General features: G+C 36.4%; 1 protein-coding gene across 1 annotated transcript; it reads right to left on the reverse strand.

Moving 5' to 3' along the window:
• Positions 1-9,773: 9,773 nt before the first annotated feature.
• On the reverse strand, positions 9,774-45,948 carry LOC149553613 (transcription termination factor MTERF8, chloroplastic-like). Its single transcript, XM_089789029.1, has 2 exons — positions 44,744-45,948; positions 9,774-10,333 (listed from the first exon to the last, which is right to left on the reverse strand). Exon 1 carries the CDS (start codon positions 45,877-45,879, stop codon positions 44,869-44,871), a length of 1,011 nt encoding a protein of 336 aa, XP_089645155.1. The 5' UTR covers positions 45,880-45,948; the 3' UTR covers positions 9,774-10,333; positions 44,744-44,868.
• Positions 45,949-72,089: the final 26,141 nt, after the last annotated feature.

Below are 72,089 nucleotides of genomic sequence, written 5' to 3' on the forward strand. Positions count from 1 at the left end.
GGAGTTTGGATGAGCAAATTATGGCCAAAAAATCACATGTAGGTCAAAAAAAGCATTAGAAGGGCAAAATAAAAAATTTACTACCTCAAGATCCGCACCAAATGTCTCAAAAAGCATGCGCAATAGTACCATTAATTACCTTGGGAAGCGTGTCATGACTCAATTTGTGAGTCAAAACAATCCAATTCGCGTGCCTAAAATCTTGATTTGCATGCCAAAAAGCTCAATTTTTGTACCAAAAAATCTCGATTTCTGTGTCGAAAATCACAAAATCATTGCCTCAGGAAACGTGTCCAATCTGGGAGATTTGTTTTGCCTCAAATTTCAACTTTGTCCAAATTGGACAAATTTTATATGAAAATAAGGGTTTTGGGGAGCTCTGAGCTCAACGATGATGTCCGTTTGGGCTCAAAGTGAACCAAAAATTAGTGACCTCCTAGATTCAATACAAAATAACTTTGAAAAATGAAACACACTATTAAAAAAAAAACATAGATCTAAAAGCCAAAGCAAACCTCTCATAAATAGAACAGGGATATGAAGATCTGGATTTCTGATACCATTTTGAAGTTGATGAAAGATCAACCCCACAACTCCCAAGAATCACCTACATGCAAACACCTAGCGTAGAAAGAGAGAAGCAAAAGCTATCGAGTCTGGAATTCCCAGAGCCATAGATGAAACATTCTTGATGAGCAAAAAAAAAAAAGATATTATCAAAGTGAAAGAAAGAATAGATTTACAATTAACATCCTTATAAAAGAAGAAAGGTAAAACATAAAAGGTAGAAACCTTAAAGAGGAATATCCTAGGTTGCATGATAATAATTAATAAAAGAATTAATTATTATATGCCTAAAGTTTAAATTAAGTAAACTAGATATAATAAGTGACTTAATAATTAAATCAAAATGATTTAATTAACAAGGCAATATCTTATTACTCTAACAAGGACTTTATCAATGGGTCTTAGTTGAAGCCATTAAAGGAGAGGAGGGAGCCCCCTTCTATTTACACCATAGACATACAGAGAGATGAGGAAAAAATAAAAGAAGAAAAAATAGAACAAATAAAGAACAAAATGGAAGGAAAATTAAAAAACAAAAAGAATACAAAAAGGAGATTTGGATTGGAAAACCCTAACTCAATGCATTTAAAATTTAGAATAAAGAAAGAGATGAACTTAGTACTACAATAGGCGATTGTGAAGGTGCATGAGTTGTTGGAAGTACATGCATACAAACCTAACTTACCATTGTGGGAGCATAAAAAATACGAAGGGGACTCCTAGGCGTATGGGTAGCTAATGTATGTAGAAGTGTTGGAGGCATTAGAACAAGAATTGAAGACGTACATAGAACAAGTCAAGTACGAAGGATGGTTAACATTCGTACATCATCAAGGAGAGACATATGACATACACAAGAAGACCATAAGCAAGTGTAGGGTGATAAGCAAGGTAGCATACTTGGAGGTAATGTATGTAGAGAAGATTACGTTCAAGTGGGTAGGGCAGAAAGGCATTGGTCAAGTACAAATAGAAGTGTATGAGATTATGACATACGCCAAGAAAGCAGTCCATGCCCAAGTCACAAGCGAGAAAGCATGTGAAGAAGGCACGTACACGTATGACTCACTTGGAGAATAGTAAGATCCCATAATAGAATAGGATAGATTGAACCGAAAACAATAGTTCCAAGTTGGAATCATAGGAAGATGTGTGGACAAAATGATTGGAGCACACAAAACAGTTGGAACATACAAGCCATTAAGGTCGCTTGGGGATTTGTGCATTGCCATAAAATGGTCAAGATCAGTGTTGGAAACCCAAGTAGAGGGAAGATTATTGATTCCAAGAAAAATCGGTCATGCAAGTGGAGGTGATAAAGAAGATGTCCACTAAAAAGAACAAACGCAAAACTATGGAAAAAACTGCTACAACTAATATCACTTTTGAAAGTGTCATGGGAAGCGAATGTCACACCTGGTGGGAGAATAAAAAAGATAATCACTCTTTGAAAGAGGCCCTACACAGAGTGAAGGTAGATAAAATAGATTTTATGCCCAATTATTATTTGAATAAGTTTCAATCTATATTACGAACCATGGTAACAGTTTATGATACGAAAGCTCACAAGTTCCTAGTCCATTATTCCCAACATACTTTGACAATCTCTTACTCAGCCAAAGAGATAAACAAGGTTTTTGACATTCCCAATTGAGCATAGGAATTGACAAAAATCCTTATGATAATGGAGGAAAAAAAGAAGTGGCTAGGGTTAATGTGCAGAAAGAATCTCACGACAAAGGAACAAGAGAGCATTCTCAGCAAAAGGAATTGTCGGGGCCTAAAGAAAATCTTTATAGCCAATGAAGAATGGTGATGCATTGTAGACTTGGTTAAAAGAAAGCTTATAGCTAGAAGCTACAGATCAGATATAGCCCTATGAATGTTACCTGTGGTGAATGGATTGAATAGGGGTTAGGTGTATAACTAGGCGCAATTTCTCTCAGAAAGATTACAAGAATTCATCAAGTTGAAGCATAAGGGGTTCTACATGCCACATCATGCCATAGCCTTATTCCTTGAAGGAGTTCTTATTCATGTGGCCGATGAACATTGAGGGGCATTAGTACTGGCAAATAGAGTGGAACTCTACAAACCAGCCATGACATAATAGGTTCACGTGGACACTTTCTGAATAGGGTTAGGAGAACCACGGAAAAAGAAACCAAGACAGGAAGTCATACAAGTAGCGCCTATTGAGAGCTCAAGTCAGGAGGAGATTAGGGAGGACAGCTTTGAGGAGGATGCGATTAACACATACACATCTTCAAATTCAGAGGAGGAAGAAATTCATTTCAGCCACTTGAAGGGCACGATTAGAGATATCACTTTTCTACCAACAATAGAAGGGCTATTATGATATTGCTATCAGGATTTAACTGTGTAGTTTTTGAGATGGATTCATGTATGAATCACTACTCATGAAACATGGGTCGATGAGTCTGACTCAAAAACTACACAGTTAAATCCTGATGGCAATATCACAATTTGACTTGCTATGGAAATATCTCCAACTTATCAAAAGGGCCATTGCTAAGCAGGGTACATGAGTATGTCAAGATTCACCAAGCTGAGAGTGTTGAAGCCAAGGGTATGGGAGGAGACGTTTGTACTATGACTAGTACCAAGGGAGGTATCTATACCACCACTAATACAAAGGAAGGTGTATATAGCATGGAAGGCAGCAATGTAGGGGGAAGGTAGTAGGCAACAGAAGGTTCCTCAGTGGGGGGCAACAAGACTTTCATTACTAAGAGTGGTAAACATAGTTCTTATAGATCAATAGACTCATACTAAAGTGATAGATCTTAAGTGTCAAAAGAAATGTGGGCATAAAGTAAGACTGCACACCCCGTAAGGTATAAAAGTAGCACATCATATTACCCTGGTGGTATAGCCCATAGAAAATATGGATGCACAAAACGATAAATGGCAGAAGAAACCAGAGCAACACCAGTTGAGGAGGACATACCTATTGAGGGCACGAAGGAAATACCAGTTGAAGACACAATATTAGAGGAGGTAGATAAACTACTTAAAGAAGAGGGGATGGTACCTCCACCTTCACCGACTCCCCTGGAGGTGGAAGAAGACAAAATAGAAATATAGAGTGAAAGCGAGGGACCTTCAGAGGTGTTCTTATTGGAAGAGAAAGCAAAAAGATTTCTCCAAGAATTACAAGTTATGGAACATACTACTAAGGAGATTATAAAATAGGCTAAAAGTCATAACCTTGAGGCCATAACTAGAGTTGTTGAATCCTTAGAAGCATTCATGAAGGACTGCCATACAAATTGAGGGTTACTTTAGCAAGGTGGGTACAAGTAGGAGGAAATAGCTACAGAGTGGACTACCCAATACACCATACCTCTAGCCAAGGAATAACCACCTCTCCTATATGCTCTTGTAGAAATGGAAGTACCATTTCGAAGAACATACTTGGAACTTCAACTGGGAAAGGAATTGGTAGGATGGTTGGCAAGGGAATGGGAGGTAGAAAAAGTTGTTCTAGAAGAAAAGCGGAATATAGAAAAAACTTCCTTGAAATAAAAATGGAAGATAGAGTAAGTCTTCATAGAAGAGAAATTCACAACAATAGAGACAAAGTAATGTAATTAGAACTAGTTCAGCTTTGTTGGATTGTGTAGTTCAAAAGTGAGGGGATGCCTCTGTTGATTTTCCCAACCAACCAATCATTATATAAGAACTTTGGAATATGGATGAGGTACTATTTTTTTAGTGGTAATGAATAAATTAATAATATTTTCTCACCATTTAGTATTCTGATACGAGTAATGAATGTGTTGTTGGTACTATTGAATTCTTGTTATATCATTCTCTATATTGTGCATTAATAACCATTCTACAAAGAGATTATTAGTGAACATCATGTAGAGAGACTCGATCATGTCATCATGTTGAGAGATTTTGTGATGGGAGTTGGAAGTCATGTTGAGAGAGTTCATGAGTGTATCACATTGAGAGATTCCATAATAAAATGTTGGTTGTAAACCTTATTTGTCATGTTGAGAGATTCTATGATAGCATCATGTTGAATGAGTCTGTGGTGAAAGGTGATTGTGATTTTTGCAGGTTTTTCATGATAAGTGATTCTATGATTATTAGTTATGAATAAATGTTTACATCTATCAAGTTGAATGATTCCATAATTATTAACAATGAGTGAATTGTTCTCTTTGCCAGCGACACTCCTCTCGTAACACTTAGCTTCATTACAAGGTCTCTAGTAGCCACGTTAATCTGTCGTTGTTGGACTTTTTCCCTATGAGGATGGATATCTAATATTTTTCGTGATGTCTCCTACTTTCTTCTTCATTTGTTATACTTGTTTTTTTTTTGGACATTGTTTGGTGCTCCGTTTGTCTTCTTTCTTCTTGGTGTAAGCTTCTAGTCCTATAGACCCACGTTGTGGTCTTTTGTTGGACATTAATATAATTATCTTATCTTATCTATCTCTTAGTGCTATGTTGAGAGATTTCATGACAACATCACATTGTGAGAAATTGTGATAAAAGTTGGTTGTGTTTCTTGCAAGTTTTCATGTTAAGTGATTCTATGAATTTTATAGGATCTATGTGCTAAATCTACAGCCCAGAAATCCATAAAGATAACCAACTATTAAAGAAGACAAAACTGAAACAAGGAACACCAAAAATATCCTGGGAAAACCATTCTAGAATGAAGGGAAAAACCCAGCCACACAACAAAAATATATCTTTATTGATAATGAAAGTTCAAGTCTACGATGTCCTTTGCTTGATGCAAATATATTACAATAAGAGACTCTTCACATTATAACTAAAAGGTCTCTTGAGATTCCTATAACTCCTATAATTAATAATAACTCTTCAAACATTCATGCCTCAATGCATGAGAATGACACATGTCATATACATTTAATATTACAAATTAAACTTAAGTGTCCTTTTCAATTGAAGATAATAATAACGGTAATAACATCCAAATTTATGAGATAAAGATCTCTATCATAGCTACAAACTTTAACACTCCCTCTTAGCAAGAGAGAGATCTTTAGTTGAATAGTCACATAAAACTACAACCAAAAAATGTCAATGATAAATTCTCATCCCATATATCCTATGAAAACATGAAACAATCAATCATATTCATGGAATCACTCAACATGAAAACCTGTAACAATCAATCATATTCATGGAATCACTCAACATGAAAAGATTTGTAAGACTCACAACTAAGTCTTTATTCATGGACTCGTTCAACATGAACCATCATGGAATCTCTCAACATGACATTCAACTCCCATCATGGAATCTCTCAATGTGATGACATCATGGATTCTCTCAACATGATGTTCATTATCGCATAGTGAAAGAGTTATCATAGCTAATCTTACAAATAAGACTTAGTTCCATTTAAGTTAAGTTACAAATAAGACTTAGTTCCATTTAAGTTAAGTTTTACAAATACCATAACCATCACAAATATATATGAGAATGAAAGGGATTCGATAAGCACTCCCTCTGAAGCTAAAACATCTCCCTCTTAATCATTGTTGTTCTTGTTGCATCCTGCAACAAAGATATATTAGTAAATCAATCTATCTTATAAAGAGATGAATACCAAAAAGAAAACATTCTTACCAACTGTATAAATAGTTGACTCAAATAACCATCGAATTAATATCATCACTTCTTATTTGATAGTATATATGATATGTTAATCAGAGAAAGACTTTCACCCACTATAATTATCATTCTAATTGAATGGCACGGAGAATATAATCCGTGAACTATGACATTGGATCGTTAGCCCGGAACACAATCAGGTATCGCATCATTTATTAGAGCAAATCATTCACAACGTCCTTTTGTAAAGAGGCCCTTTCATCCATGACCATTGAAAATTATGATTGTACGAAGGATTCTGGAATCTTTCCTACCACAAGCCTGAAACAATTACTCGGTCAATGCTCATAGCTCAAAATATTAAATGTTAGCTCAACAATAATGGCAAAATTATGACTGATAAAACAAATTCATACCTTCTTCCATTAAACATGATATGCTCATAAGATAAAATCTCAAGACTAGCACAAGGATACATAAAATTCACAATATATATATATATATATATATGCCTACCAAAGAAAGCCTAAGGACAAAGGCTCTAAGCAAGGAGAAGACGTAACAACAATTACTAAAATTGCAGTATTGAAATTTTGACTAGTCACGTCAGTTATGGAAGAACCAACACTTTCACCACTCCAATTTTGAACTACAAGAAGGCAAGGCGGTTATCGAATCATTTCAATCACTGACAAATTCATTCATTGATGATACCATTTACCACTAATCTAACTAGAGGACACTAAAAGACATGCTCACTTACATATGACATGTCTACAGATTTTTTATTTTATTTTGTGCTCGATGCAAGCAAAGGAGAGAACTGAAATAATTGCTAAGGTGGCTTCTCTTGCTTTCCCAAAGCTTGATACACTTCCTCAAACGAGCTCAAAAAAAATTCTTAACCAAAATTTTGCAATGACAAAAGATATCAAAGAGAGACCCCCAAGGATATAAAAGGGCAGGAGTAAAGACACCAAACAACAAAATTGAAAACAAGCAACTATGGTACAAAATATCCTACAATGCCTGCAGAGGTGCCAATCCTTAAGTTCCGAGTTGCTCAACAAACCATTGCAAGAGCCACATCCACATTGGGTAAAAACATGGTTAGCCTATGCAACACATTGAATTGATCCTCGTCATTGAGATAATCCTTGGTATTCATGAAGTCCTCCCATTCGAGCTGAGATTCAACAGCAGGAGCAGCCTCATGATGAGGATGATTCTCATTATTATCAAATTTATCTTTCTCAAAATAATGGTGCTTCTATTCACAATCATCTCTGCGGTGCTCCATTTCTGCGACCAGTGGATCAAAGGCCAAAGGCTCATGTTCAACATTAGAACAAGAAGACTTGAGCTTAAGGCGCTTGTCAGGACCCACCTTGCAATGCAATGCCCTGCTGCCACCATTGTGGGCTTCCTTTCCTCCATTCCAAATGACTACCAGAGCTACCATGCCCAAAACTAGATATACATATAGGGCCTTCATTTTAAGAAGGTTCCCCTTTGGTTTTGTCGATCCTTGGCACAAGAGATATTAAAAAAAAACTTTGAGAAGAAAAAGATCACAGCCAAGCAAAGGGTTACAAGGCATCATATACACGTCCAATGATGAGCACAATATGACTGAGCAAAAGAACTTTGAAACACAGGAAGATAGATAAAAATAAATAAATGACTCCAATGATCATTATCACAAAATAAGACCATGCAACCTGATATATCCAATCCAATGAATGACAATACAGCTAGTCCTTAAAATAATATTTCACAAAGGTATAAGATTAACAAGTTGGCAAAAGTCTCGAGCCATAAACAATCTCTAAAGATACTGAAATAAATAAAATCTCAACCTAGACATGAAGCACTACAATTTCCTTAGTGATATAACACCATAGAAATATCAGAGAATATAAGCAACATCATATACAAACAATCTGAACAAGAAAACCTTCTTATAAACTGATATCCAACTGAGCTCTAATAACATGTTAAATCTACAACCTAAAAATCCATAAAGATAACCATCAATTAAATAAGACAAAATTGAAACAAGGAACACCAGAAATATCTTGGGAAAACCCTTCTAGAATGAAGAGGAAAACCCAACCACACAACAAAAATATATCTTTATTGATAATGAAAGTTCAAGTGTACAATGTCCTTTGCTTGATGAAAATATATAACAATAGGAGAGACTCTTCACATTATAACTAAAAGGTCTCTTGAGATTTCTATAACTCCTATAATTAATAATAACTCTTCAAATATTCATGCCTCAATGCATGAGAATGACACATGTCATATACATTTAATATTACAAATTAAACTAAGTGTCATTTTCAGCTGAAGATAATAATAACGATAATAATGTCCAAATTTATGAGAGATAAAAATCTCTATCATAGCTACAAACTTTAACACTGTGATTAGATTTTATCATTAAAATTTTGGTTGCAGCCTTGTGCGACTGTTCAGCTAAAGAACCCTCTCTTGCTAAAAGGGAGTGTTGAAAATTGTAGCTGCAATAAAGATCTTTATCTTTGGGCGTTTGTACTATAACAGTCACCTTCAGCTGAAAATGACATTTATAATAAATTGTAATATTAAATATAAAGACGCATGCCATTCAACATACATTAAGGCATGGAAATATGAAGAGTTATATTTAAAATAAAGGGTTGTGTTTTAGAAATTGATGAGACCTTTGGTTAGAACATTAAGAGTCTCTTTATGTTACATATATCGCATCAATCAAAAGACTTTGTACACTTGAATATTTCGATCAATAAAGTGATGTTTTTGGTTGTGTGGGTAGGTTTTTTCCTTCATTCTAGAAAGGTTTTCTTAGGATATTTTTGTGTCTCTTTTATCTATTTTGCACTTTTTTGTTGTTGTTTATCTTTGATTTCTAGGTTAAAATCATTACAATCCCATAGGGTGCCCTTTTGTCTCATGCGTTGTTGCCTCATGCATTGTTGCAGTTGTCGTACCTTCAATGAAGGCTAACTTCTTTAGTATTGGAATGACTGCTTTTTATAGACTTCTGCACTTTTTTAATCTTTTATGTGCTGGTTGGCATAATGAATAAATTAGTTTATTGTCTTTCAATAATGACTTGATAAGACAGCTTATACTTAAATCAAAAAAAATTAAAAGAGCATATTACCTTCCACAACTCATCCCATGTCATCCCATCAGCATCCATACAATGAGTGGTCTCATTCTATGCAAAACCACTCATATTTTTCAATTCTTTCATAATTTTATAACCAAGCTTCCATGTTTTGAACTTGTTTTTTTAATTATCCTTTAAAAGATGAAGCTTCAAGTCCACATTGAACTTCCTTTCAATGGCAGTCCATGCCTCTTTTCGAAATCCCCCATCCTTTTCTACTAAGCTAGACTTGCTCTTTGAGAAAGTAAAGATACTTGTGTTCCATTTCTCTAGTCCACAATACCTTCTCCAAAGAAGCAGCTATTTGGGTTATTTGAATTTCTTCATCCATCATATTGAGCAAAACTGAAACTCATCACAATCATTTAACTTCAAATACTTTCAACATATAAATCACCATAACAAAGACAATAAATTAAATCTGTATTAATGAAGATGCCAGTTCAAAACACCATGTAATTCATTCAACACTAATGTCAAATATCTCATACAGTTGTACTCTCCAATCCAGAGGCACATGGCCAATATGCTACATCAATAAAAAAATACATAATACTTGAGCTTTGGCAACATTCTTGAACCTATTTTGCTTCGTTTGAACCTCTTCCAAAATAATCTTCAACTCTATCAAACGACACTAAACACTTCAACTCTATCAAACAACACTAAAGACTTCAAATCTATCAAATTATAGACAGAAAAAGCACCTAAGAATGCTGCAATTCATACTGCAGCAGCCACATATACAATATACATAACTCCTTGCTCAGCCATAGAAAAGATGATTACAATCCAGCTACTAATGCTAAAAAGATAGAAACGATAAAATTCTATACTGCTAAACATTTTACCATGTTCATTTTGGTGATGTAATCACCATTTTTCTGAGATGGACATCCTAGAGCATTGGAATATCTTCCCCATATCATCCATGTAGCAGGTACAGATAATCCATCTGCAATGGAACCTAAAGTTCTCAATGCCATTGTCAACATACAAATCACATTTAATAAGAGCCATCAATAACCTAAACACAAGTCACGTTCAATAATGAGAGACACACACTACAATCCCAATACCACTGCAAATGAAAGAGCAGAGCAAAGAGGCAGAGAGGTTACTAGGCTTTGTTTACAATACACAATCAAAGCCAACAAAGATACCATGAAAATCAAATAAACTAGTCTAAAAAGCAGCTATAGCATCTACAGCGTTGAGTCTGAAAACATGCATCTATGTTGCAGGAGTTTGTAAAGGTGTCATCATAGATCTTGCTACTTAAAGAACAGAGATAGCTGAGAAAAAATAAAACTTTAATGAAATGGTCTTCCTATAAGCTGAAACAGTTGTAGTTAGCTACAGTTCTATTTTGGTACATTATTGATATTGATAACAACTACATGCTTCCATTGCTCATTCATCTGAAATTTTTGATTTGAAATTTCCTCTAATTAGCAAGTGACCTACTTGATATCTTACTTGAGCTTTTAGCAGAGGAGCAAAATTGCTCAGCCCAAAAGATTTCACTTCCTTCCATTTTTAGTATTTGCAATGCAAGAAATGTTGTACAGAAAGCAAAACAAAACTATGGATTCCACCAGCCATGCTAGTATTCCCAAAATATATAAAGTTGGAGCAACAGTGAAAGCCTGAAAAGCAACAAGACTGGGAAGACACAAATACAAGGTACCTATTCGAGGTCTACACATTTGAAAACACAATCTGACTCAACTTCAATATGACAAATAATCATAATGTCTGGCTTCAGAAGTTGCTGCAACATGATTTAGATCTGCACACAGAGATACAGTGATCTGAAAGGACTTATGTGACAAATTTGAGAGACCCAAGTTAAATCAATCTAGTGGGCTGTGCATGCATTTGAGTAAGCCTGATGAACTCAAGCTGTGTTGCAGGTTGCCTGGATACACAGGTTCCAGTAGGATTGAATTTAATGAGCTTGTATAAATGGCCAGATTCTAATGCAGCGTTTGTTAGAGTTTTAAGCATGGACAGAGAACACCTGCTCAAAGAAGCTCACAAGAGTCACATCAAAATATGAGAGCTATGCTTGCAGACAAATGTTCTCGAGGAATTACAAATTCCCTGGGAAGGAGACTGTCCCTCAAAAAACAAAAAAATAGTTTGAAAAAAGCTGAGGAGAGATTGATCGAGATGAAGAAGAATTTCACCCCCAAGAGAATTAGGTCTCTGTTAGGAAATCTCAGAGCCAAGCTTTCCAAGGTTTGTTGTGCTGTTCTAGCTGCTATCTTCACTTGTCTGTTGGCTTGTACAACCAGTGGGGATGTCAAGAACTAGCAGCTGCTGAAGCCATGAAACCACATTGGTGTGATCTCTTAATGGGGATGTTTCAGAGGTCCTCAACTATTATGGGTAGTTTCTTGCCCTGGCTGGTTAGTGTGGGTTAATGATGACTGGGTTAGTTCAGGTTGGACTAACAGCATTTTACTTTCAGGTCCTGCAAGCAAGGGCTTGATAGTTTTGGGTATTCATCCGTGTAGGAGATTTGCTGCTTGCAGATGCCTTCTGGTGATAGATGAATCAGTGGGAATGTTAGCTAGTTTCTTACCTATGTATTGTAATGTACTTTTGGTTACTGTTATTAAGGATCTTATCAATATCTTGTATAAATTTCTGATCAGTATTTTTCAAACAGTGTGTTGTTTCCTGCATTTCATTCCTTCCAAGTTTAGTAATGAAAGCATGGCAGAAGACCATAGCAGTCATGAATCAGTGGGAATGTTAGCTAGTTTCTTACCTCTGTATTGTAATGTACTTTTGGTTACTGTTATTAAGGATCTTATCAATATCTTGTATAAATTTCTGATCAGTATTTTTCAAACAGTGTGTTGTTTCCTGCATTTCATTCCTTCCAAGTTTAGTAATGAAAGCATGGCAGAAGACCATAGCAGTAGATTTTAACTCAAAATATCTGAAATAAAGATACAAGGTTATGATGTAACCTTTGCTGACATTTGTTGTACTTTAAATTAATAAATGTCAATGCCAGAGTGCATCAGTCAGATTGTACTGAAGATAGTTTGGCTTTGGCATGTATAGGAGGATAAGGTTTTGTAGGTTTATTTGAATGGTAATGTTTGGATTTGTCATCTGAAATGCATTCAGTTGCTTATCCTGATGACTGAGCAAATTCCATAGTCATCAAAAAAAGTGTTACAGAGAGAGATTTCAAGTATGGAAAATTCAGATGCCTTTTAGGATCGTAAAGAAGAGATGTTTGATGGAAATGACTATCTAACCTCTGCCATGCACCATTGTCATATCAGATTGTGTTGTAAACAATCAATGTGGTGGTTCCATCTGCCAATCATTTACCATTCTCAAGATTTGGTGAGATCTAAAGTTGACAAACAGAGCATGCGCACTCACTTGCATTCCCACATCCTTAAAAGCCCAATTATGACTATAGTTCCAGAATCATATAGATGTTGTTTAAGAGCTTATGATGGCTGTCATACTGCTCTGAAATTTATTTCTAAAATTGCTCTCTACATAAATTATTGTGAGGGATACCAACCAATCCCATTATTTCTGTGGGCTTTGTTCCTGTAGGAATTTTCGGTAGATTTCAATTAGAAGTAAAAAACAAATACAGGAGTTTAATTTTTCAATTAGAAAAACAAATAGTTTGAGGAAAGCCAAGCACTACATTAAAATGAAACAGAATTAATGGATTTCTCGGTTTAGAGATGGTGAAGCAGCCAGAACAAGGAACTAGAAGCATAAAAGTGACAAGAATAATAAGTGAGAACAGATAAAAGACCTGCAGGCATGAATAAGGACTTCAAAACAAGGCTTAGAAATTGGGTCTTCAAGCCCAAGGTTTAAACAGAGAAGGAAAGAAAATGTATTAAAATAGGTCAATTAGGCTGTCGATGTAGGGCAAGCTTAGAATATAAAAGAGGAGCCTTCAAAGGTTTTCCAACGAACTGTTTGTCAATATAGCCACCATATTTCACAAGAACTATATCCACTACATGGTATGCATTTACTTGAGATAGACTTTCTATATCGATTAGTCTTGTGTGGTATGTTACTCAGGCAGTGGGATGTCACATTCATCATATACCAATACAACCCTGACACTACTTTCACATATAATAGACAAAAATCTGGTGTATGATGCCCCTTTGAGCCCAGTATACAAGTCTATAGAAAACAGAAGACAAACAGATCATAATAAGATAATTGTTGAAAAAAGGCTCTAAAAGTCCAGTCAGAAAAGAGGCTGGTGGCCAGTGCTACAGTGCCCAACATGCACATCGAAAGTCCTCGGTTAGTATTTTGGTGCATGGAAATAATCAGATATAAATGCGGACAGAGATGCTCAAGGGAGGCTAGGTGGAAAAAAGGGTTCAAGACTTTTTCAAAATATTATCGCCTAAACCTTATGCCTATTTTTAGCGCTGGTTTTATTTACCATGATGAATATTTGATTAGCGCTGGTTTTATGCATATCTTAACTGGTCAATAGAGGCAAACGACAGAAGCATCTCAGAACATAGGCCAACAAAGTTGTCTCGGGCCAAGAAACAAACCCTACCACTATAGAGTCAAAACAACGAACTGCCAAAAGACTCAAAGATGAAAGCAACTAAAACTAACTCATTCTGGGTTTTGGTTGGCTTTATTTGACCACCTACGTTTTCTTTTTTTTTAATTGGTACGCTTTTTGAGTGATGCTAATTTGGGGTTTTATACCTTGGGCATTGACTGGGCATTTTGTAATTGTATGTGTCCCTGCACTAATGAAGCAGACAATCACCTTTGAGGATACTTGATGTCAGTAATGTTTGCTGGCATCTCCTGAGGTTAGCATCATCACTTTAAAAAGTAAAAGAAGCCTCTAATGACAGTATGTCAGAAATCTCTTCAACAAAGATAGAGTTGCATATTTTGAAAGTTCAAAAGTGACAATCACCCAATCTCACTTGAATGGAGATTGGAAAACATAACAAAACATTAGAATCACAACAAAGTTGTAGGATATTTCTGCATTTGTTACCAGATATGTGTATCCTCATGTATGCTCATACTGGACATGATATGAATATGACACTCTCGGATATGGTGTTTAGCCTTGAGTTTTTTATTTTCAAAATCAATTTTTTTATGCTTTTGAACTGTATTACTATTTTATTTGTTAATTGAATGATCCTTTTCTTTTCTATAAACAGAGCACTGATATATTATGATACCTGATGAATTTAAAACTCCATAGTTGTGTCTCTATGTATTAGCTTCTCATAAAACATGTGGGCAGCATTCTTCTTTTAGCTAAGAAGAAATGGTGGCTATATATGAAGGGCTATGAAAAAGTCTGGTTTTATGATTGAATGGCTAGGATGGTTGTATCTAACTTTAATATATCTGTGTAACTTTAGAATAGAAAACTTAGGGGAAGAGGTCAATATTAAGTGTTAACATAGTTGCTGGTTTGGGTTAGGGGATCTGGGTTGCTTTTGGAGTTTTCTGTTTTTTAGTATATAAAACATGCAAAAATCATCAATAAATAAATATATAATTCTTCGTACATTCTTTTTCTCAACATTTACACTGTGTTTCATCAACATCAAATCTTTTTTATTTTTAATGAAATTTTCATTCTTCAGCGAACTGTTAAGTTTGTAGTTACAGTCAGCTTGATATGATCATGAGATTCATTATTAATGGTAAATCATCATTAGATAAATATTCTTTTATATATATAATATGTATTACATATATATTATACATATGGTTATTTATTTTATTATTACACTAACTGATGTTTAAACCTTGGAGACATCCTCCTTTCATACTTATATGAGATCCAAATCTGCATTTGAAACATATCTATAACAATGGCAATATTATTACATTTGTAGAAACGATCCATGTTACTTAACATGTATCAGAGCGTAGTTGCAGATGTAAATTAAACACAGTCTATAGTCTATAGTAGACAAGGAAATAATATTGGAGCTTCCAGAAAAAAATATCATTGAATGTAGTGCTTGACTTAATATTTGCATGGGAATCAATTTTACTTTGTGGGTTTGGAGTCTGCTGCCATGGCTACGAATGAACATCATTTTGCAGAGGTTCAGTATATTTGAATTGTTGTTGGGGAACACAAAAAATCCAAACACAAGCATATTTGATATAAGGAGAATATATAATTTACAGGCAGCAGTAGGAGATTAGAAGGCAAGCATCCAGGAGACACAATTAGCAATGATAAAGATGGACTGCATTTAATACAGTTGGATACTGATTATGAAAGAAAAATAAAAAGACTTACCTATTGATCAAACATGTTTTCTCCCGATTTTTTGACTATTACATTCAGACTGATAAGTATTACCTGGAGCAGCATTGGAGGAGAATAAAATAAAGAGCATTATAATTTACACGTGGATTTATGAAGCATAGGGAAGTCACTTACGGAGAAAGAAGTATATTTAGATATCCTGTGAGCAAATGGCAGAGCCAGCATAATATTATTAGAACAGTGAAAATATAATTAGCAAACATGATCTGCATAAGGAACTGAGGTCAGCGGTGAACGTATAAGCTGTACAAGATGGAGACATTCAATGCCCAAAGGGGATAGATATTGAACGTTATATATTATAGAGAACTTTGGGGGACCACTAACAGCCATCCTCATATAAAAAGAAGAAGACAACGATACAGTACCGCAGTGATAGGAATCAAATCCAGCAGAGTCTATGGTAAGTCCAAGCAATTCGAGAATCAGGAATCAACATAATATTGGCTGTGAACAAATACAGAGAGGTAGACAATACGAGCATCATCTCTATGAGGCTCAAACTTATGTCAATGGAATTAACAGAGTGCTTGCATATTAAATGGGACTTTGGTTCGAGAGAGTTTGCAGCATCTTCACATCACCCCTCATGAAGGCAAGAAGTGAGCATGAAGGAGAGAACAACCATAATAAATCAGAGAATATCCATACAGAGAAAAACAATCATCAAATAATCATCAAATAAGGACAAATACATACATACCCGCCAAGGTGTAATCACATCCAAAAACCTCATATTATGGAAAGCATGACTTCGGTGGCAACTAAAATATGAAAGCTAAGTATATATGGATGTATATATATAGAGGCATCCGTCAACTCTCCATCAAACTCAACGTAATACCGACAAGTGCAGAGGGGCTTCATAGACCACATCAAACAATAATATGGAGATAAGTATCTATTTCATTAGATTTAAATGTATATCGATAGAGAATTGGTTAGGACATTTATTGGATATTAATAAATATCATAATTGATGTTTGTCTCTAATTCACTCATTTCTCTCTCGTACAAGTCATTTAAAAATTGAGATTCCTGGTGAAATATAATTACTTGGATTTGTAAACATGTCAGCCATGGAAGGGTTGAGATTTTTTTGATTCAACTCATTTGCATGAAAGTGTTCTTGCAAAGTGTTGAATTGGTGTCAATACTTTTCTCTTCTACACCTCTTGATGGTATTTAATTATCTTTAGAATTTATTTGTTGGACAAGTATTCTATTATGAGTAAGCCACAAAATATATGAGTTTTTTTTGTCCCATGACTCTTGCATAGTATCAAGATAGCCAACACTTGCACTAAGATAATGTTATTTTACCCATTTGCAAGTCATACTAAGACCATAGCCTAATTCAAATTAAGGAGTGGGTAGAAGAAGTCACAGTAAATTGAATAAATTAGTTCATAACATTAAGAAAACCTACAAGGGACATTACAGGATCTTAGGAATTATGACAAATTACGAGAGAAATACATATCAAATTTTATGATTAGAACAATTTAATGATATTGAGGAGGGACTTGTATAAATCCAATCCAGTGGATTTGTCCCAATAAGATAAATTTTCTTTTGAGTAAAATTTCTAATTATTCTATTGTAAATATCTTGTAATTGTATTTCAGAACTATTTACCCTAACCTTTTCCAAGAATGTTATTACAGGAAGAGAGAGATTGAAATTCAGAGGGAGACTAACGATTGAGGCAACCCTAAAAGAGAGGTAGCATATAGAGGATGTGATTCAGTTAACCTTCAGTGATCTTTATCATATTGATTCAGATGGAGTAAACCATGTTGTGATGGAATCTTTAGCGATCGATAAATCATAACAGTCAAGAGGACTGTAATTCATGCAACTATGTGATTTTAATGGGCCCACCTCTCGTGTACATCATGAGAAATTGGTGACTTAAGTTGAACCATCTACAAGTGTCTCTCTTTGATAAATAAAACTTGATGTGTGAGTTGTAGAGTCATTCAAGTGGCACAATCATACTCAATCAAGATATTGGCATATTGTGGACGAGTTTGTGTTCGCCTCTACTATTAAGCTAAATGAATGTTTGGACTTTCAATAGATAAAAGAATAAACTAGAACTTAGAAAGGAGTTATCATATTTGATACAAAATTGTTCAACAATATAAGAATAAGTGGAAATTTTACATCGTGGGGGAATAATAGTCAATGTCTCATTCCCACTTAAACCACCTTTAGAGGCGAGATGTTCCATTCTCAAATAATCTAAAAGGACAATTTATAAATCTTCATGTGCAAAAAAGTATTTTTATCTTTTACATTTATCTACTCTTTATAATCTCTCTCTTATTTGTAATTCTATACATACCTATGTTCCCTGGGGATACGTACCCGGCCTAAACCCCGGCGTTTCAGGGACGGGGGGACAGGTATGGGACGTCCCCTAGTCGTCTCCAAAAAGTGAAAAAATGCATGGGACGTCTTGGAAACTTGGGGACGCCAGAGGGAAAAAAGGGGGACGGCCAGCTGTATGCAGTATCCCTTTCCATACTGGGTACGACTAGCCATCCCCTTTTTTTGTTTGCATAAAATTTAAAAATTTTAACATAAAAAAATATTTTAAAGCCTCCAACTTGGTCGGCCAGGTTGGCCCCACCCCTCCAAATGCCCTAAAAGGCAATAGAGGCAGAATAGGAGTAGCAGGCTGCTTGATTTTTCTATGCTTTGTTTTTTATGTTGAACATGAACATGATTATGATACATTGATACTTATTACTTTATGGCAGCCCTCTACCCTTTGGGCCTATAGCTTTGGGCATATTTTGATTTTGATTTTTAGATTTATCATGTTTATCATTATAACATTATGATATTGACAATTAATGTTCATTGTTCAGTGTTCACTAATATTGATATGCATTTTGACAATTGGGTACTAAAATCGGATATTATTTCCTAGATGGCATTCAAATGTTGTATGTTATGGTTCTATAATGTTTAAATGACATGCTCATATGAATGACATATATATTTGCAAATTTCAATGTATGTATATATATATATATATATAGCCGTCCCTATTTGCCATCCCCCCTCGTCCCCAAAATCGCCAAAAAAATTTGCCATCCCAAAAACCCATCCCGCAGTCCCCTAGCATTCCCGTACTAGAAACTCGGGGGAACATAGATGCATACCATAAGGGTTATTTGCCTTGAGCTTTTCCTTTATGTTTGAGGATGTTCTTACAGGAAAAGAAGGTTAGTACTTTACACATGCTACCAAATATTGTGCAGACTCGATCTAATGATAGTAGCTCCACAAACCCTGATGATCAAGATGGATGAAGTGAGGCTCTTGAAGCAAACATCTTTTGATGATTGAAATTATGAGATCCTTCTACATTAAGAGGGAGTATGAAACTTCTTCTAAGGCAACATAGGAGCCTAGAAGATTGATACTCAGAGGGAGTCTAGAAATACATGTCGGTGACTGCATGATGTTGATGGGCCTACTCCTATGTATATAATGAGGAAGTGATGACTTATCACCAGAAAATCAAAAAATCGATTCAGAGTGAGTTTGACAAGCATCCTTGGGTGAAGAGAGTTTCTGAGGCAGTAACAAGAGGACCTGACTTCCCAAGATCGATGTTCAGAAGGAAAATTTTGAGATGCAATCCTTTGTGGATGATATCTTCTCTATGAGGAGAATATCTAAGAGAAATTGTTTGTAATTCGCTCTCCTCTATGAGAGAGATGCCTGAGGTGAAAATCTTTGTTCCACCCTCTAGTAGCAGCTATGGAGGGTCCACCCTCTGACTTGGTTCATGGTAGATATCATGTGAGTTAATACATGATGTTGTTGTGATTATGTCATGAAAGGTGATGATCTTATCAATAGTTGGACATGTTATCATAACAAACTACATTAAGTAGTTGTCCTAGAGTCCTGAAAGTTATGATAATGAATAGAAGGTAAACAATTGAAAGGTGACGATCTTATCAATAGCAGACATATCTCCTAACACCAAAATGTGTTGGAGAAAATGTTATCATGGTTCTTCGGGCCAGATTTTGCCAGACACCATGAAAGTTAGTATGGTTCTTCAAGCTGGATCTTGCTAGACACTATAAGTTAAATTTATTATAGACCACACTTAGGGTGGTGTTTTGACTTATATTGAAGTTATAGAAATTACTTAATTTCCCTCTTTGCTAAAAGAAGAAGTGTTGAAGAATTTAGCCTCATTGTGAATCGTAGCCAATTCCATATGTAATATATGTTATTACATATATGTGTGTGTTGATAGATTTATGTCGATATCCTTAAATATGTCATTCTAGGAATATCATACTGATATGATATCAATCTTGCCTAACTAAGAAGGAGTGTTAAGTTTGTAGTTACAGTCAGTTTGATATGAGCATAAGATACATTATTGATGGTAAATTATCATTAGATAAATATTCAATTATATATATATATATATATATATATATATATATATATATATATATATATATATGGTTATTTATTTTATTATCACACTAACTAATGATGTTTAAACCTTGGATACATGTCTCTTCAAGAGACATGTCTCCTCCTCTCATACTTATATGAGATCCAAATCTGCATTTAAAACATATCTATAACAATGGCTATATTATTACATTTGCAGAAACAATCCATGTTACTTAACAAAAACAAGCAATGAAGTTGGGGATGACCAGTCTTATTGAGGAGGACTAAGCAGTTGGAGCCATGAAAATTATTGTTTTTGAATTATTTTATCTATTTCTTGTCTGTTTTTAAGCACTCCTTATGGCACTCAGTGAAAACAAAAATAGTAACGGCTAAAAGAGATTTTGCAGGGTTGAAAGGAGAATGAGAAAGAGCAGCTAGCAGACTGGTAGAAAAGGCATCAACTGAGAAGCAGGGGATTTACATAACAGGTCCACAAGGGTATTTATGTGTGCAAATAGTTATATGAATTGCGAGGAGCAATTCCTAATGATTTTTGGTGGATGTGTGAGGCCTTCTGTTAGAAGCATTTATTGTAGTACCAAAAGCTCAAGTTGTTACTGTCCGACACAAATGTCAGATGTAACCAGAGCTATGGGAGTCGACAATCTTTACGGAGGCGCTGACCACCAAGTCAACAATCTCCCCCTCAACACCAACTGAAGGGAGACTCAAACCTATGACCCAAGGCTCTGATACCACTTGTTAGTAGCATTTGCCGTTGCACCAAGCTCAAACTGTTAATGCTCGATACAAATGCACAGATTTACCCAGATCCACAGCACAAAACTCCAAGGAAGTGTTGACCACCAAGTCAACACTCTCAACACCTTTTTTCCTTACTATTATATTCTATAAAAGGTTGGGACATAATAGAGAATTAAAGAATGCTACACAAAATGGTAGAGAGACTGGCCCTTACAATATACCTAAATTGGTGAGAAAAAAAATTATATATTTCAGAGAAAGGTCACCATCACAATCTGATTTGGGCATATTGAATCATCCCTAGCAAAAAATTCCAAGAGACGTCATTGCTAGGGATACCCAGTAATAAAGACAATTTCTTCTAAGATATGGATGGAAATCAATCATCATAGCATTTGTGAAGCAAGTTGATAGTGTATGCACAACAATCAGGACCACTGCCCAATCAACATCAGTCCACAAACACAAAATTAAGTAATATGATAAGAATAAAATGTTTATCAATCGATGTCTGTATCATTGTGACTCTTGGATGGAATAGGATATTGAATGAAAGCCAAGCAAAGATGAACGATATAATGGAGAATTCATTTTCTATTTCATTATATCTCCTTGTGGATCAAAAACTATGCTTAAACCAAACTGAGCATGAAACTTCTCTATGTTTTGTATTCTTTTGTGTTGAAAACCCCTGGTTTAAGGGAACTAGAATTTAGTCACCAAAGACATCCATTGAACACCTAAAGGAAGCCATGTGAAGGTTCAACTGTAGTAATACAGAAGGAATTTGTTATCCAAGAAATCTGTTCAGACTTGTTTGAAGATTTGTATGGATTTGCATGATTTGGTCTCGATTTTTCAATTGTTGTAAAAAAAATTAACAGTGTAAGAAAAATAACTTGGAATTTTGATTTTTTGAACACCCAAACAGACAATATATTTTAAGCTTGGTAACAAGGCTTCTTGGTTTCTTTTTACAGACATGTAGCAATATCATTGAACATGGTCATATTTTACCAAGTTATGAGACATGTGTTCGGCTAAACATTTGTTTTAGGGGAATTCTCTACGGTACCCACTGTCATGGAAATTGTAATATACAGTAAAATGTTAATTATTGTTAGTTGGACAGCTATTATTTCTGACCCGAAAATAGCAGCACTATTTATGGGTAGCTTGGACAGCTGTTCGTCCTTATCTATGAATAGCGGTTGTATTTATGGGTGGTTTGGACAGTTGTTTGTCCACTTCCCAAAAATTAGTAAATGGTTATTATTTACTAATTTTAGAGATTCCCTTTTGGACACCTTGCAACCAATTCTATTATTGGCTGTTGAGTTGTCTTAATCTCAGCCGTTGGTTTGATTTAATTTCGGTCGTTGGTTTACCAGCGAGCGTAGTATAAAAAGGGGTCTAGGGGGCATTTGGAGAGCAAGGGAGAAGCTTTGTGAAGCAGTCTTGTAGTGTTAGCAAGGGCACAGTGAGAAGCTTTGGTGAATCAGTTTGCAGTGTTAGCAAACAGTCTTGCAGTGTTAGCAAGGGCACAGTGAGAAGCTTTGGTGAAGCAGTTTGTAGTGTTAGCAAACAGTCTTGCAGTGTTAGCAAAGGCGCAGTGTTAGCGCGGGGATAGTAGTGAGGAATATCAGCGGGAGAAATTAGGAGGTTGTCAGAGTTCTGCCAGTGTGAGGCAAGGAATTTTGTATCTCTTGATTTGCTAAAGTTTAATATAATTTCTCATCTGTAGAACTGGTTTTCCCTTAGGGGTTTTTCCAGGGACAATTTGTCCAAAAATATTGTGTTGATTGTGTTGCGCATTTCTTTCCGTATTTTAAGTGAAGTTGCAGTTGTGTTATTTTTCGATATTAGCTGGGAATTTGTTTTCAGCAGTTTAATAATCATTTACGATAGGAGATTAATAATCAGTGATTGCAATAGTTGATTTTTCACATGGTATCAGAGCATTGTTAAGGGTAGAAGAGTTTTGCCCTAGGAAAGAAATTTTGATCTCTTTAGATTTATTATTGCTTTAAACCCTTGAGATGGCTTCAGCTGGTTTGAGAGATCAGGATAGATTGGATGGTGCCTCAAATTTTGGTGTCTGGAAGGCCAGAATTTCTTTATTGTTGGAAGAGAATGGTATCAAGGATTATGCTACCAGTGGTGTACCTGTACCAACGGATGCAACACAGCTTGCAGCATATAGGAAGGACGATGCCAAAGCGAGGAGGATTATCCTTGATGGTGTCAAGGATCATATTGTTCCACATATCTCGAAGCTAGATATAGCAAAGAAGATGTGGGATGCCATTCTAAATCTGTACCAGAATGCTACCACTAACAGGAAGTTGATTCTCAGAGAGAAGCTAAAGAATACTCGGATGAATCAGGGAGAAGACGTCACAAGTTACCTCACCAGGCTCAGACTTGTCAAGGATGAGTTAGCAGCTGTTGGAGATAGGCCTAGTGATGATGAGCTAGTGAGAATAGCCCTAAATGGGTTTACTAAACAATGGAGTTTCTTTGTTCAAGTTGTCAGTGGACGAGATACTTTACCGAGTTGGGATCGACTATGGACTGATTTCACTCAGGAGGAGTTTAGACTAAGTCTTGTCAATGGGGCCAACAAGAGTCAGAAAAATGAGGTGGAACAAGAGAACGTTGCCCTAGCGGGTAAAGGGAAAGCAAAGAAGGGATCTAGCAAAGGATCAAATTCACAAAGTGACAAGAAGAAGAAGGACCTTTCTAAGGTCAAGTGCTTTGGATGTCACGAGTTTGACCACTATGTCAGTGATTGCCCAGAGAGGGAAAAGGGTAAGAAGCAGGTGGCAGCTTCAGCAAGTGCAGAAGAACTCTCCAGCAGAATGGAAGATGAGTTTGCACTCATAGCTTGTATGGTTAGCTCAACCTCACAGTGTGTTTGGTATATAGATAGTGGGGCGTCATTTCATATGACAGGAGTTAGAGAGTACTTCTCCAGTTACAAGGAGGAGGACACCAACATCCAGATTTCTATGGGAAACTTGTCCAAACTCAACCCTGTTGGGAAAGGGACTATTCAGTTTTAGAGGGAGAATGGAAAGATAATTCCTCTTCATGATGTGTTATATGTGTCGGGCTTAGGTATGAATTTGATTTATGTATCTGTTCTTCAGGATAGGGGGTATAATGTACTCTTTAGAGGGACACATGTGTTGATTAAGCACAAGGATTGGAAATCACCCATAACTATTGGAGTTAGGAGTGGTCGCCTTTATACATTGCAGTTTGATACTCCTAAGGCACTTATGAGAAATAGTAATCCTAGAGATCTTGGAGAGCTATGGCGTGGGAGGATGGGCCATATTCATCATGGAGCACTTAGATTGCTTCGTGAGACAGTGACAGGTGTTCCGAAGGTGCGCACAGAGCATGACGATGTATCTAAGGAGAAGGATGTAGATCCCACTTTATATAGACAGTTGATTGGTTCGCTTATGTATTTGGTCAACACTAGACCAGATATAGCATTTGTAGTACACTCTCTTAGTCAATTCATGGTTGAACCAAAGAGAATGCATTGGATAGCGGCTAAGCATGTGTTACGTTACTTGTGTGGTACAGTCGAGTATGGGATCAGATATGTTCGAGGTGAAGGTATCAGGTTGATAGGCTATACTGACGCAGATTGGGCAGGAAGTACAACAGACAAAAGGAGCACTTTAGGGTGTTGTTTCAGCTTGGGATCAGGAGTTGTATCTTGGTTCAGCAGGAAGCAGAAGTTTGTGGCTCTAAGTTCAGCAGAAGCAGAATACATAGCAGCTAGCATGGCGACATGTGAAGCTATATGGCTTCAGAAGTTGTTAGTAGCCTTGTTTGGTCAGAAGGTTGAGACTACTGTGATACATTGTGACAATCAAAGTTGCATCAAGCTGTCTGAGAATCCAGTGTTTCATGATAGTTCTAAACATATAGATATCAGATATCACTTCATCAGAGATTGTGTACAAAGGGGAGTTGTTCGACTACAATACATACCTACAGATGAGCAAGTAGCAGACATTCTGACGAAGGCTTTGGGAAAGGTCAAATTTATCTTCTTCAGAGATAAGATGTGTGTCATGCAGAACAGCTTCCTCGCTAAGAGGGAGTGTTAATTATTATTAGTTGGACAGCTGTTATTTCTGGCCCAGAAATAGCAGCACTATTTATGGGTAGCTTGGACAGCTGTTCGTCCTTATCTATGAATAGCGGTTGTATTTATGGGTGGTTTAGACAGCTATTTGTCCACTTGCCAAAAATTAGTAAATGGTTATTATTTACTAATTTTAGAGATTCCCTTTTGGACACCTTGCAACCAATTCTATTATTGGCTGTTGAGTTGTCTTAATCTCAGCCGTTGGTTTGATTTAATCTCGATTGTTGGTTTACCAACGAGAGTAGTATAAAAAGGGGTCTAGGGGGCATTTGGAGAGCAAGGGAGAAGCTTTGTGAAACAGTCTTGCAGTGTTAGCAAGGGCACAATGAGAAGCTTTGGTGAAGCAGTTTGCAGTGTTAGCAAACAGTCTTGCAGTGTTAGCAAGGGCACAGTGAGAAGCTTTGGTGAAGCAGTTTGCAGTGTTAGCAAACAATCTTGCAGTGTTAGCAAGGGCGCAGTGTTAGTGCGGGGATAGCAGTGAGGAATATCAGCGGGAGAAATTAGGAGGTTGTCGGAGTTCTGCCAGTGTGAGGCAAGGAATTTTGTATCTCTTGATTTGCTAAAGTTTAATATAATTTTTCATCTGTAGAACTGGTTTTCCCTTAGGGGTTTTTCTAGGGACAATTTGTCCAAAAATATTGTGTTGATTGTGTTGCGCATTTCTTTCCGTATTTTAAGTGAAGTTGCAGTTGTGTTATTTTTCGATATTAGCTGGGAATTTGTTTTCAGCAGTTTAATAATCATTTATGATAGGAGATTAATAATCAGTGACTGCAATAGTTGATTTTTCACATAAAAGACAAGAATCATTAAGTTCACAGGCTGTAAACTCTAATAAAAAGCTTAGGTCTGGAGTCTGATTCCTAAATAACCTTTATAAGAAGCATGACTTAAAGAGTCTTCAGTCTTTTTAATTCCAAGGGTTCTCTACAAAACATGGATGACACAAGTTTTCATATTTTTGTCTTTCTCTGCCCATGCCACTGATGTTAATAGACAAGAAATATTTTAAGACTACTGGAACCCTAAATATAGTTTTAAATCTCACACTGTAAATCATAGTTCGTAAATTGTAGTTCTTTTTAAAAAAATCCTGATACAAGAATGCAATGCAATGATAGCTTCTACATTGGAAAATCTGATACAAGAATGCAATGCACTGATACCTTCTACATTGGAAACTATTTGCACTCGATCTGGAAAGGTGGTTCACGTAAAGCCAAAGCCTAATTTGCTCTTCAAACATATCAAAAGAATAGTTGAGAAAAACATTAGCGGGAGAAATTACTTTAACTAGATTGGTTGCAGGTTTGAAAAGCATTTTTCCCAGTCTGTCCTACAATCCATGCAGTTGTGTGAAAAATGGGTTGTCTTTAGTTAGTTCACTACAGTAATGTAGAAACTTTGAGAATTGACCTACGGTAACGTAGAAACTTCAAGACATAGACTAATATTACATGGTTGTAGTTTAATGTTTTAATTTCTTTCTAATTTTTGTTCAGAAAATTACTTTTTTCCTTGCTTTTACTTCCATGGTGAATAAGAGTTCAAATAAATAGCACTTTTCTATTTTAAAAAATAGGCAATAAATAATGAACTATGTACTAGACTATAGAATTGGAAAAGTTTTGAAATCTTATTGGATAAACAAATAACATATTAGCATTGAATGATTACATTAGTATTCCTGCCTTTGGCAGTATCTCAAAATTCCAAACCAACCAAGCAGGGAACATTACATAAAACTTGAATTTTGTGAATTCTTTGTTGACGTTGATTTTCATACAAATGACTTAATTAAAATGGAATGATATTATGAGCTTGAAAAGGATGTTGTAGCATCAGATAAAGAGGGGATTATTGAGGAAGAAGAGAATGAGGAAGAAGTGGATGATGAAGATGAAGAGATAGAGTAGATGCATGAATCATGGTACAATAAGGCAAATTATATGAGAGGGAGAAAGAGAGGAAGGATGAAAGACGGGAGAGACAGAAGCAAAGTAAGATAAAGAAGAAAAATCAAAAAGATAAGGAAGATTGGTGGATCCAAAACAAGCACACAGTTGTCAAATGTTCATGAGCTTCACTCATGAAACATTTCTCCTTACCCTGGTCATTTGATGCAGGAACATTTGGCTGCATCAGCAATCTTAAACATCCAAAAACAATATTTTTTTGTTTTATTTTAATTTTGCTGCGCTTTGTTTTTTTAATCTTGTGATTGTAAAGGGACACAATCTCACGTGCAAACATGAGGAAAGTTTCATACATATTTAGGAGCCATTTGAATTCACATTTCTTGAGCTATTTCATGCCCCATGTGCATGGTGAAGGAGACAGTGGCATAAGATAAGACTGGGCAAGCAAATTTTGGTGTTAAAGAAAAATAGGTTTGGTATTGAGGTGAAAAGGACAAGATTCCCATGCCCAAGAAGTGAAGATTCAGATTAAGACTTACTGGTCTTAGAGAAGGTTGGTCACCAAAATTTTACAGGTTTTGATATGCTGAAAGTGGAAAATAACAGAGAGAGAAAAGAGTACAAGGTAAAAGCTATCATATTTTATGATCATTTATTGGTGGAGACTTGAACTGAAAAAATAATGAATCTTATGTGAAGATTTCAGATCTTCTTTAATATCTACGTTCTGATTTTATTGACGTAATATGCAGATCTAAGTTTTACTGAGATAGTAATGCCTTGTGAATGATCATATTCAAGAACTCACAAATGCATATCATATGACCCTACGTAACCTGTAGTGCCTGCCCCTAAGTCACATTTCTGTCATCATTGCCAAACTCTTTTAGGCCAATTTATGTTGGATGATTAGTATTATTATTTTAGAGATTATCAGATGTTGGTTTACACTCAGTTTATTATATGATGAGATTACTTGGTACTCTATATTTCATGCATGTATGATGATTATTCAATGTTTTCAGTTATCGATGATGATTAGTTAGATGGTTTATTATCACACGTGCTTTCTTATGGATACTTACCCCATACTGCATGTGTATGGTATGCGTGTTTGTTTTTATTTATGTATGGTGTTTCTGATGTGATTAAGGAAGGGAGTCGTAGTCACCTGCTAGTCGGGATCTACACGATGCACCACTTCCTACCATTGTCTGTTTAGCTTAGAATATTGTGTTTGTACATGCGTGGATTTTATGCAGGTTGCAGGTACCGAGTATCGACTTCCCTGAATTGTCAGGATGAGCGTACCCTATCGCACTGTCTCAATGGTAAGAGAGGGGAGATAAACTCTTAAGTCCAATTCCTAAACCTTTTAGCCAATTGTCCTAATTGATAATTAGGACAAGTATCTGAGTTAAGTACCCTCCGAATGCATCAAATGATGTAATTTCGTGATTATAACCCTTTTTGTTTTGATTTAGTATATGTTTTTCTATGTAGAGTTTTCGTATGTTGTTATATGAGTCCTTAATGTATTTTCTATTAATTAAGTCTAATTAAAAAGATTAATTAATGATTTAATTTAATGGAGAATTAATATGATATCTTTAATATTTAATTAATTGAGAAATTAATTAAATAAAAGAATTAAATTTGGAAATTAAAGTTCAAAGATAAATTTAGAACAGGATAATATTTATTTAATTTAATAATAATATATTGGAGTTCATTTTTAAATAAATGCTAAATATTATTGTTAATTAAATTAATTAAATATGTTATCAATTAAGTTTCTAAAATTAATTTAAAAAGTTGAAAGACATTAAATTATTAAGAATTCTAGATCGCATGATCTAAGCATGAGTTTAAATTTGAGTAATAAATTAAAAGATTAAATAATAGAAATTAATAATGTTATTTTAATTTCATGAAGTGCACATGAGATTTAAGTAATAAATTAATTTAAAATAGAAGTCAAGTGGAATATTAAATAAAGTTATTTAATAATTCAACTTAATGTGCATGAAAATTGAATGCAAAATAAAAGAAAAGATAATAAAGGTTTATTTGGAGTTAACTCAGTTGTGCAAAGAGTCTTCTCGGGTGAACGCACAATTAAGTGCCCCAGTTTGAGGAGAAAATTTGCTTATCACAACATTGGGGGTTCATTCTTGGGGGACACGAATTGGGACACGTTTTTGGACGGGAATTTTTGGGAGACAACTTTTGGAAGCGAATTTCAGAAGGCTAATACCAAAGGAAGATTTTCGGAAGAAGGTTACTGAGAGGAGCGAATTCTCTTACAGTTCTTGGAGATTGCATAATAGCATCAGGATCAGGTAGGGTCTTGTGTTTTTTATTATCGATTAAATACGCAATTATCCTTTCCTGTCTTCTTCGTGTCTGGGGTTTGTAAATCTGGAATTCTCTGTGATGAATGTTAAAACATTACGATATTGGAATTTATCATATGCTTGTCAATAAACTTCTGTATACATAAGATTTAAATGGGAAGGGTTGAATCTAATATTGAAATTCTAAATTAGAAGTTCGAATGGTTGACTATATTTTCTATATCAATTTAAAGAAGGGAACCAATTTTTCAATACTTTTATTTATATATATATATTAAAAGAAATTATATATATATATATATATATATATATATATATATATATATATATATATTCTTAATTAATTTGTTTATTAATAAAAATCTTATTAATAACGAAATGGTATTCTTTTGTTTTATATATATATATATATATAATATATTAAAAAAAAAAAAAAATTCATATGTTATTAGTGGGGGGGAGGGAATTATCCCGTGCCCACCCCCACGGTCGGCGGAGCTGACAGTACCTGCGTCGCAGGTACAGAGTACCTGCTGCCGCAGGCCTGCGGCAGAGCCGACGAGCTTTAAACGTGGATTTTAAAGGCTATTTTGTTATTTCGTTTTTTTATATTTATAAATTTTATTATTTATAAAAAAAATAATAATAAATTTTATTTTAATTAAAATTTTTAATTAATAAATTTTAATATATATTAATTAATAAATATTTTAATCTTTATTAGTATTTAATAATTAAATAATAATACATTTAACATAGTTTGTAAATATTAATTTATTAATAATTTTGGGTTAAATATTAATAAATTAACAATTAATAAATAGATTAAAATAAGTAATTAGAACAAATGATTATTGATTAATTTAATTAAAATTAGTTTAATTAAAGTTAATTAATAATGAATATTAATTGATTAAATGATAGATTTGGAATATTGACTTAATGGAAGTTATTATAGAAATGGGTTAATCGTAAGGGGTAGTTATGAAAACCTAGTTACTTGAATTCGACATTAATCTGAAACATAAACCTTACCTTAACTCAATAATATACTTTCAAATCCAATCTCTGAGACTTTGATGTTTTCTTTGTGCTTTGAGTGTTATGGGGTTGGTTTAGCGTTGACCAGTTTAGGTTGTTACCAGAGGCTCGGGGTTGTGAATGTGATGTCATGATGATTTGGTCTCGATCTTTTTTAACCCGACCACGGTAATGTGATGAAGTGCTCTATGGCATGATTGTATTTACTGTTTGTTATTACTTTCCAGTTCCTTGTGTGAAGCTGAGGTGTATGTATTTGAGATACCTGACTTAACCATTTTCGAGTCTCGATCAGTTATATTTGATAACCATTTTTGAGTCTCGATTAGTTATACTTGGATTGCTTTTCGGTCGCTTGAGAGGACTGAAGTGTTTGTTATGTTCTTGATGATGTCATGTTTTGACTTGACCATTTTGGAGTCTTCGATCAGTATTATAATTTACTATTGGGATACTTTCTGGTTGCTCATTGGAGAACCATTGGATTTTGTGATTTATCATTGATGCCTTCAGTTGCTGATAGAGAACTGTCGTGATCATATGATTATTATTTGATACTTATCTGTTGCTCATGAAGAACTGATGTAATTTTGTGGCTTATCTTTTTGTGATGTTTTTCAGTTGCTTGTATAGGACTGAGGTGATTTTATTATGATTCTTGATTTGTAATTTCATGAGCCTAGGGTAGGTTATCTATGTGTATTGTCGGGAAGTGGCTTGCAATGGGGATCGGGGCCCTAAGAGGCTGCCTGGAGTAACCCATTGTAAGTTGATTTAATAAGTGAAAACATTTACACTAAATGGGAGAAAATGAACCTAACAAGATAATTGTATGTTCTCTCCCATGCTTTGAGTGCTAGTACAGACTAGGATGGGGTAGAGAGAACGCTTGGTTACGACCTTGCATTCCATAGTAGGCCTCGTCAGTACGAGAGGATACTAGTGGCCGCAGGATCAGTAGAGACCCGGGATTCCTAAGGGATTACTCGGGTAACTTCTACGTGACTTTTGCGATGACACTTTCCCGCTTGCATATTAGGTTTCCTACATGTCTTGTGGTACCTCTGGGATTTAGATGTCGATCTTTTTAGGAACCCTTGAGTTAGCATACTTATAGGATTTCCTGGGCTTAGAGAGTATTTATGATTATAGGTTTTGTTATCCTATTTGGGACTTGAGACTATCTCCTCAGCACGGTGGGAGTGGACCATTTAGGTTCCACACGGTCGGGTGGTAGTGCTTTTACTCTTACCATTGAGATCCGTTCCGTGGTCACCGTGGCTGGAGTTTTCGTGATTGGCATTTACCTTCACTATGTTCTTGGATTATTATGTTGGATGGTTAGATTTTATGATAGATGTTTTATCATTATGGATGTATGGATGTATCATGTACAGTGAATAGTTTCATATATTTTTACTGTACTTTGTATCATGGATTTGAGGATGTTGTATCTTTATCTTTACATATGTATATTCTTTTAAGCCTTTCATACCCTGTGACTTGTACAGTGGATGATTGAGCATTCCGAATTAATTTGCCAAGAGGCATTTGGAACAAATGTATTATATGGACATGGGACTTCTGATTATTCTTTCTTATGTATGTGATAGTTGTTAGACTTAGAATTAATTAACTTTAAACGTGACTCAACATCTTGGGATCTTTAAGAAATGTAACTTGCAAAGTATGGTTATCGATGATTACATGTTATTGCTTCCGCTACTATGTGTTTGATGTGTATGTTATACATTCTTACTTTTAAAAAAAAAATGTTTAGCAAACTTAGTGAAACTTTAGGTTAATTCTTTTGGGTCCCTTGGCGGGGCGTTACATAACCATACATCAACACATAACTAAAACCTATAAAGAAGCATCGATCAAGTGCAATAATATTTAACATAAACTAAACCTTATTTAAGGCTAGTGTCCGATCACTGTATCAGTTCATGTTATAGTCTATACAAGTAATGAATATCAGATCACTGTATACTTTGACAGTATTCAGACTATAATAAACTTGATCGGTATTCAGAATAGTGATAAGAAGTATGTGTGTGTGTGTGTTAATATACTGATTTATCATCATACATGAAACACACAATTATTATTTCGTTAAGCTAATATTCTTAACAAAAGCTAGGTACTTGGGCACCAAAAGGAGTATATCTAGATAGAATGGAATGAGACTTCAGATGACTTAAGCTGGTAATAGCATGTTTTGGTTAGATTTGCGAAGTGTACAAGGTTAGAGAAGTTGCATAGTTAAAGAAAAAGAGATTGGCTGGATGATTGCTCCTGAAGCTTATTGAATGTAGAAAGTTCTTGAATTAATACCAAGGAGATCAGCCTGTGTGCTATTTAATGTCAGTGCTTTGCATGATTTAACTTTGTTTCAATATTTGAGTGCTTGTATTTCAAAACATCTAATTTTTGTGATCTCTAATGCAACAATTGACAATCTTTTCTGGATTATCAATTGTTAAGCTGCATCAATTAGAGATGGCATTTTCATAAATTGCCTGTAATGTTTTAGTTCAGAATACCCTTTTATTGTATTACTAACAAACATTGCCTCTGTCATCCTCAATAACATTAAACAAGGAAGGTTGAAGTCATTGATGGATTTGATTTTCTCCCAACTGGGCCTTGCGGCCTTTTCTAAATTGAGGCAGTAATACCATAAGGTGCGTCAGTAAATAATGTGCAGGGAGCTCCATGATATTAATTAGTAAGAAAGGACTTGAGGGTCCAAATAGTTGCCAGATTTCTTCAGCCGAGAATCTGCAGAGTTTGGAATTCTCTATCTTGGAACATTTCCATGTGGCTCACAGCCACTATACCTAAATAGTAAATACATTTGAACATTTTGCTTTCTTTGTCACCAATAATGTTGTGAATGAGTTCCAGATGTGCGGATTTGAGAGGAGTGAGTAACAGAAACTCACAGATATACCTCTATGAGGCATAAGGGCTCCATCCCACAAAAACCTCATCCTTCCGAGAAAGTACACAACAGCTTCAGGGTCTTCTCCAAGCTATAACTGATAATTATTGGTGCTAATAACAGGGCTTTAACGAGCATATCCTGGGAATGATTTACATTCTTCAGAAACATCATCTTGGGAAGTAGGTTGCTGTTCAGTCTGTGGCACAAAATGCATAAATTGCCCATCAAAACCATGACAAGATTTTGATCCACAAAACCGAAAATCTTCCAGTATTTTGAGCTTAGGTTCCAATTTTCTTTCTAAAATTCCAATGCCCTGGACCTTTGTTCATTATTTTAGCAATTGGGCTTCAGTGAAGCCATGTTTTCTAAATGTATGCTCTCAAATTCGTTGAATCTTGGACAGTTTCTAAAACTGGGTATCTCCTAGGTGAAATCTAGCAACCTATTAAGATTTTAATGTTTCTAACTTGATCCATATTTTTAGAGGATTTTCATATTCTATTCATGTAATTGATGTTGTTCTAAACTGAAAACAACAAAATCCAATTTATCTTGAAATGCCGTTTTTTATTTTGTCATGCCAGAACCTGAAAATTACTGGTCAGTGTCAGTCTCAAAACTCTGCTTAAAAGTTAAAACCATTTATCATCTGATTTCCAAACAAGAATGCTTTGTAATGTTGTCCAATTGTAACAGCTGGATTTATTACTACCTAATTTCAGTATTAAACTAACTGATTATAATATACAATGACATAAAATTCAAAAACGGTTAGAAACTGAATTTAATCTACATTGCCATTCTATTCGATCAAGTTTGTCAATAAATAATATTTGTTATAATCAGCTGAAAGTAAATCTAAACTAACCATAGATTAAAGAAATGAATATGTAATTAAAAGCTCATGAACAACTAACTAGATTTTTAAGATAACATCTAACTTTCAGAAAAAGAAACTTTCAGTTTAAAATGAAATCACTATCTTAAAAGTTAATTAGAACATACTGTTTTTAGCTAGCCAACTTTATAGATTGGTTGTCCAAGCTCTGACTTTGGTGAGAGGAGAAGCATTATCATAGGTTTAACCTCCCAACCGCGGACCTTTTTACTTATCCCCATAGGTTCTAAATTAATAGAACGGCCCTCCCTACCCTAAGGTCAGGCATGGGACGTTCATTGATCCAGCCATCGGAGTATTCAGGTGGGTTGAGGTCCCAACAGCTATTCAAATGAATAATTGAAGCATCAGGACAACAACACGATCAATTGTTGTGGCAAGACTGCCTATTACCACCCTGACCAAGGATTTCAGATGTGGGTTTATAACCCGATCTCCACCACTCAGCTTGACAACTAATTCTCTAAAGTGGAATTGCATGAGATAAATGCATTAGATTTATTTGTGTAGTTTTAGTTACTGATTTCATTCTTGTTTTACTTTTAACAGGTTCATCTACACCTCATCACCATAATTCGGGCCATCATGCCTGTGACTCATTGGTGTCTGAACATTTATCCTTATTTGCAATCTTGCACCCCCGTCACCTTTTCTGGCATTGGCCGGGTGATATCCTTGGTGCTCTTAAACTATTATCAGTTATTATGTCATATTTTCAGAGATTAAAAGTAAAGTATTAAAGATGAATCTTCAAACTTTATTCACTAGAATTGGCATACTTGATTTTACTAAACACATGACTGGTTTGTATTGCTCTAGACATGCGTTTGTACTCAGCTGAGGTTTTTGTCTGATTGCTATTCACATGGATGAAAACACAGACTCTAAGAAGGGTTATGACAGCTCAAAATAATTCATATGATAGACAGCTTGCTATATTTTTATTTGCAAGGCATAAACAAAAAGAAATAGAACAAATTCGACTCAGCTTAGACGTGATATAAGGAAAATAAAATAAAGGAATTGCAATTTGTCTTCTTACATGACACAAAGCTCTGTTGTTGATTTTCTTTTCCCGAGTTCAACACTTCCTTCTCAGAGTCCCACGAGCATACAGGAGGTGATGTGATGAAAAAGGATGGAAAACGTGTATTGACGGCACCTTAGCAAATAAAAATTAATCACAGAGAGAAGTCGCAAGGAAGGGTAGAGAGTCGGATTCAGAGAATGCCGATACACAACAAGACTATGCATTATTTATTAACTTGTCCTTACGGCTTCTTGTCATTACAGATTACATTTCGAATTCTTTATCAATTTGTTTTGAAAAGAACGAATAAGAAAAGAGGGAAAAAGAAAATGAAACGAAGCGGAAAGATTAAAGGTCAGATTAATAATATTATTTTATCATCTTCATTAAGTTTATAAATACGTATGTGCAAGGTGGCATTATTGGATTAATAATTCTAATGTAATGGTGCCACTTTGTATTTATTTATTTATGATCTTAATCGAGAGAGTAAAATAATATTAAGTAATGTTATTGTTTGATAAATTTAATTAAGGTAAGAAATTTGTTTAGTTTTTAATATTTATATTTTTTTTAGTTTTTAATTTTAGCTCATGTGGATTCCACCAAGGAATTTATTGTCAAGACCTAATAAACTTGCCAAAGCGATTTTTAGGTCAAACCTGTCATTCCTGATGATTGAATCTTATGACCATCCCATTTCGATGACCTCATTTCGTAATACTTCCCCTCTCTCTCCGGTCTTCATCCTGCAACCTTAAAATCAACATTCTCACCAAAACATCAATTCATGATTCATAATTTGTTAGATAAAATCGTTACGAAATTTCATTATAAATACTAACTCATTCATCGTAAATGTACAATGGCTAAATTTAACTGACTTCATTTCACATGATCACAACGGCTAGATTTAATTGACTTCATTTCACATGATCACAATGGCTAGATTTAACTGACTTCATTTCACATGAACACAAGGGCTAGATTTAACTGACTCATTTCACATGAACACAACGGTTAGATTTAACTGACTCATTTCACATGAACAGAACGGTTAGATTTAACTGACTCAGTTTCATATGATAATTAGATCGATGTAATGGCTAAAATATAACTGCTTCAATTTCACATGAACATGAATAAATAAACAACAGCAATGACTACCATGAAATAATGACTATTATGAATTGATTTCACTTGAACAAGAAAAATTATTTTTGGTTCAACGGCTATATTAGCTTAAAAATTTTAGGGCAAAAATTGGGAAGTAACATACCCACCCCCTTAGGTTTTTCATCGTCCACGATGAAATAATATAAAAACTATTTTTAAAGATTTAAAATAAAAGAAACGAAATATTCAGTTCCCAGTTTTCGAAAACAAATAGGGATATTTCTGAAAAATGTCATGATAGTCTTCCCATGTAGCATTATCCTCTGTATACTGGTCCCACTGGACCTTGCACTGAGTTACCTCTTGATTTCGTAAGCACAGCTTATGTACCTCGAGTATTCTGAGCGGTTTTACCTCTACCACCCCTGGGTCTCACACCTACAATAGTTTCCAATCAATCATGTGTTCATGGTGACTAACAAACTTCTTAAGGTAAGACACATGGAAGACGTTATGCATCCTGGCAAGGGCTGGAGGTAAAGCAATCATGTAGGCCACTAGGTTAACAACCTCCAAAACTTCGAAAGGTACTACATGTCTGGGAGCCAATTTAGCATTCTTGCCAAACTTAATAGTACTCTTCTGAGGCTTAACTCTTAGTAACACCTTGTCCCCTACTGTAAATTCTCTGGGTGTTCTTTTCGCATCAGCATAGCTTTTTTGCCTGTCATTAACTTCCTTCAACCTCTGGCGGATCTGAAGTACTTGTTCTTCCATCTCTTGAAGCATTTCCGGCCCAACAATGACCCTGTCCTCTAATCGATTCCAGCTTACAGGGGTTCTGCACTTACGGCCATACAAGGCTTCAAAAGGGGCCATTTTAATCGAAGACTGGTATGAGTTGAATTTCTAGTACCTGATTTACTCGTTCTATCTGACCATCTATCTCAAGATGATAAGCTGAACTTATATTCAATTTAGTGCCTAAGGCTGAAAATAATGTCTTCCAAAATCTAGAAGTTATCCTCGTATCTCGATCTGAAATAATTTTCTCTAGTACCCCATGTAATCTGAATATTTCTTTTATGAATTTATGGGCTATCTCAGGTGCTCCTTCGGATACACTTCCTGGAATAAAATGTGCAACCTTAGTCAATCTATCAACCACGACCAAAATAGTGTTATGTCGATTCCTGGTCATAGGCAACCCCTGTACAAAGTCCATGGATATTACTTGCCACTTCCATTCGAGTACCTCGTTTGGATGCAACAATCCTACTGGGTATCTATATCCCGCTTTCACTCTCTGACATTCTAAACAACTTGCTACATATTCAATTATCTCTCTTTTCATTCCCTTCCAAAAGTATAAGGGTTTTATGTCAGATAACATTTTTTTTACCCCCGGATGTCCTGAATATGGGGCTGAATGATACTCTCCTAAAATTAATCTTCACAGCTCAGGATGATTGGGTACATAAATTTTGTGGTGATATCTCAACAATCCATCATCTTCTAAATTAAAATCTGAATATTTGGGGTCTTGTGGATCTCTAATAAGTGCCATGCTGATTTCTTCATAAAATTCGTCATGCTCTAAATGTTGTAAGATTTGATCCCTCAACTGAAATTTTACCTTAGTCATTGCTGAAATATGTCTTCTTCGACTTAATGCATTAGCCACCTTATTCTCTTTCCCCTTGATGTAACTTATGTCAAACTCATAATCTGCCAAAAATTCTAAGCATCTCCTTTGTCTTGCATTCAAATTTTGCTAAGTGAAAATATATTTTAAGCTTTGGTGATTGGATCGAAGCTCAAAAGGTTTCCCAATTAGATAATGTCTCCACATTTGCAAAGCATGGACTATGGCTGCTAATTCCAGATTCGTGTGGTGCATAATTTTGCTCATAATTTTTCAACTTCCTAGATTGATAGGCAATGACTTGTTCTTCTTGCATTAACACCCCCCAATCCTTCACCTGAAGCATCAGTGATTACCACAAATGGTTTCTGTGGATCAGGTACCCTTAAAATAGGTGTAGTAGTCAATTTTTCTTTCAAAAACTCAAAAGTTGATTGACATTTTTCTATCCAAACAAATTTCTTCCCCTTTCTCTGAAGTGATGTGATTGGATAAGCTATTCTTGAAAAGTTCCTAACAAATTTTCTTTAAAATCCAGCTAACCCCATGAAACTCCTGACTTCAGATACATTTCTAGGTATGGGTCATTCCTTAATTGCTTTAATCTTAGATGGATCGACTGATATGCCTTGTGCTAAAATTATATGCCCTAGGTACTATATTTCTTTCAGGTAAAAGGCACACTTTGATAATTTCTCTTATAACTTATGTTCTCTAAGTCTCTGTAATACTCTCTAAATGTTTCTAGTGTTCTTCCTCATTTTTAGAATATATAAGAATATCATCTATAAATACCAACACAATTTGTCCAAACAATCATAAAATATACTATTCATTAGGTTCATGAAGGCTGCATGGGCATTAGTTAACCCAATGGTAGCACCGTGAACTCATAATGTCCATACCTAATTCTGAAAGCGGTTTTGTGTATGTCTTCTTCCTTAATTCGCAGTTGATGGTAACCTGATCTTAAGTCAATTTTTGAAAACACAATCGCACCCTTCATTTGATTGAAGAGATCATCTATCTTGGGTAATGGGTATCGATTTTTGATAGTGACTTTATTAAGCATTATGTAGTCTATGCACAGTCTCATGGTTCCATCCTTCTTTCTTACAAATAACAGAGGGGCTCCCCATGGCGAGACGCTAGGTCGAATCATCTTCTTATCCAACATATCCTACAATTGTATCCGTAATTCCATTAGCTCTATGGTGGTCATCCTATATGGGGGATACAGATTCTGCTCCTGGTATAAAGTCTATAGTAAAATCAAATTTCTGGGAAGGGGATAAACCAGGGAGTTCTTCAGGAAATACATCTTGATAGTCTTTCAAATAGGGATATTTTTCTTCGAATGATTCTTTTAGTTTTTGCTTAATTTCTCCATCTTCATAGATATAATCATCCCCATATGTGGTTTCTCTTGTATCTTCAACCTTCACTGCGAAAATTTCACAACCTTTCATTCTGTATCTCTTAAGTTGCATTGCCAAAATCTATTAGGCTCTAATTTCATGTTTGACCCATGAAATACTTGTGGGTCTACCTCTATCATCCACACAATTGACAATTTTGGCAAGGCAATCTACCTTAGCCTTATGTTCATTAAGCCAATTTATTCCAATAATAATGTCATAAGATCCTAATGAGGCTACATATAAATTCAATTCTGTAGAGAAGTTTGGAAAATCAACCTGAGCTTCAAACAGGCATTGCTCTACCTTGGCCCTTGACTGGTTTGCATATTTGACCATCCATGGTTTTGCCATAAAACCAATTCTTTTTGAAAATCTACTTAACAATCTAGGTGATATAAAACATTCAGTTGCTCCAGTATCAATGAGTATAGTGACAGGGTTTCCATAAATCTTACCCAATGTCTCGATAGGACCTATCTATTGCTCCGCCTATCTGTTATTTAAGGCTGCGTGAATTCTCTACTGAAAAACCTGTTGTTGTTGTGGCAATGGTGAGTGTTGTGACTGATTAAGGTTAGGGCACTGTCTCCTATAGTGATTCCCTTTGCAGATATAACAACCCCCCAGTGGTCCTCTTCCTTGAATGTTTCTATTTTCACTACTTTTGTTTTCAGGTTTATTGTTCTTAAAGTCCTTAAATTGTTTCCTTGGTGGTCCAAATTCAACACCTTCTGAATTCCAATTGGTCTTTCTCTTACTGTCCCAAATAGAATCATCCTTTTTAACCTTATGTTCTTGTCAAACAGCTTTTTCCAAAGCTTCTTCCATGGTTCGCAGTGAAACGACATCTACAGCTCCCCCTATTCTGTTATTCAATCCCATAATAAACTTTCTTACCTTTAGGTTGATATCTTGTTGATAGGGTGGTATGTATTTAAGTAGCCTGGTAAATTTCTCCCAATATCTATGAACTGACAAATCCCCTTGTTTCAAATTCTGAAATTCCATGAGTTTCTGGTCAAAGAAAGTTTGAGGCAACCATAGTATTCTAAATATGTCTACAAATTTTTCCCATGTAATGTCAGTGGATCTAATATTCATTTCCACCTTGGTGTTTCCCCACCAAGTTGTTGCTTGTCAAGTGAATTGATATATACCCCAAACTACCTTTGAGGTTTCTGAAAAGTTTCGGATCTCAAAGTATTGTTCCATCTATGTCAGTCATGCCTCGGCTTCTTCTCCTGACTCAGTACCAAAGAACTTAGGGGGTTTAATTTTTTTAATATCTGCTGCTAAGTCAGCCACGACTTCCTTTTTCTTTTGTTTATCATCTTGTTTTGGGGAGGGGATTTTATTATGGCTTGAGACTTCTGTCTCGGTTCTAGGTGTGTCTTGCATTTCCTCACGATGTTGCCCCATCTAGGCTGCCATCTCGCTCATTCTTCTCTTCATAGTTTCTAGTTTTAGTTGTGTTTCTTGTAAAATTTGAAGTAGTAGTTCATTAGAGGATTGATGGTTCTCATGAACTATCTCTCGATTTTCCACATTCTCATTGTTACTCATGTTGTATTTCAGGTCTTTCACCTACTAGTTTACACAATTCAATTTATAGTTTTAGTTTTTCATTGCTCAAAAAGAAAATTTTCATTTCTATTGTTTAAAATTTCTCATTGTTTTCCAATAAAAAGATAAGCAGATATTTATATTGCTCGACTAAGCAAATCTTTGTTTACAAAATTATATTTGTTGCTCAACAAAGCAAATTTTCATTTCCATTGCTCAACAAAGCAATTTTTATTTACAAAATTAGATCCATTGTTCAACAAAGCAAAATTTTCATTTCCATTGCTCAACAAAGCAAAGTTTTATTTCCATTGCTCAACAAAGAAAGATTTCCATTGCTCAACAAAGCAATTCTTTATTTACAAAATTCCTCTATTGAGGTAGTTTACATCCATAGAATATTTTGTTTTTGTTTTATAGCTTCTAGTTTTGCCTGGTACATGTCTCGTACCATCCACGATGTATGAACATGGAGGAGGGGATTACTCTACCGAGCTTTCTAGTCCTGAATTAGTTTATTCCTATATGCTGCCTTCTTGGCAGGGGTCCATCAAATTCTCTCCTTCTTCATACATTGAATGGCTTGGCTCAGTGTTTCTTCATCTTGAGGCTCAAAACAACAAGAATAATTGTACTTAGTCATATTCTTGATGAAATAAGGAAAAATAGGATGATATGTTTTCTTGCGAGGTGTTCTACGTACTAGCATCCTGTATTCGTTTTTATTCATTTTTATTATTAGATTTTAGGAAGCTGATGTGCCCTAGGTTCAGTGTTGAACCCAACGCTCTGATACCATATGTAACAGCTGGATTTCTTACTACCTAATTTCAGTATTAAACTAACTGATTATAATATACAATGACATAAAATTCAAAAACGGTTAGAAACTGAATTTAATCTACATTGCCATTCTATTCAATCAAGTTTGTCAATAAATAATATTTGTTATAATCAGCTGAAAGTAAATCTAAACTACTCATAGATTACAAAAATGAATATGTAATTAAAAGCTCATGAACAACTAACTAGATTTTTAGGATAACATCTAACTTTCAGTAAAAGAAACTTTTAGTTTTAAAAAAAATCACTATCTTAAAAGTTAATTAGAACATACTGTTTTTAGTTGGCCGACTTTATAGATTGGTTGTCCAAGCTCTGACTTTGGTGAGAGAAGAAGCATTATCATAGGCTTAACCTCCCAACCGCGGACTTTTTTACTTATCCCCACAAGTTCTAAATTAACAGAACGGCCCTCCCTACCCTAAGGTCAGGCATGGGACGTTCATTGATCCAGCCATCGGAGTATTCAGGTGGGTTGAGGTCCCAACATCTATTCAGATGAATAATTGAAGCATCAGGACAACAACACGATCAATTGTTGTGGCAAGACTACCTATTACCACCCTGGCCAAGGATTTCAGATGTGGGTTTATAACCCGATCTCCACCACTCAGCTTGACAACTAATTCTCTAAAGTGGAATTGCATGAGCTAAATGCATTAGATTTATTTGTGTAGTTTCACTTACTGATTTCATTCTTGTTTTATTTTTAACAGGTTCATCTACACCTCATCACCATAATTCAAGCCATCATGCATGTGACTCATTGGTACCTGAACATTTATCCTTATTTGCAATCTTGCACCCTCATCACCTTTTCTGGCATTGGCCGGGTGATATCCTTTGTGCTCTTAAACTGTTATCAGTTATTATGTCATATTTTCAGAGATTAAAAGTACAATGTCAAAGATGAATCTTCAGACTTTATTCACTAGAATTGGCATGCTTAATTATACTAAACACATGACTGATTTGTATTGCTCTAGACATGCGTTTGTACTCAACTGAGGTTTTTGTCCTATTGCTATTCACGTGGATGAAAACATAGACTCTAAGAAGGGTTACGACTACTCAAAATAATTCATATGATAGACGGCTTGCTATATTTTTATTTGCAAGGCATAAACAAAAAGAAATAGAACAAAGTCGACTCAGCTTAGACATGATATAAGGAAAATAAAATAAAGGAATTGCAATTTGTCTTCTTACGTGACACAAAGCTCTGCTAATGATTTGCTTTTACCGAGTTCAACACTTCCTTCTCAAACTCCCACAAGGATACAAGAGGTGATGGGATGAAAAAGGATGGAAAACGTGTATTGACGGCACCTTAGTAGATAAAAATTAATCACAGAGAGAAGTCGCAAGGAAGGGTAGAGAGTCAGATTCAAAGAATGTTGATACACGACAAGACTATGAATTATTTATTAAGTTAACTTGTCCTTACAGCTTCCTGTCGTTACAAATTACATTTCGAATTCTTTATCAATTCGTTTTGAAAAGAACAAATAAGAAAAGAGGGAAAAAGAAAATGAAACGAAGAGGAAAGATGAAGGTCAGATTAATAATATTATTTTATATTATTTTATCATCTTCATTAAGTTTATAAATACGTATATGCAAGGTGGCATTATTGGATTAATAATTCTAATGTAATGGTGCCACTTTGTATTTATTTATTTATGATCTTAATCAAGAGAGTAAAATAATATTAAGTAATATTATTGTTTGATAAATTTAATTAAGGTAAGAATTTTGTTTATTTTTTTTAAATTTATATTGTTTTTAGTTTTTAATTTTAGCTCATGCGGATTCCACCAAGGAATTTATTGTCAAGACCTAATAAACTTGCCAGGGCCATTTTTAGGTCAACCCTGTCATTCTTAATGACTGAATCTTATGACCATCCCATTCCGATGACCTCATTTCGTAATGCTTCCCCTCTCTCTCCAATTTTCATCCTACAACTTTAAAATCAACATTCTCACCAAAACATCAACTCATGATTCATAATTTGTTAGATAAAATCGTTAAAAAATTTCATTATAAATACTAACTCATTCATTGTAAATGTACAACGGCTAAATTTAACTGACTTCTTTTCATATGAACACAACGGCTAGAGTTAACTGACTTCATTTCACATGAACACAATGGTTAGATTTAACTAACTCATTTCACATGAACACAACGGTTAGATTTAACTAACTCAGTTTTATATGATAATTAGATTAATGTAATGGCTAAAATATAACTACTTCAATTTCACATGAACATGAATAAATAAACAACGGCTATAACTACCTTGAAATAACAACGACTATTATGAACTGATTTCACTTGAACAAGAAAAATTAGTTTTGGTTCAATGGCTATATTAGCTTAAAATTTTTAGGACAAAAATTGGGATGTAACACCAATTGATGATGAACTTCCTCTGTAAAGGGAAAACCATGATGTTCTAGTTTACTAATTTCATGTAGTCTACTTATAAGACATCTAAATAAAAACTATCTGTGGTGCTATAAATGGTTCTAAATCAAACCTATTATTACAATACCTGCAAACAAAAAGGTCTGAAAAACTTGTTTGTTGAACATGATGTACAAGGATTCACTTCTTGCACTAGCATGATTCCCATTTGGAACATAGTGATAATATTGATCACATAGCTCTCAGATGTTAAAGAGCTTCTATCTATTAAATATTCACCAGTTACATCACACTTAAACGACTGCAGTGATAGCAATCAACTAACATTAAAAATTCAATGACAGCAATGTAAAACTTGCTATAAGAGCCACTGCGCACAGAACGCAGGGCACAGGGAAATATCTACCTACACAGCTCCTCTTGTTGAATATAGAGAATTTTCTGTCTCGCCTTCTGCCAGCAAGTAGAGATATAAATTTGTGTGGTTTTTGATACCTAGTTCTCATTTACTCCATGCAATAGTTCGTTTTGTTATTTCTTTGTGCGGTTGGAAGCACTAGAGATGGCATTTTCATAAATAGCCCACAGCCTTTCAGATTCAGGATGCTCTTTTACAATTCTGTTAAAAAATCTTGTCTTTGGCATCGTCAATACAGTCAAAAGAGGGGGCTCCAAGGCACTGATGGATTGGATTTTCTGCCAAACCAAAAACCTGGGTCTCATAGTCTTCTCCAAGCTGTTTTGCAACAAAGAGGGGTGCTTCACTACATAATTTGCAGGTTGCTCCATGTTAGTAACTACAAAGTTAATCTTTTCGCTAACATCTTCCTTCGACAAGCTAAAGACTGAAGGAAAAGCTCTAACTACTTGTAAGGATTCTTCGGCCGAGAGCCCACAGAATTTTAAATTCTCAATCTTGGCCTCCAATGTTTCGACGCGGCTCCTAGCAACTTTATTCACAATATATTTGTACGCGGTGCTCTCTTGGTCAGCGCCAATCCTATTGATGAGATCCACTTGTGCGGGGACTAATGCTGCTCGACCGAGAACATCTGGATGTACCAGTAAGAAGCTTAAGAGCCCCGTCCCAGAAGAACCCCATCCTTTCCAGAAAGCAAGCGAGGGCTTCAATGTATGCTCCAAGTTGAAATTGAGAAGTCTTTTTGATCTTAACAGGACTTTAACAAGCATTTCCTCTGACCCAAATAAATTCTTCAGAAACTCCATCCTAGGAAGAGTGTGGTTCTCGAGGCTATGGCACAACAACTTAGGATTTCTCGTAATAAGTTGGGCAATTTGGACTTCAGTGCAGCCGTGCTTCTTCAACGAGTGAACGATGTCCTCTACTTTGTCGAGGGTTCGAAGGTTTTTCAATCTGGGCAGCAGCTTGAGCATCCGAGTGATGTCGGTCTCACAGAGGTTAAGTTTGGTGGAGGCAAATTGTGAAAAGAGGGTCTGCGAATGAGATTCAGTTGAGAAAACATTGCGGAAATGAAGAGATGCTTCAACAACACGCAGTCTGCGGAAGATGATGTTGTTCATCGTGAAGAAGGAGAAGAGCAGGCTAGTGTTCTCGACGAGAAATGTCGTATGGTAAAACAAGCAAATGAATTAGGGTGGGTTTTTAAAGAAAAAATATTAAATGGCTTTTTAATGTCAATAGGCATTCAACAATGGCAGAATAGGTGGAATGGGGTGTGTGAGTCTGTTAATGTTAATTTTTATTTTTCAAGTTAAATTTCACAATCATTTACATGTCAAAAATTTAAATCTTATTATAAATAGAATATTTTTTTTTAAATAATTTAATAAATATCACATAAAATATTTTTATAAAATATTTGTTTAAATTATAATATTTAGAGATATAAATCATTCAATTTTTTTAGAAATTAAAATAAAAAGAAAATTAAATAAATGAAGATAAAGGAAATATAAATAATTTTAGATGTAGTAAATTAAATTATAATTATTTTGTAGTGGATATCTATTAACATTTCTTTAGATAGATTTATCTAGATATTTATACTAGTGTAACTAGCAATTGCATTTTAATAAGGTTCTAAGATTAGGCTGATAGAAGACATAAACTTGGAAATGATGGCATAAAAGAGAAAATAAAATGTTGTTGTGTAATTATTTTCATAAACAGCAATTTGAACAAATCTTATATTTTGAAACGGAATGGATCTTAAGAAGTAAAAAAATATATATACTTAATTTCAAATTCAAAATTTTAAATAGATTGAAATCTTTTTTATCAAAAATTAACTTACTTTCATATGAATACTTTTTAAAATTCAACTTTTCTTTCAAATGTTCAAATAAAACATTGAAACAATTAAAAAAATCAGCAATTTGTTGATTGTTTTATTGAGTTAGATTGTATTTTTAAATTTTAAATAAGATTTCAATTAAAATATGCTTAAATGAAATTTCTGCTTAAATTTAAGCAATAAAATGTTCCTATGAAAAAATAAAATTGGAGGAAAAGGAAATTTTAGAATCTTTTCCTATTTTCATGGAGCACCTATTTTTTAGCAAATAAAAATAAGCTATGGAAAAGAAGGGGAACTCAAAATAAAGCGATTGCTTATTGAAAATATGGACAAGATGGCTTCATTAAATTCGTTCCCTCCTTTATTTTCCACCAAATTCTTTCTTTTATTTTCTATCAAATTTTCCCTCCAAATTTTTAATCACAATTTACATCCAAATTAATAGGTGTAAAATTGAGTTTGCATGAGGCCACCCACTCCACATTTTATTCCTAAAAAATTTGAGCAATGCTTGCTAAACAAAATAAGCCTAGTGACAGCATGTGGACCTACTCTTAGATAAAATCTTAGTATTCATTTAAGTGATGTATTTTGATTTGAATACATTATTTTACTTGATTTTTTATTTTTTTATTTTGTGAATCTTGTTAGATGACATGAGGATTTTTCTTTTCTTGCTCAAGTTGTATTATGGAGAAATTTTTTAGTTGCTCCATGCAAAAATCCAATGATTGTCTTAGAAAGAGGTTTTTAGTCTACATTTGGTGATTTCTTGCCTCTTTCTTTTGCACATTCTATTTTTAAAAAAATTGATAATAAGAGTTTATTGAAAGATAAAATCGGGTTAACCATGGCTCGAACTAGTAACAAAGAGGGAATAAACATCCAACCAAAAAAAGTAAAACAACTAGAAGAACCATAAACTAAAACAAGAGTTTGGAACTATGTCTTTCCTTTACCCTGAGACTGAGACTGGAGAATCATCTCAAATGGCTCCTTCACCCCCCGCCTCTCCTTTTTTCCCTTGACAACTTGCCATCCATCCTCCACCTTTTCAACTTTCTTCTGCCACGCCGACTCCATCTGCGAAGGAAAGGCATCTTCATTATCCTTTCTTAGTAATGTCTCTTGAGTAGCAGCCTTTTCATAGTTCTTTCGCTTCTCCCATCCTTCTGGTGTATCCATGCCTGCATATGTTTGTTGCATTCCCATTTCTCCCTCTATTGATATGTTTCTATTCAATTTTGGAGGCTCATTCATGGCTATTGTAGGTATCCTTTTTGGAGTTTCTATAACAACTTGGGAAAAACTCTTTTGAATATCACCTCCTTCCACATTCTTCACAACTGTGTAGTGTTGATCCTCGCTATCTTTCCACCAAGATGCTTTCGGCTACATTCTCACTTTTGAGCATTTTGAAGCCATATGTCCCACTTGATGACATCTCCTGCATCTAAATGGAATGCCTTCATAATCCAAGGGTTGATTCCAGCAACCCTTTGAAGTTTTGACCTCAATTTCTAGCGGTAGCCCACTTGAAATATTCATTTCAACTAAAATCCGTGCATAGGTGGAATGTAAAAGGTTGGAGGAACCTTCATCAACCATTAAAAATTCACCTAACATATTCCCAATAGCTTCCAAACATGAATTAAACCATAAACGTAAAGGAAAATAGGGAAGCCTTACCCATATTGGGACCTTATCAAAACCTTCAGTATCTGGCTGGAAATTTGGGTGCCATGGTTTCAGCATAAGGGAATTTTGAGCTTCCCAACACCAAAAATGCTCACACAGTACCATGTTTCTATCTTGGGTGTTCTCAAACACTACAATAAAAAACCCCTTAGCTGCAGGGTAAATTTGGACCATTTTTGTTAACAGGGGTCCCTAGTTCTCTAAAATCCATTTATGCAACTCACTCAAGCTTGGCCACAACCCACTGAACCTACCTATTAATCCATACTCAAAAAAGACTGAAACATTGTGCATAACTTCCTCATCTGCATTGTGTCTAAAACTACAGACAAACCCCCTTCTCTTTGTTGCACAGGGGGTCTTCTATGGTGATCATAGTTTTCCACTCCCACAAACCCTTCTTCCTCTTTGCTTCCTCCAACACCATTGTCATTAAAACCACCCCTATCAGCATTAACACTGATCACATTGCCATCTTTACTACCTTTGCCACTAAAGAATCTATTGTTTTTACTGTTGGATCGAAAATCCCAATCCCTCCATTGATTAAGGTCCTATGTCCACCGTTTTGAAGAAGCACCTATTTTGTGTTAGCATTTGTATCTCTACCCTTCACAGGAGTAAAACTAGGCCCTGTCTTTGCCTATGAACTGCTTACCAATTCATCGAAGTCCTTTGCCTTATCGGACTGCATCTGCTGAAACGAAGCCCATCTTTGTCCACCGCCATGCAACACAAAGGTAGGAGAAACCCTAAGCGTTGCGGCAATAAAAAAAATAGTCATGAGCACCATTTTTACCTATCCTTCTTTTGCACATTCTTGCTGGAACAACAATTTGTTATTTTGGGTAGCCAATTTTGCATGATGGTGCAAAGTATAGGACCACTAAATGAGGCTTTGTGGTGACACATGAAAATTTTGAAGAAACCTACAAGCTATATTCAAGAAGCCATTTTACAAAAGGTCTGGAGCTAATGATGCCATTGTTTGTGTATAACATATATGGTGGAGCAAAAAAAATTTCATTATTTTATTTTTAAAACACTTCCATGTGGTTCCTAATAGTTGCATGGTTATTTGCTCCATTCTTGTTTAACCCATCAGGGTTTAAATGATAAAAGATTGTTGATGATTGAGAAGATTGGAGCAAATGAATAAACAACTTGGATAACATTGGTGTGCCTACAAATAAAAGTTGGGAGTTTTGGTGGGATGGGGAACAAGATCCTCTTTAGTGCAATATTGGGGATTTTTCTTTGCTTAAGATTCTTTTATTACCAATATGGTATACAATTTGTAAATAGGAAACAAAAATCAAAACATAATTGTTTCAATAAAATTTAGGTTGCAAAAATTATACTTTCCTATCGGCTCAACGTTGTATGTATAAAAATGACTGCTAGTATTAAAAAATTTGAACAAATTTATAAAATAAATATCTAGGTATTGACATTCATCCCTAGCATAAACTAATAGCACCACACACATAAACTAGTTTTGACATCATCAAATGAATTAATCCCCAGATTTTGAAAAAAATGACTTTCGAAAAATTTTAGTGAGCACAACGGTTTTTTTTCTTCTAAGGTTGCATTTGTTATTGTTCTTGTCATAGGCTATTACTATTGCATTCACTTTGAACAAAAAGTGAATTAGCTTTGCATGGACGAACCAAATTGTATTCAAATATTTCTACCTTATTTCACTATTTCTAAAGTTTGTATTTCTTTAGCAATTATTCAATATATTATTTAAAATTATTTATCTCAATTACAATTGGCTAAATTCGTTTGGTATTATAGGAGCCCTTTTTATAGAGCTCCTCCATATTGCACTTATAATGACAATATTTTTGGTATATAATTAAACTAGTTAATTTTTTTAATGCATCCAACAATTGCACACTCAACTTAATTATTCATTTTCAAACTAATGTCAAATTTAATCTATTCCTTAGTCATAACTGTAGACACCTAAAATCTTTTAGAAAATAAAGTATTTTTATTTTCTGAAAAGTCCCTGATGACATCATCATTTATTAATTAATTAATTATTTTATTTATTTATTTATTTTTATGCCATTAAATCCCCTTGTCTTAATTAAAAATATTTAATTAAGGAATCCCTCCCAAAAATGTTTAAATCTTATTTAAACATTATTTTCCTTATTTATTAATTATTTAATTAATAAATTGACCAAAAATTTCAAAATAAATAATTTATTTATTTTTTGTCCAAAACTTGGCCAATTTCCTTAAGATCGCTAACCTCTTCCAAAATCTTATAATCCTTCTTTAATTTCGATTAAAGGCTAATCTCATCATTTTCTACCCCTAATCCCAACTCAAAATATTTAACTAAGGTTAAATATTAATTCTCATATTTATTAAAAATGTTTTAATAAATATCTCCTCAAACCAAACCTATGAGATAAATAAACTTTATTTATTCTAACCCTAAGCCTATCCCTAAACCCCCTTTTTAGCCTAATCCACCCCATCCACCCATACTAACCAAGCTTAGCTACTAACTCACCCACCCTCGTTAAATGCCATCCACTTGCATATCTCTAACAAACTTAGTCTAATCCTAAATCACCTCTAATCCCCTCCCTAACCTTGTCACATTCCCTAAGCAAGCTTAAGACTTTCCTAAACTAAGCAAAGTCAACAATCTCAACTCCCTCCAAAATATCTCAACCACCCAACCATGAATGCTCTTACAAAGGCCATAAAGACTCTTACAAGCCCATTCATTGCTCTTACAAGCCATTTATGAAAGGTTTTTATGAAGATATTATCCCTTGAGCCTCCTTTGTTGACTCATCTTTGCCCTTTCCTCCATCCACTCACCTTGTGACATGTGTCACTCCTTAATTGGCTGTAAGGAAGCACAATCCATGTGCTCTCCTCTCATGCAATCTAAGCCCTCCATGAGCTTTTCCCCATCCTTGCATCTTAGCCCTCAAACCCTCAAGCCTTTAGCCTATAAATTGAATCCCCTCCCAAGCCATATCATCACAATCCTTGAATTAAAGTTATAATGCTAGTTTGAGAAGCCAAAGCCCTTAACCACACCCTTATAATGCCAAATTGAGAGCTCATAAAGTTACCAATTTGTCATTACCCATCTCCATTGAAGCATAGTTTGAGTATCTTGAGCATACATACTAATCTTTCATTTAGACTCATCTACCAAGCAAAAAGCTAATTCCTATTGGGAGAGTCCATTCATTTGGCTCACATTCATAATTAGAGGATCTTCTTTAGTCTCTCTTATATGTTATATTAATCTTTGTTAGTTAATGTTTTGTTCTCTTAATAGATCAGTGTTTCTTGCTAACATATTAGTATACACATTTTGGCATGCCCGGTGGGACCCCATTATGGGTCATTTAATCATCCATTTCTATCTATATGTTGTTTTTTCTAATAATCTAATGTTTCTTGTTGTTTGAGTGAGTTGGAGGGTGTTTCACTTATTTTTGCAAGTTGAAGAACGCACTTGGGAAGAAAACATACCCTCTAAAACTCGAAAATAATAAAAATAATAAAAATGTCTGAAAAACTCTGTGCATTTCAGTTCTGTTCGCACAATGTCATCTCCGCAGATCAACGTCTCCACAGATTAGCGTCTGCGCTTGGTGAACTATTGTCTGCGCTTAGTAAACTGTCGTCTCCGCAACCTCAACTGTCATCTCCACAAATTGGCATCTACGCCTGCAAACTGTTGTCTGCGCTTGGTAAGCTGTCATCTCTACAACCTCAACTGTCATCTCCGCAGATTGGTGTTTGCGCCTGCAAACTGTCGTCTCTGCTAGATACTCTGTCGTCTTCGTTGCCGCCTCTAATATTCTATCGTCTCTATCGTCACCTCTAATATTCTGTCGTCTCTGCCGCTGCCAAACTGAATTTTCATCTTCGCAGTTCAGCGTCTTCGCCTGGTTTACTATTTTTTGTGCCACCAAACTAAACTGTCATCTCCGCCTCTTTCTCTGTCATCTCCATAGATTGGCGTCTCCGCAGTTCAGCATCTTCGCAGATTGGCATCTCCGCAATTCAGCGTCTCCGCAGATTGGCTTCTCTGCCTGATGAACTGTCGTCTCCGCTTGTTATTGTTGCATTTTTGTTTTAGCATCTCTATTCCTGCACTTTTTAGTTATTTTAAAAAAAAAAAAGAGTATAAATCAAATTTTAACTTTTGGTGGTTCCATCGAGTACAGGTTTTTTTAAAAAAATTTACACCTAAGAAAAAGAACCAAAAAAGTTGATTTTATTTTCCTCATAGTTAAGCTTCAAATTTTTGAAATTTTTTTTGGGTTACTAATCAAATTGGCTTTTTGTAGCTATTGCATGTTGGAGCACATATGAAACCATTAATCATGTTTCTTGCAGGTTCTCCTTATATGGTTTAATGCACTTGAAAAATGAACTTGAATGTTTAAACACTTGTCTTTGAATGCATGTTGTTAAAATGAACTTGAATGTTTAAACATTTTTCATTGAATGAATGTCGTTCAAACACAATCTTGAATGTCATGGATTAAAATCAAATTTTTTTTGGAATGCATGATTAAAACAATAAATCCAATCTTGAATGTCATAAATCAAATAATCATCTTTTGGGGCATAAAAAGAATCTACATTTTAGAAACTTTCTAAATTATAAAAATCAAATAAAGACGCTCTAAGTGAGTTTGTAGTTGGACTCACCCTCTTTAATCACCCATCAATTTAACCATTGGTTGCAATCTCAGCGCCATCTATGAGGATGGGTCCACCTAAGAGGGTGTTAAGTGCTCCACAAAGATCAAACTTCACTTACTTGTGTTTTTATTAGTTTTTCTAACTTAGAAAATTCTTTGAATGCACATTAGGCTCGCTAACACTTCATTTGGACATTAAAATTTGAACAAATCTTGACATGGAGAGCCTCCGGGTGCATGCTTGAAACCAAGTTTTACACATCTTTTTTTTTGGGCTTAAAACAAAAGCACACCAACTCTTGAATGCCTTAAAAAAAATTAATCGATACTTGACATGGAGGGCCTCTGAGCTCACGAGTTTACTTTCTTGTTGACCCTAACTCTTCTTCTTGTTCACATTCTTCGATCAATTTTTCTTTGTTGGCGCATTTCAAAGTTGGAATTGAACATTGTCTCTTAAACATGAGTGCTTGCAAGGTCTAGATCAGCACACATAAGATTCAGTTGGTAAAAGAACAAAAGTGTTTTTTAGCCCAAGGTCATCCAAGTCTTCACTCTCCTTGTCGTCTTTCGAGGCCATCTTGGGTGCATAAGATTAGGATCCAAAACCTTGTTTCTCTTTTTAGGAGGCCTGCTTGGGGAGTTCATCACCCCTTGGACTACCTCAACTCTAGCGTTCCGACGGAGTATAAAGATCGAGAGGTGAATCTAAAGACACCTCTCTTAGAATCAAGATTTTGTCACTCGGGCTAAGCCTTAAGGAACTTTATACCCTTGAGAAGTGAAAGAGGAGAAGTGGGTTACCGCTCCTCTCGGCTGCGTGACATCTTTTTGGTTTCATCTACGAATTTGGGCCTCACATACCTTGCGTATATCGAGGACTCCCTAGCTAAACCAACTGTCAGCCTTGTAGACAACCATCTAGGATGTTAATGTGTTTGAAGTGACTGATCGAAACATTTGTAAAACATACACACTCCTTGGCGCAAGTATCACATTCTGAGAATCAAAAACTTCTATCTAGTTGTTCCTATCTATTGCTTGATTTTTTATTTGTTGAATGAATGTTTGCCAAACTTGGTCAATCCTAGCTTAGGGCATACTTACCGTAGTCACTACTTATTCCAGAAGTCAAACGAGTTGAAGCAAAACAATCGAGATCTCTCAAAACCAAGTAGATTTAGGAATTGATGTCAAAACAACCCAAACAGAAGTTTCACAAATTCAAACTCAAGCCATCTCAGGCATACCAAGAACTTTCAGCCAAAAGAAAGGAAATAACACCAAGCCCTCGAATTGCCAAACTCCACAAAGCAGAAGACAAAGCTGTCGACGAAGCCCTTCAAGACGCCTGGTTAGATCACACTATCCAACTTAACCAACATCCAAGAGTTAACCCTGCTTATGCCTTACCAACTAGGCATGATTTCTATGATTAGACCCCCTTGTTTCTCCACGTCTTCTTGCATAAGCTTCACTTTAGAGTCATCTTTGTAGGAAAGCCAGCCATCTTTAGTCCTCCCCTTAAGCATTTTAGCTCATCCATCTCATTTAGAACCAAGCCATCTAGCCAGCAATCCAAAACTTTGCATCCAAGCCTTCAAAATTGTTGTCACTTTGCCAAAAGTTTGCCATTCCTAACATCTTCCAAATCCACCAGCCTCGCCAAGGTTATCCCTTTGACAGAGCTTTGTCTAGGGTAATCTAGCTTTGTCACTTGTTATCCTTCATCACCTTGAGCTAAAGGTTGGGATTCACAAGTGGTCAATCTCGTGTTCTTCCTAAAAGATCATCAGTCTATCCTTAAGTTGACACAATCACCACCAAGCTTGCACATAAGAAAGCAGACCTTTCAGGATTTGGCAACATATCTTTGAAGTTAGAATCCCCAATCCAATCCTCCTTAGATTTTTTCATATAGCTTTGCATCAACCTAGGAAATTATTTGCATAGAAAAGCCTTCCCCTTTTGCATCCATCAACATTGTTGCATCTCATCCCTAGGAAACATTCTGCATTTTCATGACACATGTCACTCGCTTAGCCAAGAAGAAGGAAACAATGGAGCCCTATCATTTGGATCAAATAGCATCGCTCCCCTTGAGCAGTCAACCATCCTTCAGCCCAGAGAACACTATACCATCACCTACTGACATTGAAGCTTTCATGAACCAACCAGGAAATGCAGTATTGGTGAATGTCATTATACACAAAAACAATGAAACAATCATGGCTAACTTTCGAAGGGACAACATTGAAGCCTTCAACTTTGGAAGACCTCCTCCCCTATTAGAGCCATCTCACCCATTGTTTGGACAACTCCCACTCCCAATAGGCTCTTATGATTCAAATTATCCTCAATATGTGCCAAAAGAAGAGCTTCAACCCACCCCATATGATCCAACAGACCCAAACATACCAGCCTCCACCCAAGTTGAAATCTCCCTTCCGCAAGCCAATCCAGCCACCACCACTCCACCATTGGTCCATACCACTCCATCCTAAACCCCCTTCGCCCAAAACACCTCATCATTCACTCCCTTCACTATTGTTGCTGCTGCTCTCCAACCTAGCCTTCCAAATCCACCCATCTCCCAAATCAGTGCTAGCATATTTGGCCAACCTCAGCAATATACAACAGGGATGCCACCCATGGGGCCAAGTAATCAACCTTTCATCACCCCCAGCTTGTTTACCTCAGCTCAGAACACAATTCCATCATTTCCACTAGGTCTTTGGAGCTCAGTGCCATCAGCCACAAATCCACAAGCTACTACCCTCACTCCACAAAGCTATCAAACCCCACAAGCTACTACCAATGTTCTGCCAAGCTCTCAAGTGACCCAAGCTCCTGCCACCACTCTATCAAGCTTTCAAATCCAGCCACCAAGCTATCAAACCCCATCAATTCCATTTCCAAGCTTTCAATTCCCACCACCTCCACCACCAACTAATCCATTACCTCCTATTACCAACTATATTTCTATGCCACTTATAGGAGGAAATCCACCACCACCAACCACCAATTACTTGGCCTCTTTTGCCATGCAGATACCTTCCCAGATGGGGGCACAACCCACATATATTGGTCAAACTCCTCAAATCCAAAGTCAAGTTCCACAAGCTCCCCAATCCTTTCCCCAAGCTTCACAACCATCTTATACCTTACCTCCACAAAGCAATCCATTTATCCCACAGGTAGCTTATGTTCCTCAATCCCAACCTCAAATCCAATATCAACAACAAGCCTCACAACACATGCAGCAATATGTGCCACCTCCACCTCAGCAACCCATCATCCACCATTCAGTTGCCCAAGCCATGTACAATCCCTACCAGCCCATACCTCAAAGCCATCCATATCCCATTGCCCCATCTAGCACATACCTACCTCAGGGCACTGCTACATTGGGGGCACCCCAGCCATCACCCATTAATTCAGAATAGGAAGCCATGAAAATAGCTTTGAAGAACATCCAAGAGGGAAATGATCCAAAAACCTTCAAGTTTGAGAATGTGTGTCCTTACCCATTTGACAGAGCCATTACCATGACATCATTTTCCAAGCATTTTGAGACACCCAAATTTGACAAATTTAGAGGAAAAGGAGACCCTGTCACACATATCAAAGAATTTTACATGCACTGCCAAGAAGTGGCATACGATGACGTCTTCATCTCTTTCCCAAAAGCTTGGCCAGACCAGCTCTTGAAAGGTTTTATAGAATCCCCTATGGCACAATTAAAAATTTTGCTGAATTATCTGAGGCATTTGTAGCCCAATATGCCCATCTTGTTGAAACAGAGCTATCAGTAGTTGATCTTGTCCACACTAAGCAAAAAGGTGGAGAAAGCCTTCCGAATATCTGCAAAGATGGCAAACCCTTACCACCTGCATATCTTGCACCTTGCTAGAGCGCCATTTGGTGAAAATGTTTATTGATAATGCCCATCCTAGCTTGGCTCACCACATGACCATGAACTATTTGCAGACCTACAAAGATATCAAAGAGAAAGGAATGATCCTTGAGAAAGGACTCATTAAAGATGGTGTGGTCAAGATTTACAAGGAAGCCAACCAAAATCAATCACATTCCAATGAAAAATCTAGGTATTGGAACAAAAACAAGCACGTTGCAACAGATGGCATCACTGACACCAGACATGTGAATATTGTTGGTCCTTCTCAAAACCAGTCCAACCCACCATATCAACCAAACAATTAAGAAGCTATCAACTACCAACAGCAGAATAACCAAAGCTATCAAAACCACAATCCAAGACCCAACTTCCAAGGGTCTAGCAATCAAGCTAATGCCTTCAATGTAGCTACAGGGCAAAAGCCCAAATTCCAACCTGCACCTAGAAACTATACACCCCTTGGTGAGCCATTGGATGTCATTTTTGAGAAATTAGTCAAGGAAAACCTCATCAAATTTCCTCCTACCTAGCAAATCGACCCAAGCCAATCCAAAGCTGCATGTTACAAAGATAATGAGTACTACAAATTTCATAGGGTAAAAGGTCACACTACCTTCAGATGCATGAAACTAAAAGATTTTGTGCAGGACCTCATTGATCGGAAAGAAATCACCGTTGGTGCCCAAACCTCTCCCAATGCAGGCTTACAAATCTATCAAAATGTTTTTCTTCCTCACAACAACCAAAATCCTTGAAAAGCACCTATCCAAACCAACAACAACAACACCAACAACCGCCAGCCAAACCAACAGCATGGGAAGAACAATGACCACACTTCATCCTATATAGAGTATGGTAGCCTCATAGGTTGTATATCCGAGAAAGAGCCTTCTGTCAATGTTATCAATATCCAAAGACCAAACAATGAGTGTGCAGTCACCACTCGAAGAGCGTGATTTAACATCGTAGGCCCACCTGTTTCACCAGCACCATCAGCTCCATCAAAAAGTCAGTACAATATCTTGGAACACCTTGGGAACATGCCAGCTCAAATCTCCATTTTAGACCTTCTCCACACCAGTCCTGTGTACAAAAACATCCTTGACAATGCTCTCATAGAATCCTGTGTCCCTTCAAATATCAACGCTACTGATTTTCATAATCTTGTTGAACACCTTTCTTCCTCATGTGCCCTATTATTCAAACCCACTGACATACCCGTGTTCGAGCCAGATCACACCCTTCTACTTCGCATAGCCATCATGGTATCCAATTTTGCCGTAAAAAGAGTAATGATAGATAATGGATCAGCCTTGAATATTTGCAACCTAAAATTCATAAAACAAGCTAGGTATATTGAGGCAGATATCATCAGTGAAGTTATCACCATCAAAGCTTATGACAACTTGGAAAGAACCACAGAGGGAACTATTTTGTTGCCAATCAAGGTTGGACCAGTCATCCAAGAAAAACTCTGCCATGTTATTGATATAAACCTACCATTCAACATCCTCCTTGGTCGCCCATGGATTCATGCCATGAAAGCCGTTCCATCCACTTACCATCAGTGCATCAAATTTCCGCATCAGGGCACTGAGGTAACCATCCATGTCGATCTAGAACCCTTTGCTTATTGCAATGCAATTGAAGCTTCATATACAAACCATTGCCCTGGAATTGATATCGGCACATTCATCACCAGTTCATCCCACACTTGTAATGACCCAGAAACCATCCTTGCCTCCACCCTGTCTACCGTGAAGATCAATAACAAAGGTTGTGGAGAGTATAGTCTGTCGGATGCATTTGTTGTTGGGGCACTCCCACTTGATCCACACGCCCATGGATGACCAACATATCACAAAGCTAAGGAGATTCCACCTCCTTGATACAAATAGTTTGGCCCAACAACCTTTGTATCCTCAAAAATCTCTCTTCATGAGGAGCTCACTCCAAATATCAACAATTGGTTACATAAGGATACACCTCCAAGAAATCAAGCACGCCTTGATCACTTCAGCCAGAAGTATCCCCAAGAACATAAGCTCATCACTGACAAATGGAACTATCAAGCTGGTGGTCTAGGACCAGAAGAAAGAGGCATGCAGTGCCCCATCGACCCACACAAGTGGGAATCGAAGTCAGGTCTTGGCTTTGGCATACCCACAACTAGGGGCACCAATATGGACAGTCACACTTTTTCGAACATTCACCACGACCTTGTCAAAATGGAAGACATTCCTAAGGAAGTTGAAAAGAGAGCCTACGATTATATCCCAGACCAAATCTTCCTCGGAAACTCTGTTCTCCAAGAACTATCCATCTACCTCATTGATCTACCACTCGCCCATCCACAACTCATAGATTGGGACCAACCAAGCATCATACACATTGATGAGTTCACATCAGAGGAAGCGCTTCTAAGATTCATGGGAGCTGAAACACCTCACAAGAAAACAAAGCCAGATTCTGCCTATATCTATAAGCTAGATCCCAAGGGGTATTTTGGAGAAAATCCCCAACCTAGTTCTGATACACCCAAAACTGGAACTAAGGTGAATCCGGGACTAGCTAAGGTAGCGAAGAGAACCCCTCAGCAAGAAAATCTAGAGCCACAAGCAGAACATGAGGATTTAGCATTGCCTCCTCAAGATAATTGACTAGAGGTGTCTTCTATTCTAATTGAGGATACTAGAGAAGTCAACATCGGTTCTTTAGAGATCCCCAGACTTGTTCACATTACTGCATCCCTATCACAAGACCAAGCTGACCTCCTCTTTGAGGTCTTAAGAGAGAACATTGGTCGATTTGCATGGTCATATCAGGACATGCCAGGACTTGATCCAAAGCTTGTAGTTCATCATCTTGCAGTCGATCCAAAGATCAAGCCCGTTAGACAAAAGCTTAGAAAAATGCACCCCAAGGTGGCATTATTGGTCAAAGCTGAATTAGAAAGAATATTAGTTGCTAAGGTTATCCAACCTATTGACTACTCAGAGTGGATCTCCAACATGGTCCCCGTCACTAAACCTTCCGGTGACATCAAAATCTGCACTGATTTTAGAGATCTTAACAAAGCTTGTCCAAAAGATGATTTTCCCTTGCCTAACATAGATATGATTGTAGATCTTACAACTGGACATGAAATTTTGTCCCTCATGGATGGATTTTTTGGGTACAATCAAATCAAGATTGCAGAAGAGGATCAGCATAAGACAACATTCACTACCCCTTGGGGAACCTTTTGTTACAACATGATGCCTTTTGGAATAAAGAATGTTGGGGCTACCTATCAAAGAGCTATGATAGCCATTTTTCATGATCTAATCCATAGCATTTTGGAGGATTATGTGGATGATATCTTGGTTTAATCTCACACGTTCATGGATCATCTTGTTGACCTGGAGAAAGTCTTTGATAGGTTAGCCAAATATCATCTCATGCTGAATCCTAAGAAATGTATCTTTGGGGTCACATCGGGCAAGCTTCTAGGCTTTATAGTTTCTAAACGAGGTATAGAGATTGACCCCAAGAAGGTCAAGGCTATCTTAGACATGCCTCCTCCCCAAACACTGCGACAGCTTCACTCTCTTCAAGGAAAGCTTCAATCCATTTGGCGCTTCATCTCCCAGCTTGCAGATAAGTGTACGCCATTTACACATTTACTGAAGAACGATGAAAACTTCAAGTGGGATCCTTTATGTCAATGCAGCTTCGATCATCTCAAGCAGTATCTCACCAATCCCCCTACCTTGGTTCCACTAGTTCCTGGTCATCCCTTGATCTTGTACATATCAGCAATGCCTACTGCTCTAGGGGCACTTCTAGCATAGCTCGATGACTACGACAGAGAAAGAGACATCTACTACATCAGTATAACCCTAGTTGGTTATGAACTCAATTACACTCCTATAGAAAAGGCTTGTTTGGTAGTTGTTTTCTCAACTCAAAAGCTTCACCATTACATGCTAAGTCATACCATCCAACTAGTCTCCAAGATTGACCCTCTCAAGTATATGCTCTCCAAAATAGCACTTACAGGCCGTTTGGCCAAATGGGTTATGCTCCTTAGTGAATTTGACATCTAGTATGTGGACAGAAAGGCAATCAAAGGGAAAGCTATAGCATATCACCTAGCTAATGCACCTCTAATAGATGCTTATTCTTTGATCACAGAATTTTCAGACGAGCATATCTGTCTAATTGAAGAATAGCCCTAATGGAAACTTTATTTTGATGGCTCATACACATCTCGTGGATCAGGGGCAGGAATATTGTTTGTCACACCTCAAGGAGATTACATTCCAAAAGCATTCAAGCTACAATTCCCTAGCACCAACAATATAGCTGAATATGAGGCTCTCATAGCAAGATTAAAGATAGCTGCAGAATGGAACATCACTGAGTTACAAATCTTTGGCAATTCTCAGCTCATCATCAAGCAATCCCTAAATGAATATCAAACCAAAGATGAAAAGCTATTACCCTACAAAGAGCTAGTTGATCAGCTAACCCAGCATTCTACAAAGCTTTAGTTTACACAAGTGCCTCAAATACAGAACAAAGCAGTAGATGCTATGGCTACTATCGGCTTGCTCTTAGAAATTCCCCAAGCAGCTACACAGTATGAGTTTTTATTCAAGCAGCTCCTCACACCTGCCTATGCTAATGAGGATTCAAATCGTGTTTGCATCTTGGTTGGTCCCCAATCCCCTTGGTACCATGATATTTACGCTTACCTTAACGATGGTATCATATCCCCTCACCTCACACGTACCCAATGCCAGAACCTCATCCGAAAATCATCTCGCTATGTTATCATAGCCAATACCTTATATCGTCGGGGTTATCACGATACTCTCTCTCGATGTTTAGATGAAAATGAGGTCTTGATGGTGTTAAAAGAAGTAGACTTCAGACTTTGCAGTGCCCACACGAGTGGTATTGTCCTAGCGTGACAAATCCTTAGAGAAGGCTACTATTGGCCTACCATTGAAGAAGATTCCTGTGACTTTGTCAAAAAGTGTCTCCCATGTCAGCAGCATGCAAATCTTGTGCATGCTCCAGCACAAGATCTACAACCTATTGCACCACCTTGGCCTTTCGCTTGTTGGGGCCTTGATCTAGTTGGAACTATCACACCTCTCTCATCAGATGGACATAAGTGGATAATAACAGCTATAGACTATTTCACTAAATGGGTGGAAGCAGTCCCCCTAGTCTCAGCTACAGGAGTTCAAGTCTCCAAGTTCATCTTGTACCACATTGTTTACTGCTTCGGCATCCCATCCACCATCTTCACCGACCACGGAGGTAACTTTGAAAATCTCAACATGAAAGAATTATGCACTTCCCTCCACATCCATCACCGCTTTTCTAGCCCATATTTCCCACAAGGTAACGGCCAGGCAGAGGCAACTAACAAAACCCTCCTCAAAATCCTAAAGAAAGTTGTCAATTATTTTGGCCACGATTGGCACCTACAAATAAATCCAGCCCTATGGGCCTATCGAACTTCCTTTCGTACATCCACCGACACAACTCCATACTCCCTAGTCTATGGTGCCGAAGTGGTACTACTTATAGAGATTGAACTTCCCTCCTTGCGCATATCTTTGCAAGGAAAATATCAAATGAAGAATATAGAGTAGCTCGGCTCACCTAACTAGATCTCTTAGACGAGAAGCGACAACAAGCCTATGATCATCTCACAGTCTATCAAACTCATCTCAAAAGGAATTTCAATAAGAAGGTGCTTCCATGACACTTTCAGCCAGGTGACATGGTCCTCAAAGAAAACATGAAAGTCCAAGCAGATCGAGAAAAGAAAGGCAAGTTTGAACCTACATGGCTTGGTCCTTATATTGTCACTGCATCCTTTGGCTCTGGAGCCTATCAGCTATCTACACTAGAAGGAGAACTCTTGAATGATCCTACTAACATCATTCATCTCAAGAAGTTCTATGCTTGAAGATCCTTGGTATACCCAGCTTTTAAAAAATACAAAAAAATAGTAAAGAGAAATAAGTGTCCAATGGTGAAAACTTAGCAATTCAAGCGCCTTGGATAGGTACTTTGGTGAAAACCTAGAATTCAGGCGTCTTGTGTACTAAGACTAATCCATTATCTATCACTATCCTATCCCTCATCCATCCACCCACCATCCCATAAAACACCTTCTTGTTCCATTGGTGTTCCGACCAAATCTCCAAAATCTAATGGAGCTTGTAAATACCTCTTGTACAGCTTGTAAATCTTGTACCTCAGCTTGTAACTCTTGTACCAAAGCTTGTATTATACCTTGTAAATCTTGTACCATACCTTGTATATCCAAAGCTTGTACCATATTATAGCTTGTATTATATACCAAAGCTTGTATCCTAGTTTGTATCCTATCACATGCACACAAATAATCCCATTTTCATTTAAGCTTTTTGCAAACCATCTACCTATCTGCCTATCAACTATTTCAAACATCCCACCCTTCACAAACATTTCCCTTTCACAAACCCAAAACATGAACAAACTTGTACATTTGTAACACATCTAATTCTGTCAGCTTATACATCCTCTTTAGCTTAGTACCATTGTATCTATCCAGCTTTCGTGTCAGTTCCTCCTTGATCAGCATCTTGCACACATCGCACAACCCTTAGTTAGCTATTCCAATGCATCCTTTAGCTAGATTTCCTGTCACCAAAATGTTATCCTCTCATTTCAGCTTGCCAGACGCATCACTCATCCAAATTCATTAGCTTAGGTGCTCTCTGATATATCTTTTTAGGATATAGCTTTCCTCATGTCTAATCTTGGTTCGTTAGTACCTTGTCCTACCCATCTCGTTGGCAAGCGGTTCTCTTTTGGATTTTTGCTTTCTTTTGATTTGAAATCTTCCCTTTTGGGTCTTGAAGTATCTTTTCCAAGAAATCTTTTTATTCCCTCCTCAAGGTTGCCACGATCTTCCATATCATGGTATGCTGCGAATGGGGCACTCTTAGCGTACGGTTTTGATCAAGTCTTTCGTTTGTTTCTTTTTTGCTTGTGGGTTACCCAGTGTCGGTTCCACACTGTTTCCTCTGGGTTTCATGTGTGATGTTGGGGCTATCCTTGCGTGTTTCTTTTGAGTCAGTTCGTCAGTCCTCTAGACAGTTGGTGAAAAGGCCTTGATGTTCTTGGTAACCTTGGCAATTAACCAATAGTCTTATAGCAAATCTAGTGCTCAACTACATGTTGGTACTTCTCTTTGAAGTATCCCCCTGCTCAAAAAGCTTTAGTGGATTCCCTTCATCTCCATTATCCCCCATCCATATCCAGCATCTGTCTCTTCTACCCCAACTTGTGCAACTGTATCTCTTTGAATCAATCATCACTCTTAGCTTTAGGGATCCACAATCCTAGTCTGAGGGATCCACCCATCCAATCAATCCACCAAGCCTCATCTTTCGAGATCCACAATCCTAGTCCTAGGGATCTACGAAACCCATCTTCCACCAATCTAAATCTTTGATATCCTATTGCATCAACTTTATAATCCCCTCATCCATCTCCCTATCCTGGATTCCTTTTTATAGTGCTCCGCTCCTTCATCCTCTGCAATCCCTGAGATCTTAAGCTTGCTTCCTCTTGTGCCTCTGACCTCCCTTTATCATTCTCCTGTAGTGAGAGTTTGAGCTAATTTAGCCCCTTCTCTTTGCCAACCTGAGTCAAGAAATCGTCGAGCCTCGCTTTCTCTCCCCACTGCCTTCTTGAGGGGGCATCTTGCAGTCCATTCTCTCCTCTTCTGCTCTAGCCTTGGGCATCTTATTTTCTTATCTTTGATGCCATGCCACTTGCGGCATCACATCAAAGAGGGGCAAAATGTAGACACCTAAAATCCTTTAGAAAATAAAGTATTTTTATTTTTTTTTAAGTCCCTGATGACATCATCATTTATTAATTAATTAATTAATTAATTTTTATGCCATTAAATCCCCTTGTCTTAATTAAAAATATTTAATTAAGGAATCCCTCCCAAAAATGTTTAAATCTTATTTAAACATTATTTTCCTTATTTATTAATTATTTGATTAATAAATTGACCAAAAATTCCAAAATAAATTATTTATTTATTTTTTGCCCAAAACTTGGCCAATTTCCTTAAGATCACTAACCTCTTCCAAAATCTTATAATCCTTCTTTAATTTTGATTAAAGGCTAATCCCATCATTTTCTACCCCTAATCCCAACTCAAAATATTTATTAAAAATGTTTTAATAAATATCTCCTCAAACCAAACCTATGAGATAAATAAACTTTATTTATCCTAACCCTAAGCCTATCCCTAAACCCCCTTTTTAGCCTAATCCACCCCATCCACCCATACTAACCAAGCTTAGCTACTAACTCACCCACCTTTATTAAATGCCATCCACTTGCATATCTCTAACAAGTTTAGTCTAATCTTAAATCACCTCTAATCCCCCCCCTAACTTTGTCACATTCCCTAAGCAAGCTTAAGACTTTCCTAAACTAAGCAAAGTCAACAATCTCAACTCCCTCCAAAATATCTCAACCACCCAACCATGAATGCTCTTACAAAGGCCATAAAGACTCGTACAAGCTCATTCATTGCTCTTACAAGCCATTTATGAAAGGTCTTTATGAAGATATTATCCCTTGAGCCTTCTTTGTTGACTCATCCTTGCCCTTTCCTCCATCCACTCACCCTATGACATGTGTCACTCCCTGATTGGTTGTAAGGAAGCACAATCCATGTGCTCTCCTCTCATGCAATCTAAGCCCTCCATGAGCTTTTTCCCATCCTTGCATCTTAGCCCTCAAACCCTTAAGCCCTTAGCCTATAAATTGAATCACCTCCCAAGCCATATCATCACAATCCTTGAGTTAAAGTTATAATGCTAGTTTGAGAAGCCAAAGCCCTTAACCATACCCTTATAATGCCAAATTGAGAGCGCACAAAGCTACCAATTTGACATTACCCATCTCCATTGAAGCATAGTTTGAGTATCTTGAGCATACATACTAATCTTTCATTTAGACTCATCTACCAAGCAAAGAGCTAATTCCTATTGGGAGAGTCCATTCATTTGGCTCACATCCCTAATTAGGGGCTCCTCTTTAGTCTCTCTTATATGTTATATTAATCTTTGTTAGTTAATGCTTTGTTCTCTTAATAGATTAGTGTTTCTTGCTAACATATTAGTATACACAATAACTAGTTTATATTTACCATATCATGGTAACAATTTCTATTAACTATAATTATAATTATTATATTATATAAAATAAATTCATATATAGTATTAAATTTTAAATACACACCAACTTAATTATTTATTTCTAAACAAATATTGTTTTTATTTATCTCTTATAACTAGTTTATAATTAGTATAATAATTTCTACTATCTATAACTATAATGGCAAGTACATGCCACTACAAGACACTTGTTATTGTGAGTGGTCAATGTGACTACTATAACAAGGGGTTTTTGTGTTAGTTAATATATGAATTTTTATTCTTCTTGATCATTGACCTCATTAGCTCCCCTAGGGTCCTTCCTGAAATGAAGAACACCTTGACCTTGACATGAGAAGCCTAAAAAGTTAGAACAAGAGGATTAGATGGATCTGTGTTAGTGTAGTTTTTATTTTTCTTATTTTGCTAGGTTTTTCCTACAGTTTTAATAATCTCGCTTAGGTTAATAAAGCATGTCTTATTAGGTGAATGGTTGTGAGGTGTCACCTTCCTACATGTGAGCATCCATTAGCTATCTTGGAAAGATACTTTGCTATCTTTAGTCTGATAGATGATTGCTCCTCATTGGTTGGTGTTGCCACCTCCTCCCTCTTCTTAGCCTATATAAGCATGCTACCTGGCTTGTATTTGCATCTCTTATTTTTGCGTCCTCTTAATGTTATTTTGCTTCTAGCATTTGCATTACTCTCTTGGAAACTAACTTTGTGTTGTTATTTTGATTTTGTATCATTTGCATTCATAGTTTAGATATTTATTCTTTGCACTAGTTTTCTGGGTTATTAATCTTTTAAGATTCTAACATGGTATCAAAGCTTTTCTATGTGCAAGAGTAGATTTTAGTTTCCTTATTTGAGAGATTCGGGGGGGGGGGGGGGGGGGGTGGCTAATAAATTTTATTGTAGTTTTTTGAAAAATGAAGTATGCTCTTCTCTTGCATCTTTGGATGTTCTGGAGAATCAGAAAAGTTTTGACAAAAATGATTTTTCTCTTGGGTTTCAATCTCAAATCTGACAACCAACTTGCATATTTGGAGTTTTCAATCAGTATTGCAGGTTCCAGCATGCCATTGATAGACTTAGGAAGCCGATCCAGCATTTGCATGTCATATTTTGGTTGCTGGGGTCATTTCTTGATTTTTGGAACCATTTTTTACTGTTAAAGGCATCTAATTTACACTATAGCAACATCTTCTGTACACCAGCAAGAAAAATACTTTTTGGATTTTGTTCGCAGCCCCGAAAAACCATCTGGGTATCTTTTAGATTTTTCATGCAATCTATATATTTTGCAGGATTAAGTGCAGAAAGCTACAGTCGTACCCCTCTTCGTTGGCAGTCACAAATTTGAACACAGTTTTCAAATGTCTTGTTCTTGCTCATACAGACTCCGATTTTGACAATTCTTATTATGACCTTAGCTATTTTTTTGTGCTCTATCCACTAGTGGAGCTTTTTTTTTATTTTCATGCATAATTTTTTTAGAAATTGCAGATTCTTGGTCGTAACTATGCACAGTTCTCATTTTGGAAACTTTAGAGGATCGCAACTTTCTCATACTACCTCGTATCGAGGTGATTCTTTTTTTTAAAGTGCATGATTTTTTGAGTAGACCACAGTGGTCCTATTTTTTCCCTTGATTATTGTGCCTAAGTTTCACTTTCAACATATGCTCTTCATGATGGTTTGTAATGCATTGAAATCAAGACCACTAAGTATTTCTTTCTAGTGGTAGTTGTAAATGCACTAAAATAGAGTGTCAAATCATATTTCTTTTGTTGGGGGGGGGGTTCTTTGATTGAGTAAAAAGGGGGGGCATTGTCGTGGCTGGGTTCTCTTCTTTTTAGCATTTCTTCTCTGCATTTCTTCATCATGGATCAAACAAATATGCCCATCCTAACTCCATACAATTACTTTGAGTGAAAATCACACATGACAATTCACTTAAGAAAAGCAGGATTAAATAGGATAACTATGGGACTTGAAACTGAACCTGATAAAGATGAAGATAAGCCTAAGTGGTTTAACAAATGTGATGAGGCATATGGAACATTGTGTTTGTTTGTTTCTCCTGACTTGCTATTTCACATTGAGTCTTTGGATACACCAAATGAAGTATGGACAAAGCTAGAAACACTATTTGACACACAAGATTCAATGAGGGGTCATATGTTGGAAAATAAATTAATTAGTTTAAGTCCAAGCAATTTCAACACAATCGAAGATTTCTTCACCAAATTGAAATCACTAAGGCTACAGTTAAAACAATGTGGAATTGAAAAGAAAGATGAACAACTGATTCTTAGTATTCTCTCTAAGCTAAGCTCAGAATATTTTGTGTTTGTCTCTACCTTCTATGCTACTAAGGGTGCACTTGGTACTCAATTCACCATGCCATCTCTAGATGATTTTGCTATCAATCTTACTTGATAATAGGACAAGCTAATCCAAATGGGCACTCTTAAGTCCTCTAAGTCACATGCCTTAGCAACCAACCAAGGCACAAAAGAACAAAAAGGACAAAGTAGTAACAACAATAGTAAGGATGAGAAACAAAATAATAGTGAGGAAAAGAAGGATCAGATACCAATTGATTCAAAAGCAACTATTGATACCTCATCCTTTAAAGGTGATAAGCCTAAGAAAGAAAAGGTTAAATGTGCCTATTGTAAAAGACTCGATCATGATAAACATAAATGTTTGAAGAAACAAATTGATCACTTGACATACATTCTTGTGAAGAATAATATTAGTGTTCCTGAGTCTATCAAACAAAGTTCTAATGAAGAGTCTAACAAGGCAAAAGAAAACAACAAGGGGAAAGGAAATGGCAAGGCTCTTGTTGCAGTTGCTTCCTCACCATCCACTTGGGTTCTTGATTCGGGTGCTTCGCACCACATGGCTTCATCTAAGGAAGAACTTACATCCTTAGAGCCATGTACTATGCCTTCTATTTTGATGGGTGATGACACTCCTATTGAGGTGTGTGGGAGAGGGTTTGTTGATGTGGGGGATGGCACATTCCATGATGTTCTTTGTGTACCCTCATTATCAACTAATCTCCTATCAATATACCAGATCACTCACACAGGTTTAGGCAAGCGGGTTGAGTTAACTCCTGATTTAGTGGAGATACGTGAGTTGCATAGTGATTATGTAGTTGTAGTTGGGAGAGCAGATCATCAATCATGACTCTATCTATTTTCTCACTTTGTTCTTGATCCTCCTTCGTCTATTTTTCTCACTCACTCTAATGATGTGAGTAAATTATGGCATGAGCAGTTTGGCCATCTTAACTTTCACTATTTGCATCAGCTCAACTAGTAGAGCATGGTCACAAGGTTTCCTTTGGTGCAATTCTCAAGAGATGTTTGCCAAGGTTGCATTCTTGGTAAGCATCCTAAGGAAAAGTTTGACAAAATTAAGGCATGTAGAGCTTCATAGATACTAGAGTTAGTTCACAGTGATTTGGTTGGTCCATTTCAACATCCTTCTTTCAGCAGGGCCCGATATGTCCTCACATTCATTGATGACCTTTCTCGATATACATGGGTGTACTTTCTCAAACAAAAGTTAGAGGTATTTGATCATTTTCAAGACTTCAAATTTTTTGTAGAAAAGCAATTTGGGAAAGCTATCAAGGTTTTGCGCACAGATAATGGTGGTGAGTATGCCAACCATCGATTTGAAAGATTTTGCACTTCAAAGGGGATTGATTTACAACATTCAGTTCCATACAATCCTCAACAAAATGGTGTTACAAAATGAAAGAATAGATCCTTGAAGGAAATGACAAACTGTATGATTCACTCTAGATCTCTTGCACCATAGTATTGGGCAAAAGCCATTAACTGTGATTGTTATATCCAAAATCATGTTCCTCACCAAGCCTTTAAGGGAGTTACTCCTTTTGAAGCTTGGAGTGGTCGAAAACCATCAGTTAAGCACTTTCGAGTTTTTGGCTCCCCTGCATGAGCCCACATTCCTATAGAGAAACGTAAGGCCTTGGATCTGCAAAGCAGACCTTGCATATTTTTAGGTTATCTTGATGGTGTGAAGGGTTATCGGTTGCTTTACCCTACTACACATGAGTTATTCATTGAGAGGAGTGTTCAGTTTGAGGAGGGATCTTCAAGCTCACTTTCTATCACTTCTCCAACTCCTTCTACCTTGACAGTAGAGTCACTTGAAATACATGACAGATCTTCTTATGAGTCAAATTCACTTGAACAGTCTTCTACCTCTACTTCTGATGCAAAAAGTGATTCAGAGAACTCACCTCCTTCCTCTCCTAGTCATCATTTAGAGGTTAATGATTCCCCTCCAGATTCTCCATCTTCTTGTCCACTTTGGGCTAAATAGACCTTGCAATCTGTAGGTGATTGGGTTGGGGATCCATCAGACACCAGGCGAACTCGTTCACAATTCCAGGATGCTCCACATGTCTTCATTGCTACTGCCTTAGATCCATAGTCCTTTCATGAGGCTTCTAGTAATCTTGAGTGGGATACAGCTATGCAGGAAGAGTATAGTTCCTTGATGATGAACCACACTTAGGATCTTGTCCCTCTTCTTAAAGAAAGAAAACTTGTTTGATGTAAGTGGATCTATCAAACAAAATTTGCAACAGATGGGTCAGTTGACAAACACAAGGCTCGCTTGGTTGCCAAAGGATTCTCCTAGGTTCCTGGGATTGACTACTCTGAGACTTTTGCGCCAGTTGCCCAAATGAATTCCATTTGAATTGTTCTTGCCATTACTGTAGCTAATCGTTGGGAAGTACATTAGATGGATCTGAAGAGTGCTTTTCTTCATGGTGACCTTCATGAGGAGATCTACATGGAGTAGCCACAGTGCTTCCTTCAAGATTCTTCACTTGTGTGCCATCTTTGAAAGTCTCTCTATGGCCTCAAATAGGCTCCTCGGGTCTAGTATGCCAAGATGGACTCCATCCTTCTATCAGTTGGGTTCACTCAGTGCCATTGTGATCCTAATCTCCACATTTTGCAACAAGGTGATTCACTTCTAGTTTTGGTTTTGTATGTTGATAACTTGATGATCACAGGAAGTTCTTCACCCACCATTAAGGCTATCAAAGTGGCCCTTCAGGACAGTTTTTTGATGACTGACTTGGGCTTGTTGCATTACTTTCTTTGGATTGATATCCTTTAGTCTCCTTTTGGGATCACCATCACACAATCCAAGTATGCTCTAGATTTACTCTTGAGGTTTCATATGGCTGATTGTAAGCCTACTCTAACTCCCTTCCTTTCTAGAGTCAAACTTGAGGCTCAATGTTCTTCTCCACTTGTTGATGACACTTTGTATCGCCAACTTGTTGGGAGTCTCATTTATCTGACTCATACGAGACCTGACATCTCCTATGCTGTAGGCATGGTCTCTCAATTCATGCAGGAGCCCCATGAGTTGCATTGGAAAGCAACCAAGCGGATCCTTCACTACATTCAAGTTCTCATAGTTGTGGGATTCACTACGCAGCAGGTATTGAGCTTGATTTGGTGGGCTACATAGATTCAGATTGGGCAGGTGATTCTGAGGATCACAATTCGACTTCAAGGTATAGCTTCTCACTTGGGTCAGGTCCTATTTGTTGGTCGAGCAAAAAGCAGTCTGCTATTGCTCTATCTTCTACTGAGGCTGAGTATTGAGGGGTTGTAAATGCCGCTACTGAGGCCATTTGGCTTCATCATCTTCTCACTAAGTTTTGTATCCAGATTAGATGGCCATCAGTCATATTTTGTGACAACCAGAGTGCCATTTAGATCTCACAGAATTCGGTTCATCATCAGCGGACAAAACACATAGAGGTTCACAGGCACTACATCCGAGAGCTCATCCATGGTCATGTCATTGACCTTTGCTATTGTTTGACTTCT

Source organism: Cupressus sempervirens, chromosome 6, assembly GCF_028749045.1.
Source record: "Cupressus sempervirens isolate cs-2001-9-10 chromosome 6, ASM2874904v1, whole genome shotgun sequence".
Classification (NCBI taxonomy): domain Eukaryota; kingdom Viridiplantae; phylum Streptophyta; class Pinopsida; order Cupressales; family Cupressaceae; genus Cupressus; species Cupressus sempervirens.

Bases quoted from the DNA above. Each gene is read 5' to 3' on its own strand.
- LOC149553613 (XM_089789029.1), bottom strand. From the start codon at position 45,879: ATGAACAACATCATCTTCCGCAGACTGCGTGTTGTTGAAGCATCTCTT.